This window comes from Lygodium microphyllum, chromosome 10 (genome assembly GCF_053477565.2).
Source record: "Lygodium microphyllum isolate KBCC chromosome 10, Lygodium_microphyllum_v1.1.10, whole genome shotgun sequence".
Lineage (NCBI taxonomy): Eukaryota > Viridiplantae > Streptophyta > Polypodiopsida > Schizaeales > Lygodiaceae > Lygodium > Lygodium microphyllum.
In genome coordinates, this window is record NC_141144.1 from 151,891,107 (window position 1) to 151,963,195 (window position 72,089).

The 72,089-nt window shown below is 40.3% G+C and overlaps 1 protein-coding gene across 1 annotated transcript; it reads right to left on the reverse strand.

The window, feature by feature from the left end:
* Positions 1-19,500: 19,500 nt before the first annotated feature.
* On the reverse strand, positions 19,501-32,350 carry LOC148030685 (uncharacterized). The gene is made up of 4 exons (XM_087687406.1): positions 32,030-32,350; positions 31,584-31,669; positions 24,726-24,728; positions 19,501-19,660 (listed from the first exon to the last, which is right to left on the reverse strand). The coding sequence occupies exons 1-4, from the start codon at positions 32,348-32,350 to the stop codon at positions 19,501-19,503; spliced, it is 570 nt and encodes a 189-aa protein (XP_087543532.1).
* Positions 32,351-72,089: the final 39,739 nt, after the last annotated feature.

The window sequence follows — 72,089 nt, forward strand, 5'->3', positions numbered from 1 at the left end:
TCCCACATTTTGGTTCCGTTGTCGGGACCACGGATTCAAGCCTTGAGCGCTTGTGCGCTTCAAATCGAGCATTGGAGTAGGGTTTTCCCCTGAACTGGTGCTTGAGATAGGTAGGAAGTGAGGGGGTTGAAGATGGTATTCGATCTCCTTGGCAAGTAGGTTTTTTGATTTTTTGAGATTTATGCTGTGAGATGGAGTAGTGTAGGTATTTACTTTGTGATTTGGATGCATTTAGGATAGGAAAAAACAAAGAAAAAGAAGCAAACAATAGGGTTTTCTATTGCTATATAATAGGCTAAAACAGGGAAATATGGACAGATCCTTGGAGTGCCGTTTGATTTGAGCACCATAGTGATTCTAGGCATGTCTGGCATTCCCTTGTAGGGTCTTGCACCTATTTGGAAGGCGCTGGACGATTCGGTGTAGTAGACGTCAGCCTAGAGTCATTGCGTGCAACTCGCGGGCCGTCGGCCGCGTAGTCGGACCAGCTCGTTCGAGTCCCAGAATTGGACCCGTCCCAAAATCGGACGGACCAGTCCATAATCGGACCACTCAGAATCGGACTAGTCCATAATCGGATGCTCGGATAACCGTCCGATCGGACCACTCGGACCAACCCGTCCGATTTTGGAAATCGGACCACTCGGACACTCGGGGGACTTGGACCACTCGGACCATCCTGTCCGATCCGATTCCCAGAATTGGACTAGTTTTTTGATCCGACTCCCAGAATCGGACGTGACCAAAATTGGACCACTGGGCCTATTGGACCAACCCAAAATCGGACGTCCGATTACTAGAATCAGACCGCCCTATCCGATCCGATTCCTAGAATCGGACCACTTTGAAAATTGGACCACTTTTTCGATCCGACTCCCAGAATCGGACGTGACCAAAATCGGACCACTGGGCCGATCGGACCAACCCAAAATCGGACGTCCGATTTTGATAATTGGACTCCTTAAAATCGGACATCTGAGAATCAGAAAAAAAACTGTCAAAATCGGACAGGTATCTAGAACACAAATTTTGATGCATCTAAACCCCAAAATTGACCCCAAAGGCCAGGTAGAGCTAAAGGGACATCACAGATCCATCACTGGGCTGAAACTTAGAGCAAGTAGTTCAAAATTTGGCTATAAACGGTCCTCCAAATTGCGCATGGTGTTTACTGTAACGGCCCACGGGCCGGGGGGGACTGCCCCCCTCGGGACCCCCGCAGAGAGGGCTCTGCCCCTTCCGCACCTCCCACAAGTAGGTTGGAGAGAAAATGCGCATCGTGACAGGTCCTCCAAATTAGACCCTAGTGTAGTAATGGCTCTAGATGAGCATGGATCCTCACTTGTAAAAGAGAAACCAAAAGCCCATACCCGAACAAAGAGAAACAGAGACCCTAGAACCTCAACGGGCCAATCTAGCCATCCAGGGCAAAAAGGCCACACCACAAGAACACATGTACATTGTGTTCAAACTGCGTCTAGTCGAAGCATAATGCAACATCATCAAGCTATCAATGCAAGGATGACTAGACATGATAGTCCTGATGATAGATGTACCTTGAGCAGCATTGCACAAACGACCCAAGACCTCAGTAGAGAATCCACATCTGACTGTGCAGTTAGGGACGGTCAAACTCACCGCGAAAAGAGAGCATACTATCGATGCTCTGATTGATGAAGGAGTAGATTTTAACATCTTGACCTATGAATCATGGACCCTACTAGGCCAACCAAAGCTCACACCGACTAGTGCAACTCTTAGCCCTTATGGGGGACACCCACAAGCACTCATAGGGAAGTGCAAAATCCTTGCGACAATTGAAATGGAAAGCTTGCCTATCCTATTTCATGTTCCTCCAAATAGTGCTAGCTGCGGGAAAGAAACCCTCCTAGGAAGACCCTTCAAAAGGGCGACCAAGTGTGAGGCCGACTATGTAGCACAGAGGATACACCTGACACTACCGGGTGTGAGGATAGTCACAACCTTTAGCAAGGGTGACCTCATCAAACCTCGAGGGAAAGGCAAGCAAGGTGCTAACATAACAGTCAAGCTTGCTGACAAGAGCAAGGACTTGTTGGAAGAGTTAATACAAGCACAGGTCGAACAATGAGAACCAGTGAGTGAGGCCATGCCTTAAACAAGAAGGTCAAGAGACAATGTCAAGGACGGGCTTTGGACTTACAAATATCATAGAAGACCCCAAAAGAAGCCCAAGCCTTACAGACGTAGGCATCGATGGAGGGTCAGCACAACGCCGCGATGGATATCCAAAGCATTGTTACATGCTCAAGGGTACTACGCAGGTAACCGATGGATTTGGGTACCAAAATCCCTTGCTAAACCACCTCCATCAGTTAAGGCCAGAGTGCATTAAAAGCAATGAAGCATAGGAGGAAATCTAAGAGAAACTCTAGGTCTCGAGGCAACAAACCATACATGATTGTTCGAAAGAAAGAGCCTCAGCCTAGCATGCTAAATAGACAGATGTCATATGTAGCCATTGAGCATGCACAAAAATCATTAGTGCCCAAAGAGCCTTTGATTTCCCAAGAGGAGAACAAGCATCATAGGCACAACGTTGCTCATGACAAGGCTGCTCGCTCAACAAAGCAAATGGCACGATCGTCTAATAGCCTTGAGCAAATCATTCAGCTAGTGCCACGCCCACCTATGAGTCCTAGATCTCCTATGCCCTCTTTTCCCAAACAGACACAGGAAGCACTACAGCAATTGTCAAGGGCGACTGCTCAATTCCAATCTCTATCTCCATCTAAGCTTCCAAATTTCCAAGAGGAGGGACATGATGCCATCTGTAGCTCTCGACCCAAGGATATGCCTGAGCAACCTAATGTGACTAGATCAACTCATGCTTGATCTACATAGATGATGCTCAAAGGGCAACAAAAGACATGACCACTTCCGATCGCCCCAAGGACTTGACACCACAATCCACCAAGGGTAGCCAGCCCACTAAACTCACTGCTACTACTTCCAATCAGGGATCACAACAGTCACAGCCCTTGGCCGTGACAATGCCCCTTGTAGAACGTATCCTTAGCAGTTTACCTGTGGAGGAGGTGTCGCAACCAACTTCAGTGACAACTCCAACACTTCCAAAGCGCCTAAAGCCTAGGCTAGAGGAGTTAAACAGAAGGGAAGAGCTAGACTCTCCAAAAAGGGAGGTAGTTGTATTGTCACGACCTAGCGAGGCTATTCAGCAGGCCACGGCTATGTCCTATAAGGGCACACTAGAGAAAGAGAATGCTGAGGCCCAACCAAGCACATCAACGGTTGACCGAGTCCAGGGTTCTGAGTCGTTGAGAGATGCACCTTCACTGACCAAGAAAAAGAGGAGAAAACAACGAAAACAACAACAGTTGCAAGTGGTTGTGGACCCCAAGAACATTGAGACGAAGAGCACTAGAGAGCTGATGAATAAAGCATCGAGTCCATCCACCAATGAACTCATCGATGCCTCTCCTAATAGCGGTGAAACCTAAGACACATCCGTGTGCTCTTAAAAATCAAAGCAGTTGTTGCCATCAATAGTTTCTTTCAACACTCAATCCATCGACAATAGAACTCGCATCGACCAATCAAGAGTGGATACAACATTGTCACAACAGGATGCTAAGACCACGCCGGTCACATCCGAGGAGAACCATGACACAACTACCATAAAGCCTCAGGAGAAACATGAAAACCTCGAAGGCATAAGCAATCCTGGCATTGATCAATCTTGCTCATCTAGGCCTGAGCCCCCAACTATGCTAAAGCCTAAGGAAACCCTTAGAACTTTGCATGAGATAGCAACCGAGCAAGCCCTCATAGAACATAGAGATGTCGCAGAGTGCTTGACCGAGTGGGACACTAAACTGAAACTATTTGCACGTGTCTATGTTCATGCAGACATGGGCACATTCCCTAGGGAGCAGATTGAGGAATATTTGCCTTATCCGCTATCGTGGGAAGAGCAGGAATATCTTGACGGACATTATGACAAGCTCTTACATGAACGCATGCGACTCATCTCTAATGAGGCTGACGAACTACGCTTAGCCGTGACATTTAATGAAATGCTCTGCCAGCCAAATCTCTTAGAGATAGAGCAAGTAAAGCGACAATAAGAGGGTAGAAGCCAATTTGCAAAATGTTGGTTTGAAAACTGCACTACAATGGCCGAACTTGGAGCCCAAATCATGATAGTCTCAGAGGAGCGATTGGCCAAATGGCAGTCCCAAAGAGACCTGACCTATGTGGCACCAACTTCATTTCGAGTTCTAGCTACAGTTTGAGGTATGGACCTAGCTGGAACTAGCCTAAAGAGCCCTTTGATTGATAAAGTTCTCACTGAGGAGGAGCTACATGTTTCTAGTAGATTCGGACAAGGCACCATGCTACTCAATGTTGCTAAATATTTATTATTGCTAAGTAGGCTACCACAGAAGCTAGATATGTGTGCCACATTCAAGTACAATCCTGAGTTCTACAATTGGTTTGTATCCTCACAGAGTGACATGGTTTCATGAACATGTGCATAAATAAACAATGTGTTTTGTGACTGTGTAAATAATACCAAAAGAAGCAAAGGCCAACACACCCCATGAGCAATGATGACAAGTGCAGGTGATATGCATCAAGTCAAAATTAAAGGATTCAGGTTGGCGATGTCTTGTTTAGCTGGACATTTTCATTATGGTTGAAGCATGTGACTTGCATGTACTCTCACTCCTTTCCAAGTGAATGCGGAATGACACAGGTCAATGCCTAGAGGCATTTAATATCCAAGTCACCACAAGACCACCAACCCCACAAAGAACCATTATGGAGGAAGTGACAGGAATACCAAGAAACAAAAGCCATGACAGAAACACCACTGGATGAGAACCCAAGGACACCTCTGCAAAAAGCACATATTGCAACTGAGCATGGCCAAAGCATAATCATCGATTACCTCCTCCTTCTTGGCCAAACTCTATGTTTAGGCAGGAGCCACGCTCTCAACAAGGGCAAACGTCTCTTCATCATCCATGATTCAATTCGCAAGATGCTCTGCCCTTGTCCATGCACAGCTCACTCCAAGTGCTACCTCAATTGTTCGATGTCTCATATGTGACAAAGAGGTTTGCAAAATCTCAAGTGTATATCTTCATCTCAACAACAGTTCCTCTAGCATCAAGACTGGTGACACAATCATCTCTGTAATATCCATTCTTCATAGCCTTTGGATCCCAACATTTCTCAATCCAAATGAAAGGCTAATAGCCTCAATGTATGGCATTGATTGTATTCATGTTTTTTCCAAAAAAAAAAGAGAAAGAAAGAAAGAAAGAAAGAAAAGAAAAGAAAAGAAAAGAAAAGGAAAAAAGAAAAAAGAAAAAAGAATAAAAGAAGAAAAAAAAAGCACACATGATCACAGCACCACACCTAGGGGTCCTCAATTTAGGTACCTCCAGTGACCTTGGTCGGCTAGCTCCATCCCTAATCCCCTAGCCCTTTGTACATCCCCTACAATTGTTCAGGGCACATTAAGGGCAAGACATACCTAGGGAGCTCGCCTCGCTTATGGTTAGACCTGTCACCCTGAACCACCTGCACAATTCTTTTGCACTCCATCTCAATGCCATTACAATCAACAGTGGTAAGAAAGGCATGAAAGACAATGGAAAAGTACACCATAATTTTCAAGCACTACAAGTAGCCACTAGCTACAAAAAGCTAAGACATCAAGAAGCTCAATGATGCTACATTACCTTGACAAGACCATAATGATGTCTCAAGCAATCTTCAAGTGTACTCCCCGTCTTCATCGACAAAATTTTCCATCAACTTAGCCCCTTGCTTCACTAACCCATTGCTATACAAGGAACCAGGCCGACATTAACTAAGTAATATCTAAATATGCACGAGCACTCACATAATATCTGCACCAAAGTATATACACGGTTTGGGTCCTCAAGTGCAGGACAATACTCCAGGCTTGCTTAGAGTTCGACCTGTCTCCCAAACTAATCAAAATATGTCTTGTGCACGATAAGAAGACTAGCACTACCCCTTAGGGAGAGACCACATGAGAGGTTTTCCAATTGCAGGTATTAAAGATTTCAACAAAAGCACCGTCACCTCTACATCAACACTCAACTCTGAACTCTTGTCCTTTACTTCATCATGCAAGACCACCAGAAAATCATCACGAGCAGAATCCACCATGAGCATCCCAAGAACACCAACACCTGTGCCAGCTATGAGTGACCATTCCCAACAAAGAGTAGCCCTATCGCCACCTACAACAATCATATCACCAGCCAATTAGAACAGCAAAGTGCCACCAACGACCATCCGCACCAACATCAGAACTCCTCCAAGGCAAGCCACAATAGTCCCTTCCACCCATGTCTTCGGTGCAAGCTCCGCATGCTGCCTACGAGGGTGAGTGCCATGGGACTGGCACTCGTCTAAGAGGGGGTAATGTTAACCCCAACACGAAGAAAGCAAAAGGAAATAAAAAAGACGCAGGGCAAAGGTGGAAAAAAGGTAGTCCGACTGAAGAAAGAATAGGAGAAAATGCCAAAAGCGCAAGGGAAACCTTAAAAGTCCAAGGCAAATGCAAAAGGGGAAAGATGAATTTTAAAATAAAAAGGCGCACCCTGAAATCTTGTAAAAGAGCGCCTCTAGGCTATGGCCGGCCATGTAAAAAAGGGGAAAAGGGGATGACCGCCCAAAAGGGATTTAGGGTTTTGTATATAAAGTTGAAAAGTGAATGAGAAGCTCATTCTTGTGTGTGGCCAAAAGTAGCTCTCCTCTTCTTCTTCTTCTTCTTGTTCTTGCTTGCTTGAGCTTGTGCTTGAGAGAGGGAGTGTGAGAGTGTGAGGGAGTGAGTGTATGAGGGTGAGGGACCAAGGAGGAGAAGCTCTCCATCTTCTCCTCTCTTCTTCTCTTCTCTTCTCTTCTCTTGTCTTGCTCACGGCAATGGAGCTTGGAGCGTGGAGCTTGAGGATGGAGGTTGCTTGAAGCTTGCACTTAGATCGTGGAGCTACTGGAGTGCACGGGAGAGGAGGTAACTCGAACGGCATGGAGGTAAGCTCACTACACCCGTAGAAATGGATGGCACGTCGGCTATGTGAGAGGTAGCCATTAGTGCTCGGCTTGGAACGCTTGAAACAATAAGTAGTCCGTGGGTCTTGGCAGTTGAGCGAAAGCTCCTACATTCCGGCATCCTTAAACATAGCACTCTTTCCTTGAACTAACCTTTTGAAGTCATGGAGGCATTGTGTATGTGTCACCAAAACTATGGGAGTAAATGTTATGTCATTCAAACTACGGGAGTGAATGCGATGTTGTACTAATGGAGGGACCATGAAGTTGTGGTAGAGGTGGTGCTTTGCCATGTGTTGCTTGATTTCTATTTTTTGCTTAGAATGCTTACTCGAAAATAGGGATTCCTCCTTGTATCAAACACTCTTCAACTTGAAATTGTTTGTTTCTAATAGTTTATCACGTGTTACCAATGCCCCATAACCTATATAAAGTGTTTCTACAATGGACATTGTAAGCCTTGACCTACGTTGTAGTTTTTGAATAACTTGTGCAAAATTATAGAAAAAGAAAAAGAGCATATGCTGCATTTGTGGGTTAAAAAGAGAGCTTGAAATAGTTTCATATTGAGAAATAGAGAAGATTGAGCCCTTATGGATGCTCCTCAAGAAATTTTTGACATCTTCGCATGTGTTGAATCTCATCCAAAATAGAGATCGTCAAGATTGTTGTTGCTAGTGTTGGTTGGAGACTCCCTCCCACTTTGATACCAATTGTTATTTTAAGGAGAATGGAGATTGCACACACACACACACACACACACACACACACACACACACACACACACACACACACACACACACACACACACACACACACACACATAGATTCTATGTTTGTGGTGCCTTCAATAGCTCTCTTGTAAATAGCACCTTATTGTCTTATTACTCCAAGAATAAAGAAATGAGGATGCACATATATAGTTAGTGTTAGTAATAAAATGGATGGCTCCTCACTTTGGCCTTAATCCTAACAACATACTCAACTTTAGTGGTAGATAATGCCACATATTTCTACCAACTAAATGTTGAGATGGCAAGCTCAACACGTGCAGACGTTGATGATGGACCGCCTGGCTAGATGAGTCCGCACGTCTACACTTATCACGTTGGTGGTCATTATGATACCCACATGGCCACTGACTTATCACTTATTATATTTAGTTTGTTACACCTACCTACAGCTTGCAAAGATATAATGCCAATTGATTAGTGTAGTCAGTTATGCATTGTTTGACTTAGAAGACCACTTTCCTTTATGTTGTATCTTTTCTGTACTTTGTGTACATTGTATAGTGTGTGGAAGAAGAAGAAGAAAAACCAACAAGAAAACGTTTTGGCCTCCATCTCTCTTCTTGTGTTCTTGAGTGAGCTTCCTCTTGTGTATACAGTGTGTGTTTGGTGCAGCAGCTCAAGTACATCCCCCCATCATGTGATTCTTGACATGGTATCAGAGCCACACCATTGAGAGAGGTTGATTTTGAAGGCTGAAGTGAAGGAGAAGAAGCAAGGTTCGAGCAAGCAAGCAATGGGTAAGAAGCTCTCCCATTCTTTCACTCTCTCTCTTGGATAGTGCCTGTGGAGTCATCGGAAGTAGGGTCGAGAAAAAATCTCAGATTGCTGCGAGATTTGGTTTCAGGCCTTGCTTTAGAGCCGCAAGGTTGCGGACAACAGTTTCAGGGTACACTGTGATTTCAGTTGTATTGATCAAAAGTGGGTACACACATTACAGATTGCGAATCTGTAATTTTTGAGGTGTTTGCAGGAAGCAAACATAAGGTTTATTAGCAAACAGGTTGCAGATTATATGTACTATTGAGTAATCAGTGAAAAAGGTTGCTTGGAGTATTGGTGTGTACGTGTTGTGAAAGATTGCAGAAGACTAGCTTGCTGTGTTGTATCCTTGTTTGTGATAATAGCAGAGAACAGTGGAAATCCCATTATTGAGAAGCTTGACAAGAACAACTACCCTTCATGGAACTTCCGTATGACGAACTTCCTCATTGGAAAGGGCCTTTATAAGTTTGTCTCAAGTGAAGAAAAGGAGCCCGAGCTGGGTATCCCTCCGATTGCAAAAGAGTTAAAAGCATGGAAAGAGTGGAATGTGAAAGAAAAAAAGGTGATGTACTGGCTATCTGCAGTCATTGATAATACTCTGCTGGGACATATCAGGAATGCAGAAACTTCACATGTAGCTTAGTGTAACGTGCACGCTCCTCAAATCACGGATCACGCCTTAGTAGTCCATCGAGAGATATATCTAGAAGATGCCGCCCGGCACTCCCAAGGAATGACACAGGGTTTGCCAACTAGGGTCTCTCGAGTCTGCCCCACAACAGAACTTATCCGGCCGTTCCCACTAGGATCGACCTGAAGTCTGGGTTCCTTGGGAGTGCTGGGCGGCATATTCTAGATATATCTCTTGATGGACTGCTAAGGCGTGACCCGTGATTTGAGGAGTAGATACGTTACACTTGGACAATTTTTGAGAGCATGTTTTCAGTAAATACAAATGCACGAAAGATTCAACTCAAGCAAGAGTTGAATGCCTTGAAGAAAGGGAAAATGTATGTTAATGAGTATGTGTTGAAGGTGAGGAGCATTGCAGATGCTTTAGCAGCAATTGATGCAATGCTGGATGATGATGATTTGGTTTCATCCACTCTGAGTGGCCTTGACAATGAGAAGGAATGGAAATCATTTGTTACTTGAGTATATGTACGGAAGCCAGTTCCAGATTTTGATGAGCTGATCTCTCTCAGGATTACTAAAGAGATCAATATGCAGGGTGATTTGTCTGAAAGAAGTGGTGAATAGGTCCAAGCATTTTACTCAAGTTCAGGAAGGAGACGTGATAGATCCTCTTTGAGAGGCCATGGTATGGGATGTGCTAGCAATAACCAGCAAAATAGGTTCAATCAACAGTTTGGTGAAATGCAAGTTTCTAGAGGCAGAGGAAACTTTAGAGGCAGGGGGAGCTCTAGGGGAAGAGGTGGATGGCAGAACAGAGGCTCTGTAAATTCTGCTATTGTTTGCCATTATTGTGGCAAAACATGACATATTGCAGCCAATTGTTATGCAAAGAAGGATGATATTCACAGTGGTAAATTGCAGCAAGGAAACTATGCATTGTCTTTACGACAGAATGAAGACAGAAATGAGCGTCTGTTTGTTATGCAGCATATGATGAATGTAGTTACAGGAAAGAGGACACATGATGATGTATGGTATGTCGATTCAGGTGCATCTAATCATATGACCAACCATGTTGAATGGTTTGGAGAGATGCAGGACTTACAAAACCCAGGTTATGTGCAGACGGGTGATGATTCATGCCACCCAATTTCACACATTGGAAAGGTTCCCTTGTCCTTGTATGATGGCCAGACAAAGAGTATGACAGATGTATTACACGTGCCATCAATTACAAAGAATCTAGTGCCTATTGGCCAAATGGTAGAGCAGGGGTTGCAGGTCCGATTCAATGCAAAAGGTTGTTTTGTAGAAGACTTTAATGATAAGTGCAGGTTGGTCACAAAAGGAAGTAGAGTTCACCTTAGATGCTAGAATTCATGCAATGGATGCTGCTATGTATGCTAAAGGAAAAGGAGTAGTTGCAAATATTGAAATATGGCATAAACATATTGGACATGCAAATGTGCAAAGGCTGAAATTAATGTAGTCCAGACGATTGGTTACAGGGTTGCCTTCTTTTAGAGTTGCAGAATTGCATAAAGTCTGTGAAGCATGCTAGTTTGGTAAGTAGGCAAGACAACCATTCTTGCATGACAGAGAAGTGAGTAGAAAAATACTTGATGTAGTGCATATAGATGTTTGGGGAGACTACACAGAATATATCTCTTGGTGGCAGCAAATACATTGTCACATTTATTGATGACTATTCAAGGAAGTTATGGGTATACTTCACGAAGGAAAAGAGTGATGTGTTTGAGCACTTCAAATCTTTTAAGGCAACTGTTGAAACAAAAACATGCTTAAAAGTGAAGTGCTTGAGATCAGATGGAGGGGGAGAGTACCTCTCTAATGAGTTTACTGGCTTCTTGAGGACTCATGGAATAAAGGAAAAATTTACTTGCAGGTATACCCCACAGCAAAATGGTGTTGCAGAAAGAAAAAACAGGCATATTGTAGAAGTTGCACGGGCATTAATGGGTGAAAAGAATATGCCCAAACATTTTTGGTCTGAGACTGTCCATACTACTATCTACATTATGAACATAACTCCCATAGCTGTAGTTCATGGGATGAATCCTGAAGAATACTTTACTGGCAAGAAGCCCGATGTATCGCACTTGAAGGTATTTGGCTGTGTTGCATACATTCATGTGCCAGATGAGCTACGAAAGAAGCTTGATCCAAAGGTAGAAAAATGTGTTTTTATTGGATATTCTTTAGAGCAGAAAGGGTATTGCTGTTATAACCCACAGGTGAGTTCAGAGTGAGAAGGGATGTTATCTTTGATAAGATGGGAAGTTGGTATACACCTGTTAGTGATGTTTTGGATGATGATAATAATCAGGACAGCTATGTGTAGAAAGATAAACAAGAATCACAGAGTCTTAGTGGACTAGAAACATCATCTGGTACTACATCTACAGTGAACCCTTGGTTTGGGAGACTAAGGAGTAGCCCCACATCTTCATATGGATCTATAGTGTTGCAGGGAAGGACAAAGGAAAGAAGAAAGTGCTGGATGGTAATGATGCATCTACCAGTCATTTGGGATTTCATGGAGATTCTAGTGGTTTGGAGACTTTGGATGATAAGCTTGGCATTCCTTCAGTCAGGACACCAAGTGTACAGAGAGCTCATAGTAATGTAAAGGATCCATTGAGTGATCAGGTGGTACGCAGATCTAGCAGGGTCAGATACCATGTTAAAAGATTGGTTTTGAAGGTTATGCAGCTCACCATTATGCTTATATAGTGAAACTAGTTGAGGATGTTGAGCCCATTTGTTTTGAGGATGCTATTGGTCATGCTCATTGGGATGCAACAATGTATGAGGAGATGGCTGCATTAGAAGCCAATAAGACTTGGGATTTGGTATCCTTACTTAAGGGTAAGAAAGCTATTGGCTGTAAGTGGGTCTACATAGTCAAGCATAATGTAGATGGTTCAATTAGCAGGTATAAAGCTAGATTGGTTGCAAAAGGCTATGCTCAAACATATGGCGTAGATTATGAAGAGACATTCAGTCCAGTTGCTAGGATGGCAACTGTTAGATGTGTGATTGCCTTGGCAGTAGTGAAAGGTTGGAGTTTGCAGCAGATGGATGTTAAGAATGCCTTCTTGCATGGTGAATTACAAGAAGAAGTGTATATGGAGCAGCCAACAGGTTATGAGGATTTAGAGCATCCTATATATGTGTGCAGGTTAAAGAAGGTGCTCTATGGGCTGAAGCAAGTACCTAGAGCATGGTCTGACAAGATTGGAGAGTATCTTGTCAATATTGGATTTTGTATTTTTGATGCTGATCACTCACTTTATGTGAGAAAGGGAGATGAAGGTTTGGTCATCGTAGTCATCTATGTGGATGACTTGATTATTACAGGTGACAGTGACAATGGGTAAGAAGATCATGTTGTCACAATGTAATGTGATTGATTTTTTCCATCTGTATGTCCAAGTCATTTAGTAATTTCAAGAGGCAAACTACTTCACATACAGCTAGTGCTACATCTCTATATTGTGTTTATGCTAGAGAGAGGAATTATAAGCTACTTTTTGCTACTCCAATTGATCATGCTACTTCCAAGTCTGAAAGTATATCCACTTTTCGACTATCTATCATATGAAAAATCAGCCCCAATTTGCATCGGTAGATCTTGTCAACTCAAGAGGTTTTCCAAGCTCATAAAACAGCCCATGCTCAGATGTACTCTTTACATAGTGCATAATCCTCTTAACTACATCCAAATGAGATTTGTGTGGCTTCTGCATTAACTGACTAATCAGCCTCACTAAGTAACCAAGGTCAGCATGATGCATAATGGTAAGATAGATAAGGATGCTTACCATCTACTTGTACATAGTAACATTCTCTATCCCACTACTAACATCAACTCCAAGCTTTACATTTTGGTCTAATGGGATTTCCATGGGCTTATAGTCTAGCATTCCATATTTGAGTAACATATCTTGTGCATACTACTTCTATAGTAGCCAAATCCCTTAAGGTGTAGTCACTACCTCAATACCAAGATAGTACTTCAGCTCTCCCAAATCTTTCACTTTGAATTCAACATGTAATATAGATTTAATTTTATTAATACTAGAATCATCATCTCTTATGGTAATTAAGTCATCAACATAAATGACTACCAAGAGATAACCTATATCTATATTCTGTGAACAAACTATGATGTAAATCCCCCATATGAAATCCAAGTTCCTAGAGATAAGAGATAATCCTAGCATTCCATGCTCTTGGTTCCTACTTCAAACCATAAAGTGATTTTTTAAGCCTGCATACATGATTAGGATAATCTAGATGTACATAACCCTCTAGTTGCTCCATGTATATTTCATCAACCAAATCTCCATTCAAGGATGCACTTTTAACATCTATTTGTCAAAGCTTCCATGCTTTAGATGCGACCAAAGTGATGATAGTTCTCACAATTTCCAATTTAACAACCGAGCTTAAAGTCTCCTCATAATCAACTTTTATTACTACATATAACCTTTGGCAACTAGCCTTGCTTTAAATCTCTCCAAAGACCCATATGCTTTGCATTTCACCTTGTAAACCCATTTGCAACCAATGGATGTTGTACCTTTAGTAATGTGACCAAATCCCAAGTATCATTTTCAACCAATGCAACATACTCTTCATCCATAGCTAAGCACCAATTTTCATCAACAACTACTTCACTAAATTTTGTAGGCTCTTTAAAGCCCATTACTATTATCATATAAGCAAAGTGTCCAACTAAATATCCACTATAAGTCAGCCTATCAACATGCTTTCTAACTCTCTCTAATCTTCTAAAAAACTAAGGTGCACTATGAGACTCCCTCTCATGAGGTAGTACATACCTATTTTTCCTAACTCTAGGTGTAGTCTCACTGATGGTATACCAAGTTCAATGTCTAAGATGTCACTCCCAGGTGATTCATAGCCAAAATTAAGTGGTCTAGTTACATCTTTAAACATTTTTTATTTTCCTTTATCTAATCTCCCCCTCACTAATATATCCTTGTCAATGGATATAGAACCATGACTGTGTAAGTGGCCTAATAATAGAGGACGTGTCTCTTGTAGGCCCATTGATGATGGTACAATCCTTAGGACCAATTTCAACATGAGTATCATCTATTAGTCCATTAGAAATAACCACATTCTAACTATCATACAAGAAGCCAACCCATCAAGTACAACATCTCAGCTAAACAATGTCTCATGCAAGGAAGGATTATAGCATTGTTATGCCTTTCTATCCTATGCATAGCCAACAAAGACAAACTTGACTACCTTTGGATCTAGTTTCTTCCTTTTCTCATGATTGAGCACATGTATATAGGTAGTACATTCAAAGACTTTTAAATGGTTGATATCATGTTTGTGCCCATATAATTTCTCATAAGGTGTAATTTCATGAATACCAACTGCTGTAGAAGACCTATTCAAGACATACATTACAATCACAATTGCTTCAATCCAATAATAGTTTCACAAATTCTTCTCATTCAACATATCTATTGCAGCTTCCATAAGCACTCTATTTTTACTCTTTGCTACACCATTTTGTTGCAGTGTATAACTGCATGTAAACTAACTTTTGATTCCATGCTTAGCCAAATACTTATCAAGTTCATGAGAGACATATTCACCTACTCCATCTGATTTGAAGTAAGAGATATAAGATCTAAAGTCTTGTTCAGTATGAGTTTTGAAATCCTTAAAGACATCTATCACTTTATCCTTGTGCTTCAAAATATATAGCCAAAATATAGCTGCATTCGTTAGAGAAAAGATGCATACCTACTATAATCATCAATGAAAGAGATATAACACCTTGCACCATTGAATGATGCATTATGTGTTGGTTCTAAAACATCTGAGTGCACTAACTGCAATGGTCTAGTGATGTTCTTGACATGTCTAACAAATGGAAACCTTGCTTGCTTTTCAAATTGGCAAGCCAAACATATGTGTCTTAAATCCATATACTTGAATCTCGAAAGACCAAGTACAATCTTTTTCTATTGCATGGTTTTCATCCGTTATATGTTAACATGCCCAATGCACTTATACCAAATTTCAACATCTCTGATTGCTCCACTATTATGAGCAAACATGGCTACCTTTAGTTTAGGAATAGTGGCATCTAGAGTAAATATTCTACCATTCCCTTTACCCTTTGCATATTAGACATCTTACAAAAATAGATGCCACTTGGAATATTAGACATCCGAATCAAGGGATTTCAATCTTACAAAAATAGATGAGTCAAAAGATTTATACTCTTTAACCAAACCATTCAAGGTAATTGCAATCGTATCATCATTCTCAATTGTTGAGCCAATGAAAGCAAGTTGATCAGCAATGATTTTAATTTGAATGGTATAAGTCTATATGTTTTTGCCATTTGTAGCAATGTTATTAAACTACTACTTAAGTTGAATTTTTCTTGCATGTGTTACATTCCCATAATTTTTCATAAGAATTTCCCATGTATTCTTTAGAGAATACTGGCATCACAGTGATCTACATGGCCATAGCATTCGTTATGCATAATGAGAAGAATCAATGTGGGACTTTACTTCCTCTTTCCATCCATTGTTTATGAGCTCTCTATTGCTCAACAATAGGATTGCTATTGAACAATTTTGGTTCAACTTCATCTCTTGTACATGAGTGCCAAACAATAACCTCTTGCATTCTAAACCTCCACAAGGAAAATTTTTAATTGTTCGATTTCTCCCCCACCATCAGAGTAATATTGTCAATACCTATTACGTTTGCCATGATGTTGTAGTCAACTATTCATATTAGTAAAGGGGCTATCCACTTAAGTAATAGCAATGCCTTCAACAGTTTGCAAAAGAGCTATCACAGTTTGCTAACTACAACTTGTAAATATTTCACAAGCAAGATTTCAACAAGCATCAATTGCCCAAGATATGTAGAAGCAAGTAAGTTGGCTATACCTCATTTTCAGCTCACTGTAAACATGCATTCACTTGTTCAAAAAGACATATCCAAAGGTCTTTCAAATATTTTTAAATAGATTTTTCTCCCATACAAACTCTTCAATGATTCAAGTACTTTTGCAACTCACAACAGTCGATATACATCACTTGAAGTATCTAAAATGTAGTCAAGTACATTTCCAGCTCATAACAGTCTTGACATACATCAATACATCACTTGAAGTATCTAAAATGCAATCAAGTACTCCTCAACTACTATAGGCATAAATCTTTCCAACCAAAATATGTTTAGCCCTCGAATAACCAGTAGTAAAAACTATGTAGTAATTGAAGTATTTCAGCTCCATAACCTCACAAGATATCTCACAATCTTTTCCTTATCATCTGGGGATTAAGACATATCCATACGGGCATTAATGGTAGTATAGATCTCATACAAACAAGGATGATAGTCTTTTCATAGTTAGTAACCAACATAAGCCTACTATAACTAGCAATAAAATTCCTCTAAACTAAGCAAGCAATGCTCAAGACATCCCATAGGACATCCCCAAATGTCCAAGCATCATTTGATCATGAGTAGATATCAATATGAGCTCCAATGAACTTCCTGTAATGAGATATATGTTGTCTCTATATATGACCTATCCTAGTTTGACAATCAATGGAGAAGGTAAATCCAATGGCCAATGCCAAGAAGGAAGATAAGCAATGCCAAGAGGTCCAAAAGATACTTCACTGTGACCAATGCTTGCAAAATGATGCCAAGAGTACCAGTAACAATGCCAATGAATTGTCTAGATTAGCCTAAGAGACCAGTGCAATGTGCATGTTTGCTGTAGGGAATGCTGGTAATCCTCGTGAGCTATATGAGCTCATTGATGCACTCCAAGGTTCTCTAACACTTGAAACAAGCACAAACAAGTCTAAAGGAGGCTAGGACTAAATGCTTACCTCAAGAAGGAAGAATCATGGCTATCAACGTCTTCAGGTCTTTTTTCTACAAGGTTAAGGTCAAGCTCCACAACTCCTTCTTTCCGCTTGATACCATGTTTAAAGAGAGGGAGAGAGATAGACATAGTATCGAGCCATCAAGAATAGAGGGCAGTGCACCCTCATTCTTTCATTATTTCATTGATGCAATAGAATGCTCTTAGTCATACACTCCAATGAATAAAGTTATGTCACTAACTGACCACACATGCTAACTACAATTGAGTCACACAAACAATTGGGAATAAATACATTTAGATTAAAAAATGTAAACTTGTGATTGCCCAAACTATTAACTTAGCAGAGGAAGTAGAAGGTGACAAGGAGCAAGTGTTCTTGAAGGCTAATCATATAGTTGTTCCCATCTTTGAGATTGATGTGGAAGGTATAATTCAAGGATACCACATTTGATCACATTAGGAAAAACACATTGATAGGAGTCCAAAATTCACAAATTCAAATTTGGGAAATAGAAATTTAAAGTGCAAAATTCTACTCAATAGCAAAAGAACTCAGAATTGTAAGTCCTTGGTAAAGATCTCAAGCATGTAGGAAATTAGGACATGTAAGAAAAGATAGAGCACTTAGGAATTTAGGAAAGCAGGATGGTAACAAAGGATCACCGAGACAATGAGAGACATATTGTAGGAGGTTAAACTAAGTAGAGATATGAACAAACTATGATGCATTCAAAATTCTTAGATGAATTTTGTATTTTTGGAAGAGTAGAGGATTATTTAAGACATTTAAGGTTGTGTTTTGAGAGATGTAGGAAGTTTGCTATATCTCTGAATCCTTTCAAGATAGAATTTGCTGCCAAAAGAGGAGTTTGATTGGGATACATCTTGTTTAAAGAAGCAATGTCAATAGATCAAAGAAAAAGTTCAACAATTCAAAAAGTTAAAGTACCAAGGAATGTGCATGAGATGATGCAGTTTGTGGGACAAATTATGGAATATATATGAGGTACTTATCTCATATTTATACACCTCTAATAGCTTGAACAAAGAAGGGGTTACATTTTTCATGGATGGATGATCTGACCAAAGCTTTTAAACTGGATTTCTGTTGACCCACAGGGAAAGGTGACTACATTAGCTCCCAATCTGACTTAAACTTTAGCAATTTGAACTAGGTTCTTCTTCACAACATTTGGTAGGACCCTTCCATCTCATCCATCTTCCAAACCATAAATCTCACTTTAAATATGATACTTGCTACCTTGATTTCTTTATTATTTAGGATTCCCACCAATGGCTATAGTCTCCTTTGAGCTACCATTTTTGCCTAAAAAGGAGCTGGTGACAACTCGATTATCAAGTTAGCCAAGTATAACTTTCTTGGGAGGATATTGACTCCTGATCCCCCGTCCACAATAACATCATTTAAAACTTCCCCCCCATACTCAACTTGTATATGTTGATGTAAAGAATGGGATTAGAGGGTCTTACACGGGGTTAACATGGGGTTAGCACATGCGAATACCCAGTTACAATGATGGGGTATTTAAGGTGTACAAGGACCTGATTAGGGCACCATTTGATAAATACAAATGTGTCTCCTCACCTTCACCTTCAGCTCCCATGGATTCTTCTCTCTCTCTCTCTCTCCCCTCTTTCTCTCTCTTTTCCTGTCTTTCTCTCTCTTCTACTAGTCTTTCTCTCTCCTCTACTCTCTTCTTCTCTCTCTTCTGCAGTCTTCTTCCTTCTCTCTCTCTCTTTTAGGTCCCCTTCATCATAGTTGGTATTCGAGCTTAGTTCTTGATCCTTCCTTTCTCTCTCCTTTCCCTCAAATCTAGTCATTTTCCAACAATAAACCCTACTTTTCAAGTACACAGGCAGAGATGGCAGCTTTCTTGGAAGACACACAAGAGCTATGTTAGGAGGATTGGCCAAATCTGGAGGAAAGGAGACAAAAATGGCAGCTCGTTTTCAACTTTGAGACCGGTAGGGTGATGAAGAAGAATGTTGTGAAGTGGACCTGTAGGGAGATGAGCTTTCATCTGATTGTATATTAACTTTAGATGCCGTATGCATAGAACTTCCTCCAGAGTCATGAACAAAACTACTATGTATGGGTCCTGCCTCATTACCGTCGGTACAAAGCCCTTGTACATTCCCATGGGATCCTCTGCCTTCATTGTTTTGATGGCACAATCCAATGCACAAGAGTATGTACAGATCTGGCCAGGCTCCATTTTCATCTGACGATAGAAAGGATTTGATGATTTCAACCTACACTATAATCCCTTTCAGATACTCTTTTTTGTTTAGAAACTCATTGTGGTCATGTAGTAGAATAGGTGTATTAGGCATGGGAGAGAACCCGAAACATGGAATGCCTTTCTCCCTCACAAAGGGGCTATCAGTGGTAGCATAAAAAATCTTGGGCTCCCTCAGTTTGTTGGAAGAGAGAGGGAGAGAGACAATGTAATGGAGCAGCAACCTAACCTTCAGGTTGTTCATCATATTCAATTATTTCATAGACTATTAACTTAACATAAGTGTATACAATAGTACTAAGGTCCGTAGGACCATTCACATTGGGTCTAAGACCACCGACTTATTTAATGTCCCACACTTGCTGATATAGCTGGACACAGCTAATGTCGGTCATACATACTGATAGGAGAGTAATGGGAGGTTGATATTTTAACACTCCCCCTCAAGCTCAATGTTGAGATATCGAGCTCCACTCGTGATACGCCAGGGTGACCGTTGTGTATTTATGTCACCGACTTGCCAGTTGTAGACGCGGTTGGTACACCGCCCATGAATAATAGCTACATGATAGCTATCCTTATCTACTCTAGTTCGTGGCTCAGTTAGTATGCCACCTTAGTTAGTTGAGTTTGGTTTGAGACCCATATATAGGGCTCTTCTATTTCTTTGTAAGTGAGTTCTTTTGGCTTACACAACTAAGAAGAGGAAAACTGTTTTCAACCTCCACCCTTGTGTGTATTCCCCCATTGTGCAAGCAAGAAAGCTACAAGTGAGACTCCTTCCTTCTCTCCCACAATCTTGACATGGTATCAGAGCCTTGTTCGTGGTAAGGAGCTCAAGAAAGCAAGCCAAGCTCGCGGTGTTCTGGTAAGAGGAGCAGTGTTGCTTTCATTTTCTGTTTTGGGAGCAGATCTCTGCAGGTAGCACAGCCGGAAAGTGCAGGAGTGCATTGTCTCAGGTTGAGACGCCCTTCGCGGTGAAGCAAGAGGGCAGTATATGCTGCGGGAAAGGGCTTTAGCCATAGGCGACCTTGTTTTTTTTATTTGAGGCCATTTCGGGGCCTGTTTTGGATGCGGAAGTTTTCTGCATGCACTCAGGAAAAGGCCCAGTTTTATGCTGTGCAGCCACTGTTCTACAGGTTGGTGAAAAGTTACTGTAGAAATTGCATCGTATGCTTGTGCACAGAGACATTGGGAGTTACAGAATCATCCCTGTTGCCTGTTGATGCAAAATCGTCACTAGGAAGTGACTGTGTGGTCAAATACCACTTTTGCCAATTTTGCAGATTTTCCCTTGTGAGGGTGAAGCTGTGTTTTTTTTAGTGACATAATTTTTTGCAGTGTTCTGTAATGGCATCTGATTCTCTTTCACAGATTGTCACTCAAAAGCTTGACAAGAACAACTTCCAAGCATGGAAGTTTAGAATGACGAATTTCCTTATGGGAAAAGGATATTGGGAATTTGTTGCAGGAAATGAAGAAGAACCAGTTCTTCCTGATGTTTCCAATCAACAGCAAATGCAGGCATTCAAAGCATGGCATGAGAGAGCCAGGAAAGTTATGTACTGGCTGTCTATCAGTATTTCAGACTCTATGATTGTGCATATTCAGGATGCAAGTACGCCAAAGGAGGCATGGGATACTTTGTCAAAAATGTATAGCACAAATACGCAAGCCAGGAAAATGCAGCTCAAGCAAGAGTTGCATAATGTGCAAAGAGAAAGTATGAGCATCAATGACTACCACATGAAGGTGAAGAAGATTGTAGATGCACTTGCTTCCATTGGGTCGCCAGTGGAAGATGATGATTTAGTTTCTGTGACCTTGAATGGTCTAGGAAAGGATTATGCACAGTTTCGGACATCCATTTCAGTTCGTGAAAGATTTCCTGACTTTGAGGAGTTGATTGCTCTTCTAATTTCTGAGGAGCAGAGAAATGGTGGTGCATCTTCTTCAGGAGGAACTTCAAAAGAAGCTGTCTTCTACTCAAATGCTGGAAGAGGTAGAGGCAGAGGTAGAGGAGGCCGATTTGGAGGCCGTGGTAGAAATCAGAATATGCAGCAAATTCAAGAAAACCAGTCCTATGGAGGAGGACGTGGTAACTCTAGAGGCAGGGGGAGCCAAAGAGGTCGTGGTGGATGGCAAAGAGGCCAAAATACAAACAGTAATGTTGAATGCTACTACTATGGTAAAATGGGTCATATGGCTAAAGACTGCTATAAAAAGCAGAATGACATCATGAATGGAAAACTGCAACAAGGGAATTATACATCTTCTAGTAGACAGGGTGATGACAGAAATGAGCATTTGTTTATGGTGCAGCACATGAATAATTCTATGACAAGTGCAGAAGAAAGCAATGATGTATGGTATGTTGACTCAGGTGCATCAAACCACATGACAGGTCATGCAGAATGGATGGAGGATGCAAGGAAAATGGAAAAACCAGGATTTGTGGAGACTGGTGATGATACTACACATTCTATTGTGCAGATTGGAAAAATTCCTTTGTCTATGCAGGATGGGAAAAAGAAATACATGTCCGATGTATTTCATGTCCCGAATATCACCAAGAATCTGGTTTCTATTGGTCAAATGGTTGAGCAGGGCTTGCAGGTCAGATTTAATCCTCATGGATGCTTTGTTGAGGATATAAAAAATAAAGGTCGCTTGATAGCAAAAGGAAAGAAAAAGGGCAGAATGTTTACGTTGGATGCAGACATGCCTAAATTGAGTGCAGCAATGTTTGCACATGGGACCGGTGTAGTTGCAGATATTGATATCTGGCATAAACGCATTGGTCATGTTAATGTACATCGACTTAAATCAATGCAGGCCCAAAATATTGTTGCAGGTTTGCCTAAATTCAAGGTTGCAGAAATGCATAAGGTATGTGAAGCCTGTCAGTTTGGAAAACAGGCAAGGAAACCATTTCCTAGACATTTTCAAGAGAGTGAGAAGCCATTGGAATTAATCCACTCTGATGTGTGGACTACTAAAGCTGCATCTCTTGGAGGCTGTCATTATTTTGTCACTTTTATTAATGACTATAGCAGAAAAGTTTGGGTGTATTTTATGAAAAAGAAAAGTGAAGTTTTTGGGCATTTCAAAACCCTTAAAGCTATGGTTGAAAAAGAAACAGGCCTGCAAATAAAATGCCTAAGGTTAGATGGAGGGGGAGAGTACCTCTCAAATGAGTTTGCAAAGTTCTTGCAGGAGCATGGCATAAAGCAACAATATTCATGCAGTCATACCCCTCAACAAAATGGAATTGCAGAAAGGAAAAACAGGCATATTGGAGAGGTATCTCGTGCCATGCTCAATGAAAAAGACTTGCCATATTTTTATTGGGCTGAAGCAGTTGCTACAGCAGTCTATATAATGAACAGGACTCCCACTGCAGCAATACATGGAATGACTCCAGAGGAGAGGTATACTGGTAGGAAACCAGATATTTCTCATTTGAAAATTTTTGGTTGCATTGCCTATGTACATGTGCTAGATGAGTTGAGATCCAAGTTGGATCCAAAAGCTGAGAAGTGCATCTTTATTGGTTACTTTCTGCAGCAAAAAGGGTATAGATGCTATAACCCTTCTACTTGTAAGTTTACAGTGAGCAGAGATGTTGTTTTTGATGAGATGAGTAGCTGGTATAAACCAGTAAATGTGATTGATGATGTAGATGCACAAAATGGTAATACTGCACAGAATTCACAGCAGTAGTCACAAAATATTAGTGGAACTGGAGCGTCCTCTAGCAGTGGTTCACATTCTTCGCCATGGACATGCAGATTGAGATCAGGAGATTCTTCTCAAAGCAATGCAAATAGTGGTATGCAGGTATCACAAAAAGGAAAAGAGAAGGTTGATCAGCCCATGTTTGATGTGAATGCAGGTCACTCTTATGTGGATGGTGAATCCAGTGGCTCAGAATAGAGCATTGATGATGAGTTGGGTATTTCTTCTATTGTTACACCTAGAGTAAGGAAGACCAGGGATGTTTTGAGAGCACCTGGGAGTGAACCTACTTTGCGCAGGTCTACGAGAGCTAGGTATCCTGTGGATAGGTTGAAATATGATGGATTTACAGCCATTCACTATGCATATATGGTTAAAGTGATACAGGAACCAGAACCCACTTCTTTTGAGGAAGCCATGGGAAAAGAAAAATGGGAGAAAGCCATGGATGAAGAAATGGATGCCTTGGAAACAAATGCTACATGGGAATTGGTACCTTTGCCTAAAGGTAAAAATGCAATTGGCTGTGAGTGGGTTTATAAGGTGAAGCACAATGCAGATGGTTCTGTGAACAGATACAAGGCAAGATTAGTAGTCAAGGGGTATGCACAAACATATGGCATTGACTATGAAGAAACATTCAGTCCAGTTGCAAGGATGGCAACTGTAAGAGCAGTCATTGCTAGGGCTGCATCAAAGGGATGGTCTTTACATCAGATGGATGTAAAGAATGCCTTCTTGCATGGTGATTTCAAGAAGAGGTCTATATGGAGCAGCCACCAGGTTATGTGCATGCTGTTCATCCTGAGTTTGTTTGCAGGTTGAAGAAAGCCTTGTATGGCTTGAAGCAAGCACCTAGAGCATGGTTTGACAAGATAGGACAGTATCTTGTCACTATTGGCTTTCAGATTTCCAAGGCAGATTTCTCACTTTATGTGAGAAAAACAGAGAAAGGTATTATGCTACTTGTCATTTATGTTGATGATTTGATTATGACAGGTGACAGTGATGAAGATATCCTTCATGTGAAAATGCTATTGAAGAAGAAGTTTGAGATGAAGGATTTGGGAGAGCTGCGTTATTTCTTGGGCATTGAGGTGATTAGATCACCAAGTGGGATACAGCTCTTGCAGAGGCAATATGGATTGGACATGCTGTCCAAATATGGGATGACAGGCTGTAAGCCTATTTCAGTTCCTTTGGAGCAGAATGTGAAGCTGAGCGCAGATGCAGGTGAGATTCTGGAAGACCCTACTATATACAGACGCATAGTAGGAAGCTTGATTTATATGACTATTACCAGGCCAGATTTGAGCTATGCTGTTGGATTGGTAAGTCAGTTTATGCAGGCTCCAAGGAAACCACATTTGGATGCGGCTAGACGCATACTCAGGTATATGAAGTCCACATTGCAGTATGGACTATTTTATGAGACTGGGGTTCAGATACAGTTGCATGGATACACTGATGCTGATTGGGCTGGTAGTATTTCTGATAGACGATCTACCAGTGGATATGTGTTCTCTTTTGGGAGTGCTGCAGTCACTTGGAGCAGCAAGAAACAGCCTACCGTTGCCTTGTCGAGCACAGAGGCTGAGTACAGGGGTGTAGCAATGGCTGCATGTGAGGTAGCTTGGTTGCATAAGCTACTTTATGATATGCATCAGCCTACAGATGGGCCAGTTGTCATTTATTGTGACAACATGAGTAGTATACACTTGGCAAATAACCCAGTCTATCATGCTAGAACAAAGCACATTGAGGTGCATTATCACTATGTGCGAGAGAGGGTTTTACTAGGTCTTATTGATCTAGTTTATGTCAGCACAGAGGATCAGGTAGTTGACATATTCACGAAGGCATTGGGCGCAGAGAAGCTGCGCAAGTTCAGAGACCTGCTTGGTGTGCAGGAATTGGGATTGAGCTCGAGGGGGAGTGTTGAGATATCGAGCTCCACTTGTGATACGCCAGGGTGACCGTTGTGTATTTATGTCACCGACTTGTCAGTTGCAGACGTGGTTGGTACACTGCCCATGAATAATAGCTACATGATAGCTATCCTTATCTACTCTAGTTTGTGGCTCAGTTAGTATGCCACCTTAGTTAGTTGAGTTTGGTTTGAGACCCATATATAGGGTTCTTCTATTTCTTTGTAAGTGAGTTCTTTTGGCTTACACAACTAAGAAGAGGAAAACTGTTTTCAGCCTCCACCCGTGTGTGTATTCCCCCATTGCGCAAGCAAGAAAGCTACAAGTGAGACTCCTTCCTTCTCTCCCATAATCTTGACACTCAAATCATCTGATGAACTCCAAGTAGCTGTCTGAAACTACTAAACTTATCTTTACCCAAAGACTTGGTAAAGATATCTGCAACCTGTTCATCAGTCTTCACATGCATAAGATCTATCTCCCTGCAAGAACCATCTCTCTGATAAAATGGTAGTGTACCTCTATGTGTTTTGTCCTGGCATGGTATACTGGATTCGTTGCCAGGAGTACACTACTGAGATTGTCACATAATAAGGTCATTGGAGCATCCACCTGAATATCCAAATCAGCCATAAGCTTGAGCAGCCATGAAATCTCACATGCTGCCAATGCAGCACCTCTGTACTCTGCCTCAGTGCTAGACAATGCAACCGTTGGTTGCTTCTTGCTGCTCCAGTTGATCATGCCACTTCCAAGGCCAAAAGCATAACCACTCGTAGATCTGCGATCATATGAGCATCCTGCCCAATCTGCATCTGTGTATCCAACTAGTTTCAAGGGCTTATCTCTCATATAGAACAGCCCATAATCTACAGTGGACTTAACATATCTCATAATCTGCCTAACAGAATCCAAATGTGGCTTCCTGGACTTCTGCATAAATTGACTTATGAGCCCAACTGCATAACTCAAATCCGGCATAGTGATGGTCAAGTAGATCAGACTTCCAACCATCTGCCTGTACATAGTCACATCCTGAATTTCAGCTCTAGTGCTAACGTCCAGCTTGACATTCTGATCAAGGGGTGTATCCAATGGTTTGCATTCAGCCATGCCATACTTCTTTAGCATTTCCATGGCATAGTGTTTATGCATCAGCCATAAACCATTTTCAGCCTTGATTTCCTCAATACCCAAAAAGTATTTCAATTCACCTAGATCTTTCATGTCAAATTCAAATTTAAGCATCTTCATTACATGTTGTATGCCCAAGTCATCATCACTAGTGATTATCAAATCATCAACATATATGACCAGTACTACCGGTCTTCTTTGTAAATAGGCTGTGATCAGCCCTACCAACAGTAAAACCCAACCTCTGCAAGTAGTTATTGATCCTAGCATGCCAAGCTCTCGGAGCCTGCTTTAGCCCATATAGTGCCTTTTTTAGCTTGCATACATAATGCTGAAAATCAGGGTGAACATACCCTTATGGCTGAACCATATAGACATTCTCTGCCAAGTCACCATTAAGAAATGCATTCTTAACGTCCATTTGCTGTAATTTCCATCCTCTAGCATCAGCCAAAGCAATCACAGTGCGTATGGTTGCCATTTTGGCAACAGGGCTGAATGTTTCCTCATAATCAAGTCCATACTGTTGGGCATACCCCTTAGCAACCAGCCTGGCTTTGTACCTTTCCACACTGCCATCTGACTTGCATTTGATTTTGTAGACCCATTTGTAGCCAATGATCTTTTTTCCTTTAGGCAGTGGCACAAGATCCCATGTCTTATTTTTAGCCAAGGCATTTATTTCTTCATCCATAGCTACACAACACCAGTTCTCATTTTCCACTGCTTTAGCATATGTACCTGGTTCTTTGATCTCCATCACTTTTGTCATGTAAGCATAATGCTTTGCAGTGTAGCCACTATATGTCAACCTATCAACAGGGTATCTAACCCTCTGTGAGCATCTAAGATGTGGTGCACTGCTCGATTTCCCTCTCTCATGAGGCGGAATGTACCTGCTCTGCCTTACACCAGGCGTATAGACAATTGGAATACCAAGTTCACTATCTAAAGTGTCAGTAGACTCATATCCAGAAGTCATCCTACCACGTGTCATCATCCTAGATACATCCTCAGTAACTTTCTCTTTTTCTTTGTCCGCGACATCATATCTCCCCCTCACTGACATACTGGTGTCAGTGGACGGTGAGCTCCTCAATCTCCCTGTCCATGGAGATACTACTTGACTACTAGGTCCTGTCATAGCAGTGCTCTACTGCATATCAACTGTAGATACATGAGTGGAAGGCATATCTGATGGCATTATTGCCGGTGATACATACCAAGAACCCATCTCATAAAAAATAACATCCCTGCTCACGAAGGTCTCCTTGGTAGAGGGATCATAGCATTTGTATGCCTTCTTCTCTTGTGAGTATCCAATGAAGACACACTTATGCGCTTTTGGATCCAGCTTCTTCCTTTTTTCATCTGGAATATGCACATAAGCAAGACAGCCAAAGACTTTCATGTGACTTACATCCGGCTTATAGCCATACAGCCTCTCAAACGGTGTCATCTCATGAATACCTGCAGTGGGAGTCCGATTTAAGATATACATGGCTGTCATAACAGCCTTAGCCCAATAATAGAGTGGCATCTTCTTCTCATTCATCATGGCATGAGCATCTTCCATCAAGACCCTGTTCTTCCTTTCAGCTACCCCATTTTGCTGAGGGGTGTAGCTACAGGTAAGCTGCCTACATATGCCATTTTCAGCCGAAAAGTTGTCAAACTTATTTGACACATACTCCCCACCACTATCTGACCTCAAGCAAGAGATATAACAGTCAAATTCCTTTTCAACCTGCTTTTTAAACTGCTGAAAAATAGTAAACACCTCAACCTTTGTCTTCAGAATGTAAACCCAAGTATAGCGACTGTAATCATCAATGAATGTAACATAATACTTCGAGCCTCCCATGGATGCATTATGGGCTGGCCCCCAAACATCAGAGTGCACTAACTGCAACGGACGTGTACTCTGCCTTACATGCCTGACAAATGGCAACCTTGACTGCTTACCAAACTGGCAAGCATCACATACATGACCAATATCTGAATATTGGAACTTGGGTAAACCTGTAACAAGCTATTTTTTCTGTATAATTTGCAGCCTTTGCAAATTTACATGACCCACTCTCTTGTGCCAAATTTCCAAGTCTCTGATAGTGCCAGAACCATCATGGGCAAACATGACTGAATTCAGCTCTGGCAAGGTATCATCAAGAGTAAACATTCTGCCATTCCTGTGACCACGAGCTATTAACTTGCATCCATTACCAAACTCTTCAATAAAGCAACCATGCTTGTTAAATCTAACCTGCAAGTTCTGCTCCGCGCAACAGACAATAGGTTCTTCGTAATCGAAGGAACATGCAATACATCATGCAAATTTTTCTTTTTGCCATCATGAACCACAAGAGGCACTTTGCCTTTATGCTCAATGCTATGCTGCGTGTCATCACCTGTACAGGCATAGACATTTTTTTCAGCCACCATATCAGTGAACCAATCACCATGAGGAGTCATATGGTTCGATGCCCCTGAAACAATATACCAAACTGCACCATCAGTGGATTTTTCAGCAACTCTGTCTTTTACATACTGTATGGCAAACAATCTATCTCCTGAAGTATCATCTGCCTGACTAGATGTAGCAAAATGCCCATGTTGTTTGCCTTTCTGATTGCCCTGCTTCTTCCAGTAGTCCTTGGCAATATGCCCATACTTTCCGCAGTAATGATAATCCTTATCCTTGTTCGGATTGTCATATGGATGTTGCTATTGCCAGGAGCCTCTACCTCTAGGGCTAGATCTCCCCCTGCCTCTAAAGTTTCCACCACCTCTTGCATTCGATATCTGCTGATTGTTATTGCCATAGGATGCATTTTGCTGGCCTCCTCTGCCAAATCCATAGCCTCTACCACGGTTTCCACGGCCATGTTGATTGGAATAGAAAACTGCATCCTTGTTTTTAGAACTGCTAGATCTTGCAGCCAAACCAAGCTTAACCTCTTCATGGATAAGCAATGCAACCAGCTCATTGAAATCAGGCATTTCAGCCTGCACAGACACAGAAGTGTCAAAAGACTTATACTCAGGCCCCAAGCTGTTCAAGGTCACAGCAACCATGTATTCATCTTCAACCTGTGAACCAACAGATGCCAACTGATCCGCAATGGTCTTAACCTCCGTGACATAATCCTATATAGATCTGCTCTTCCTCTCCATGTTGTTGAACTTCTGCTTCAATTGTATCTTCCTGGCACTTGTGGTTGTGCCATAATACTTGACCAAAATGTCCCATGCATCCTTAGGAGAGCTGCAGCTCATTATCTACATTACCATGGCATCTGAGATACATAAAGAGAGCCAGTGCAAGACTCTACGAGCTCTTTCTATCCAAGCTCGATGTAATCGTCTCTGATCAGCCGTAGGTCAATCTGGGAGCTCAGGTTCAGCTTCTGCTCCAGTCATCAACTCCTAATAGCCTTTCCCTATTAAGAAGTTCTCCATGCGGAACTTCCATATGGCATAATTGTTACTATCAAGCTTTCCCTATTAAGAAGTTCTCCATGCGGAACTTCCATATGGCATAATTGTTACTATCAAGCTTTTCCCCCACTATCTGGGTTATGTTGTCAGTCCTTTCTGCATTTGCCATGTTGTACTAGACACTATTTAGTCACTACCTGACTTCCTGCAAGCCAACAAGTCACTCTGACCAACCTCAGTCCTTGACTGTTTATGACAGTTTTCTGCAACTATTCTCTGCAAAAAATAGGGTATTTCAGCCCTTTACAACCTCAAAAACATCCACAAACATGTGGTATAACCCGTAGGTACATCAGTCAGTACATAGACTTTGCAGGTATTGTAACTCTATGTCATGCAAGCTTATTGTAGTAAAGAGAATACGCAGTCTAAAACCTATAATTTTTCAGTCCAACAGTGAATTTACTGTCAAAAACCACTTTAAAACATGTCATACATGCTCCAAACTTTCCCAGACATTTGCTAGTATATGTAGGCAACTAGACATAGTCATACGGGCACAAAACAGTGCATATCCAACAAGTACAAGTGACATAAATCTGCTCACAGATTGTATACAGCCAATAAACTGTCAAACCAAGATGTATTTCAGCCCAAGAAATCCTCAAGCCACTTCATACATATGCCACTGTGTGTAGGGATCAATACATAACCATACGGGCATTCGCAGACTCTCTGTCTTCAAGAAGTAATGTCGAAAAGTACATGGACTGTTTATGACCAGCCAATACACTGTCAAAACATTTGTTCTCTCATTCAGATTTCAGTTTTTAAGAGCCTTCAATGCTCATCTCAATGCTCATAGCATTCAACAATCATATCCCGCACCATACAACTCCCTGTAGGTAACAAAAGGCATGTATTTCTTCAAGTCAATGAGTGTATGATGATGACAGTTTTATGACAGTTTTCAGCCTGTCATAAAATTTCAGATCTGAATATTTTATCAGTAAAATGCAATCCAAATGTATCAAACTCAGTACATATGCTTCCTGAATGAACCCTCACTTCAGTAGAGCTCAAAATGCTCATCAAATGGCTTCAATGCTTCAAAGAGTGATCAGTGTATGCTGCCCTGTTTCAGTTTACAGCAACCTATCTTCAATTTCAGATCTGTACTTCAGTGTTCCAGCTCATTTATCAACTCCAGACCAAGCATTAACATGTCAGATCATTAATATGTCTTCCCAAGCAAGCATACAAGCTCTGGATCACTCAAGTAGTGATTTATGTCTTCAGTAGAGCAGCAAGACAGCCTTCATTTACAGTAGGCGCAAACACGCCATCAGCATGATAGTTTACAGCAGCAGGTCATCTCCTTCTACATGCTCAACCAAGTCTCCTGAAGGCTCTAATCAAGCCTCAAGCACTGCCATGAACCATAGAACCGAAAATGGCAAAATGCATACCTTCACAGATACAATGACAGCCTGCACAATGACAGCCTGCTTCTCTTCAACCACTGCCCTGAGTCTTCAAGCTGTAGGTCTTTCTCACAGCTTCATGCCTTCAAGAGCCCATCCATGATGGCTCTGATACCATGTTGGAAGAGAGAGGGAGAGAGACAATGTAATGGAGCAGCAACCTGACCTTCAGGTTGTTCATCATATTCCATTATTTCATAGACTATTAACTTAACATAAGTGTATACAATAGTACTAAGGTCCGTAGGACCATTCACACTGGGTCTAAGACCACCGACTTATTTAATGTCCCACACTTGCTAATATAGCTAGAAACAGCTAATGTCGGTCATACATAGTGATAGGAAAGTAATGGGAGCTTGATATTCTGACACAATTCACCTCCAGCCCTCAGGACAGCCTCTTTCAATAGGTGCCACCATGGATTTGACTCATTTGGAGTAGTGATGAGAGGGATACCCTGATTGGATAGTAACGACTTCTTCTGAGTGAATATGTAAGACAAGTTCCTTGAGGCAGGTGCCCATTTTTTATGCTAGCTACTGGACATTCTAAAAAATGTATACTTTGTTGTTGATATTTTTGTACACCATGAGGATTTTGGAAGAAAACACTACACTCAAGGGTTAACTCGTCTCCTAAATGTCTCAACTACTTTCATGCCATGGGTTAGGCTAATGCACTTTTTGCACCATTATTGAGCACTAGCATGGCATCATGCCCACTGCAACTATATGCAGTAAACCTTTGACGCACATGCACTAGAGAGAGTACCTTTCATTATGCCCACATAATTCCTTGTATGCATAAGAGATGCTACTTCAGATGGTTTCATGTTCATGACAAATCCAGTGGGAGAAGGTGTGCCAACCTTCAGGTACATAGGATTGATGGATGTAACCTCTCCTTCTGCAACATGGCCAGCCTTTACAAGGTCAAACTGTGCCTGCCTGAAGCGGGTGATGGATTCAAAACTCTTCATTAGGTTTTCAAGGGCACTATTATCATAGAGCTTGGATCCATGACCTGGAGCTCCAGTTGCTTTGATGACGAACCACCAGGGCATTCGCTCACCATTGAAGACATGGTAATGCAATCTAGGTGATGTTAAGCCTTCATCAAGCATGACATCAACATTCATATCAACGAAGAATGATGACTGAACGAAGATACCCACGCCAGCTTTGCCAAGACGTTGTAATCTTCTGGGATGTTGAGGAGGGATCTAAGGGCAGATTCAGCATTCTAAATCACAGGCATGACAATCACAACAACGTCCTTTCCATAAGCAAATCCATTCTTAATATGAGTAAGAAGCTACTCATCAGTTGGGAGTCTGAGGTCATCCTTGGTTCCAACATTGTCCATAAGAAGGCTCACAAATTCATCCTCAGAGATGTCAATAAGCTAATAATCAACTCGAGTCACTTCAGGGACATCACAGTTGTGAGAGAAAGGCACAATATCTTCCAACTTCCTCCTCGTGAAAATGTGTGTTACTACTGTAATACACAAAAGGGGAATTGACAAATGAGTCAACGACCTTCATTCTTGGAAAAGGAGATAATGTGCTATATAACCATTCTTGAAGAGCTCTTGCTGCAAATGAGCAATCTGGTACCACGGGCTGCAAAAAGAAGGGCAACCACAAATTTCTTGGAGAGGGCAGCCATTAACTCTTCCCCAGGCTTGAATAAGGTATGTCAATCAGTTCTTGGTCTCTCTTTTACATCCAATTGTTGAGCTCAGCCACTTGATGAGAGAGATGTAAGAATTGCATGCCTTCTTGAAGCTTGAGAGTGCCAATTGAATTCCCATCCCCATTCCACACTCTTGAAATGCATGCATGGTTGAATGCTCTTTAAATTTCTTTCCCCATTGATCAAGCTTTTACTCTAATCCTTAACCGTACTCTTGTCTTGATTCTTAACCGATAAGAAAGAAATTTGTAAGAAGGGTAAGTCATGCAATCAGTGAGTCATTGATTGCAGAGGTAACCCCTCCCCATATCCCATTTCCTTATTGGTCATGCATCTCATGAAAAGCCCAACTTTTCAATTGAAATTGCATAGCATGCTGATTTCTTGAATTAAAAATCCCTGCCATGTATACATAGACTAGGTGAGTCAGGAGCAAAAGAGGGATTCTTGAAGCCCCCTCCCGATTAAGACCCTGAAGGGGTGCACAACCCGGCCTGGGGGGAACTTTGCCCACCTCCCGGTGATCCGAAGCCCAAAATTTCTTGCAAGTGCAAGTACATTTGAATGAATAGCCCGAGATGGATCATTTACATTCCACAACCTTGTAGTGTATTGGTAATGAGATGTATCACTTGGGAATGTATGGTGGATGTATGCAGTGATGGGTAGGGTATGCAGTCAAGAAATGGTCTTAGCAAGAGAACTATTGATGCCAATGATGTATGGCTCTATGTGGCATTGAGAACCACCATTTAGGCCTAGGATGTCTTGGAATAAGCACCTCAGCATTGGGATAATGTATGCTCATTGAAGAAGTTCTTGTAGGGTGTTGCAGACAACCAGTCCCACACAGTCAGCCTGCAAAAGTCAATTACAACAAAGCCTTCTTGTGTGACTGAGTGCAGACCCCATAGCTCGATTCAAAAAGGGCATCTTTCCCTTCGATCTGAGCCAAAAATATCCCCATTCTGCCCTACGATTTGGGAGATACACCCAATTTTGTGCTCAGAGGTACTGTGGGACAGCAGCAGTCCTACACAGTCAGCCCATAAAAGTCAATTACAGCAAAGCCCTGATCATTTACTGTCAAAGATATTTTTACATAGCATCATAGAGGAGATCGAGATCTTTAATTTTAATAAAAAATTTTGGCAATTGGAGCTTCCTAGCTCAAGATATTGCCATTTTTGTAATAGGGGGTCTAGTGGAATGCACTTAGGCAGTCCTACACAGTCAGCCCACAAAAGTCAATTACAAAAAAGCCCTAATCATTTACTATCAAACACATCCTTGTAGAGGGGATCGAGAGCTTTAATTTGAATAATAAATTTCAGCGATCGAAGCTTCCTAGCTCAAGATATTGCCATTTTTGTAACAGGGGGTCTAGTGGACTGCACTTAGGATTGCAGGCCACAAGGGAAAAGCAAAGGCCCAAGAGGACTTCCAGCGTGAAATAAGGGATTCATGTGCCTCAATGAATGATCTTAGCTCAGCTCAAGAGGATTGTGAAGACATGTTTGAAGATGGTGCCCCCGAGATAGACTGCTTGGCTATGCTTAATCATACTCTATGCCAACATGAGACCCGTTATGCCGACCAGCATCGAGACTTGGAACAATGCCATAGGGAGATGGAAACCTGCCAAGATCAGCGTCATAGCGAGATGATGGATAAGATGGAATTGCTCGTAGAGTGCATGGGCACCCTCATCTCCACCCTCTCACCCCCCTTGGCTCAGCCCAAGGAGCATGGTCCTCCCCATGAGACCAACCGCCCTCCCCCCTTGGAGAGACGGGACGTGGCCAGCAAGGTTTTGGTAGCACCCATGGTTTTCTCCATAGCACTTATGAGTTGAGCAAGCCCTCTATGCAACATGATAAGCCCATCCTCACCTCACCTGTGACGAACCCTTCCAGCCCATCCTTGGGACAACAGCTCCCCCATAGTGGAAGCTATATGGAAGGGAAAAATGCAAATTTTGAGCAACATAGTATGGATGGTGCACATGACCAGCATGCACATGGTAGTTTTGGGAACCAAGGCCCCAATGTTCAGTTTTTTCCACCAGCACTACTACAACTAGGGCTAGTTCATTTAGTTGTTATTGTGATGTATTTGTTCTTGTATCATTCCAACTTCCTACTATTGTCATTCCTCTCTTTGCTCTATACTATATCCATAATTCACAACTTGATCCTATGTAATGCCCTTGAGTCCCAAACTGATGAGATGGTCCTCCTTATGTATCCTACTATTCCAATGTTCTATTCTAAGGTTATTGAGGGGAAAACTTCATTGGTCCCCAAACCTTACCTTATTGCCTAGCATTAGGAATTACGTGATTTACTTGTATGGGCTCCCTTGGCTTTGGTCTTCGATACATCATAGGTGTTGGTTGACTAGTTATATTTGTTGTAGTCACATGCGGGGTCACACTCAGTGGTCGTGTGTACATATGTTGTGGTACTTTTGTATTACTCTTTTATCATGTCGTAGACTTAGTTCTTTTGTGTGAAGAAGAAAAAAATTTCAGCCTTGTCTCTCTCAATGTTCTCAAGTCTCCATTGCTCTTATGTGTGCATTATTCGATGCTTCACCTCTCTCCCCTCTTGTCTGTTTTCATGGTATTAAGGCCATCCCATGGCTATGCAAAGCTCAATTGAAGGCTGAGGTGAAGGCATTGGAGCAAGGAAGCAAGCAAGAAATGGGTAAGAAGCTCTTTCACCTTGCTCGATTTGGCTTAGGTTATAGTTGCAAGAGGCTCGTAAGGGTGGCAGAGCTGCAGTCTCTGATTGCAATGAAACTAGGTGATCTAGAAGAATAATATATATACTAAAAATCAACCCTTTAGGGATTTTCCATTGTGATTTTTGGCATCCAAGGTCATTTTGTCAACCTCCATTTTGGACCTGCAAGTGGTCCTAACATCAAATTTTGGGTATACTATAGTGTTAGCTATATCCACCATTTACACATGCATACGTTATAGATTTTGAATCTCCAAGATTTTAGGTATTTGCTAGGTCATAGACACAAAAGAAATTTTGATGTAGATTGCGGATTGTAGTTATTGTTGTGTAGTTAGTGAAAAGGCCTACATGTTCAGTTGTGGTGCACTTGGTATCAGCTTACTTACAGATTATAGGTTTTTGAGCAAGGTTTTCTATTTTGTTAAAATGTTTGATAACTTCAACTAAATTGTTAGTGAGAAGCTTTACAAGAATGATTATCCTACGTGAAAGTTCAGGATGTCAAATTTCTTGAAGGAAAAATATGTCTGGAATTACATTGAAGGAGACATGGCAGTAGCACTTGAAGTTCCTGCGCAAAATGCTATTGCAGAATAATTAAAGGCTAAGAAAAATTGGGAGCAAACACATAATAAAGTCTTGTGTTGGGTGGTTGTCTATTAATGTCATAGATAGCATGATGGGCTATTTATATAAATTTAAAACCCTCGTTATTGCATGGAAGAATTTGGCAAGGTTGTTTAAGTAAATTTTCTTCAGACTTGATGGTACAAAGAAATTGTCAGCATTTTGATTCCGTACCATTTGTGTTGCATGCAAATCTTAAAGTATGGTGGGTTGAGGCCTACAAGTGTGGTGTGCCTCCTCCAATAGAGTCGAAGGAGTCCTCTTAGTAGTCAGCTAAAATTCATATCCATACACATCACCATCCCGTCTCCCCATGGGAATCCTTGGACTTAGTTGAACATGGGAATCTCAATTCTATTTCATAGGGGAAGCATGGACAAGTCACGCCTAACAAGAATCTAATGCCCACCTAAGAAAGACCACGTTGTAATCAATCAATGGCAAAAGTGAGGTAAATACCGCACTTGGTTGTTCAAAGAGAGTGAGAGACAAGGGAGAGTGTAACTCGATCCCCCTACCCATAAGGTAAAATCTTAGCTCCGGCCCCCTAAAGCAGTGTTAAACCTAGTAACTAATCTTACCGATATTGGGAGGGTCACAATTTAATTAGCTCTATCTAGTGCCGAAAAGTTACCTAACATATCGGGTCCATCCAACCATAGGTGTCCAATCATCAAGATTGAAGCCTCCCACTTTCCTTGATGGGGTTTGCTTAGTTTTCTACTTAGCAAAGCATACTACCACACAATTTGGACATATAAAATCAGCTTCCTTTTATTACTCCATTAGACTCGGTTCGTTAAACTCAATCTTTAGCACATAACAAACAATTCAAAAATCAAATATTTTATTTCATAATAACATCAAGAATCATCACTCCGTAGAGTGGTACAAAATTGTCTTTTCACAGAAAGACATTGTCTAGTGCCTAGGATAGGACCTTCCAATCCCTTGGGATTGGGCTGTATGTGATCACACTCCATCCACGGTCAATAGGGAATTTACTAGCTCAGAGCCCCTCTAAGATTCCTTGAGCCTCCAAAGCCGTCCTACATAAAAGGGGCACTTATCACTTGGCCCTTTGCCCTCTTAGGTGATCGAGTGATCAAAAAGCAAAAACACCTATCTCCCTTGGGAGCATAGGACCCATCACACGCAGATGAATTATTCCACACTCCGTAGAGTGTTAAGGAGCATTAGATTGGAGACTCCAATGTCCCGAACCACCATAATCCTCAACTTGTCCGTCTATGCAAGCACAGAATCATAAGAACCATAATTTCTCATTCACAAATCCAAAAGCAGGTATAACCATAAGACATTTTAACATAATTGTCAATGCAATGCATGGAATCTATCCCCTGCATCAATTACTGTGTTCCTTCCTAAAAAGCATTCCACACTCTGTAGAGTGTTAAGGAGCATTCGGTTGGGGACCCCAATGTCCCAAACCACCATAATCCTCAACTTGTGCATATGTGCAAGCACGAAATCATAAGAACCATAATTCATCATTCACAAATTCAAAAGGAGTCATAACCATAAGACATTTTAACACAGTTGTCAATGCGATGCATGGAATCGATCCCCTCCATCAATTTTCATGTTTCTTCCTAAAAAGCAATTGATATTAGTAACATGTTTTTGTAAATTTAAGTATGTTTTAACTGATTGTAATCTATATAATAGACTAGCTTATCCCTCATTAGAAAATTGTAAAATTAATAGCTTAAAAATTAATCCTTCTTTTATGTACTTAACCTGATTATCTCCATTTGACCATCCATCATGATTACAGTTTATGGCCGCATCCTCGATTTGTTGTGGGATGGCTGGTTCTTCGGTTTGAATGGGTTCAAGATTAACCACCGCTTATGCTTCAATACTGTGTTGAGTTCCCTCAACAGGCGACCACTTCTTTGTGTTTGGGAGCTCTCTAAGAATGACCTTGCTTAGCATCTCAACGTCTCTTGGGAGCCATGGAAGAAGATAATGGATTCGAGCAGCACTCCCGCGTAGGTGTGGAGAGAGAGAGAGAGAGAGAGAGAGAGAGAGAGAGAGAGAGAGAGAGAGAGAGAGAGAGAGAGAGAGAGAGAGAGAGAGAGAGAGAGAGAGAGAGAGAGAGAGAGAGAGAGAGAGAGAGAGAGAGAGAGAGAGGTTGCAATAGAGCTTTGTAGCCTCAACCAATAGAGACTTTTGCACAGGTTGCTATTGTGTTTGTGTGTGGTCCTGACGTGACACTCTACCCCTATCTATATAGTAACCGGGGGGGATAAAAAGAGGACATTTGCTTTTAGTATTTTTTGACGATGTCATCGATGACATCAAGGAGGGGCTCCATTTTCATAGCACAAGGATACCAATTTAACGAATATATGGGTGAGCACCACACGTCTCATTGGCGGGTGGCATCACTCCAAGGGGCATAGACCTTGGCATCTTGGCCTTGGCATACTTGGCAATGGTCTACAAAGGCTTTGTTGGTGCTGTTGGTTACGTGTGAGAAGATTGCACTAGCTTGTAGGAAAATCTTCCTGGCGGGAGGTCACCCATCCTAGCAGTGTTGTCACCCAAGTGCACTGAGCTGCCAAGTGACCATCCACTAGGCTAGTTCTTTTTGTTGCTCTATACTAAAAACATAGTCTTAATAAGGTAGGCTTGGGAGGGTCTCCCAAGTCTTTCTTCCATGAGCTCGCATATAGTATCTTATTAATAATAACAGTTATCTTTATAATGAGAGCCATTTTCATAATTAGAATTACTTTTTAAAAATAAGCAACATAAATTAATTTTCTTTGGAATGTATACACACATTAAAATATACTAAGTAATGGGGACATTACATTCTTCCCTCCTTAGAGAAATTGAGATTTCTTCATCTCGAGAGTAACTGGGGGTATTCTTTTATAAGGATTACCTCATTGACCCAAGTGGCATCCTCTTCAGGATAATCCTTCCATTGTACTAGGTGTTCTCTTAGGATTCAGCTTCTTAGAGGTTTCTCCCTTGTATCTAGAATCTTCTCGGGTTGCATTTTCAGAATTCCTTGGGCAGGCATAACTATTTGTTCATCATTAAGCACATGTCGGGGTTTGGTACATAAGGTTTCAGTAGACTTACATGAAATACATTGTGAATCTTGAGATGGGGTGGCAATTTAAGCTTGTAGGCTTGCCTTCCCATTACTTTGATTACTTCATATAGTCCACAATACCTTGGACTAAGCTTTTTGTATTTCCCCAAGGATAATGAGATGGCCTTACCCTTAGAAACACCATGTTACCTTCCTTGAATGTTCTTATGGATCTTTCAAGATCTACATAGGACTTTTACTGATCTTGAGTAACTTGGATGTCATGTTGGATCAATTGGATTTGTTGGTCCATCACGAAATGTTGGGGTCTCCAACCCAATGCTCCTTAACACTTTGGGGAGTGTGGAATAACTCACCTACAGGTGGGGGTCCTATGCTCCTGAGGGAGATAGGTGTTTTTGCTTTTTGATCACTCAAGCATTTAAGAGGGCAAAGGGTCGAGTGGTAAGTGCCCCTATTATGTAGGACAACTCTGAAGGCTTAGAGGGGCTTTGAGCGAGTAAATTCCCTATTGACTGTGGATGGAGTGCGATCACATATAGCCTAATCTTGAGGGATTGGAAGGTCCTATCCTAGGTTGGACAGTGTCTTTCTGTGAAAAGACGGTTTTGTACCACTCTGCGGAGTGATGATTCTGGATGTTATTATAAAATAAAGTATCTAATTTTTTGAATTGTTTGTTATGAGCTAAAGATTGAGTTTAATGAATCTAGTTTAATGGAGTAATAAAAGGAAGCTAATTTTATATGTCCAAACAGTGTGCTAATATGTTTTGCTAAGTAGAAACCTAAGAAAACCCCATTGAGGAAAGTGGGAGGCTTCGATCCTCACAATTGGATGCCTATGGGTGGGTGGACCCGATACGTCGGGTAACTTTTCGATAGTAGATAGAACTGATTAAATCGTGACCCTCCCAATATCGATAGGATTAGTTACCAGGTTTAATATCATTTTAGGGAGGCAGAGCTGAGATTTTACCTTATGGGTAGGGGGATTGAGTTACACTCTCCCCTGTCTCTCACTCTCTTTGAACCAAGTGCGGTGTTAACCTCACTCTTGCCTTTGATTTATTATAAAGTGGTCTTTCTTAGATGGGCATTAGATTGTTTTTGGGGGTGACTTGTCCATGCTTCCCCTATGAAGTAGAATTGAGATTCCCATGTTCAACTAAGTCCAAGGATTCCCATGGAGAGGCAAGATGGTGATGCGCATGGATATGAATTTCAGCCGACTACTAGGACTCCTCCGAGTTTGTTGGAGGAGGCACATCACACCTGGTATCAAAGCCTAGGTTTCAAAATAGCCTAGGTTTCAAATGAGCTTTTAGTGTAAGGTTAAGTAGTCAATGTATAAAAGGAATTAATAAAATAATTACACTTGTTTGAAGAAATCTGTTGTTAACTATCTTGCACTAACACTAGCATATACATTGTGCCCATAGGAACTTAGCAGTGAGGAAGCTACATGTTTGTGGGATATTTTTCCCATCATGTATCAAGTAGCCTTAGGGTTGAATAATTTCTCATACCACGAGGCTATATTTGAGATAATGGAGATGATCATTATTCCTCCAATTATATTGCAACCTCATCCTAACTCATGGTACATGAGAGATTTTTGCCCAATGAATAGGTCACATATAGGGATATATTGTGGGTGTAACATCCTTCTTCATTATGAACTATGGAGGGTTTGATGGGCTGAACGATTAAGGATAGTTAAGATATATCTTTTGTTCAGTGCCTTTGCTGAATGGTTACTGGACATTGGGGATGAGCCTATACTTGAAACCTTGTGGGTATATCGGAAAGTGCTACAAATAGTACCACACGAGAAAGTTGTTGTATAAGTATTAATGAGCTATTTAACATTTTTGTGTAATTCTATGTAGTTTGTTCAAAATCTACAAAACATGTCAAGACTGTAGTATTTATTATAGAGATATTATATATAGGTTACTAGGCATTAGTAATTTGACTATTATAAGCATTTTCATGTTACAAGTTATTTGATATAGATTGCATATTACAAATTTTACAGTTTTGGAGTTTTGATATCAATTGTTAGTGTATGCAACAAGTGTTATTATATCGGGACCTACAACAGACCCCGACACTAGCTATAGGATCTAGATGGGCCTCTTGTGCTCATCAAACCACCCTCATGGCCTCGTGGCCAAGAGCATTTGGAGGCTATACATTACTTTAAATAAATCACTCATTTATATCAATTTGTAGTCCAATATTTTTGCCCATTCCAACGCTAACAGAGGGAGTATCCAAACATACAGATGATCAACACCTCGATTCACATACACAAAGATCTCCCCCCAATAGAGTGATGAGGCTCCTACAGCTTTCCTACACCCTCGGGATTGGCCCCAAAAGAGAATGCGCTATCTCTAACATAAAACACAAGCGTAATAGAGTCCTCTTATAATGTAAACATAATGATCCAAGAGACTCTATATATTCCTCAATTAATGTGTTTCCCAAGATATTGTATTACCCTATAGTAAAACAAGAGGCGACAACTGCTCAAACCTCCCCAGACGCACTTAACCTAACCCTAGGACTTCATGCCTTGAATGTCAGTTCCCAACAAAAGAAAAATACCCCACATACATATACATATATAACATAAAGGGGAAGACCTCATAAAGGAAAGATATCACTTGGACTTGGCCACAAGAAGCTTCTATGCAGCAAGAGGCTCTCTCCTAGTGCTCCATCAAATCCATTTATTGTAGCACTAAAACAAAACCCATTAACTACATCAACACCAAATAACCAAATGGCCCTCTTGGTCTAATAGAATAAACCATTTCACTATAAAATAAACGGCCTTCTTGGCCTAATGGAATATAACCATATTGCACACCACTCACCAACCTACTATTAAAAACAAACCCTTGGTCTCCACATAAATCATACTAAAGCATACAACTAGACCAAGGGGATGGCCATTCAAGCCCTACACTAAATGCATCAAATTATTAGCTAACCCCCTCCATAAATGGCAAGGGGTGTCCGATCAATATCTATTGAATATTCTGATGCATCCATGATAGAATAGGAAGATGGTCATGACAACACATAGAAACAATGCCTAACACTGCAAAAAGCTTTAGCAAAATTGTACACAATTGGCACATTGTTACCAACTTTTCACATCAATTTAATGCAGATGTTGTCAAGATTCCTTCTTTGGAGGACATGTTTCTACAATCCGGCAAGTGGAAAATCCTAGTTCAAAGGAGTTTTGTGCTAGAGGGTGCACTTAGGAAAATACCAGGTAGAGTTCGATAGTTTTATCTAATCAAAAGGGATTAAAATTTTGGCTTGGATGATCAGTTGACCGCGTTCTTCCCATAAAGAATATATTGACAAATCCAAATGAGTTGTTTTTGAAAGGTTAGAGATGGTTGAGTGTATAGTTGAGTGTATGACTTGGAAAAAGCAAAAGACATAAATTCGATAGCATAGATTGGACAAGTGGTCTTGGTCGTTGATGATGATCATAGATAGGAGTAGTAGAACTAGCAAAATTTTCACTGCATCATACATAGGATAGACATTGGGATATGGTAGGGAGAGAGTTGTATTTCTAGGATGATCACATTAAAGATTAAAGGAGGGGAGGGACAAGTCAAGTCCACTACTGAAGATGTTTACCAGCTAGCTCTAAATGAGACGATAGAAGCACAATACAAAATCAGAGATGCGGATGTGATTGAGCTAGATCTCGGTACATTATATGAGTCATGACTAATTAAATTAGAATATATGTTTAGCTCATAAGAGAGGAAGGACTATGTGTCCTTGATCCAAGAATTTCATGATATTTTTTCTTGGAGATTTCATGATATTTTTACTTGGAGTTATGATGTGAGCTGAGGGGGATTCCTCCTAGTCTGGCAGTGCATACTATTTCTCTAAAGAAAGGTAGCCATCCTATTTGACAAAAAATAAGGTGTATACCTTTTGAGGTAATTGCCAAATTGTTTGAGGAGCTATAAAAATTGTATAAGACTACTTGATATTTCTTGTACAACACATGGAGTGTTGTTCATCGGTAGTTATCAGGAAAAAAAAATCAAATCAGCTTTGCATAGATTTTAGAGATCTTAATAAATAGATGATCAAAGATTACTATCCCCTGCCATTTATTGATTAAATTCTAGATCAGTTTACGGGTAGAGATATCTATTGATTTATGGTCTGCTTGTTGGTTATAACCAAATAGTTATCACAGAGGAAGATAAGTTGAAAATGATATTTATCACTATATTTGGCACCTTTGCATATCATGTTATGGCTTTTGGATTATGTAATGCATGAGGATGAAGATTTTTTTGCAGGTTCCAGGTTATATTTTTCCAGAGGAGCTGAAAGTATTTATTATTGATGACTTGGGGGCAACCACCACAAGGGAGAGATAGCTGATCATTTTAAGAAAATGTTTTGAGTGGTGCAGGTAGTTTTGCATTACTCTCAATCCAAGGAAATGCATCTTTGGAGTGCCCTTGGGCCATGTAGTTAGCTTGGCGACTAGTATTGTTAGCAATTTTAAAAAGATAAAGGTAATCATTACTATGAGTCCACCACGTACTCCTAAAGAAGTGCATAGCTTTTTGTCATCACTTGGATATTATCAATGATTTATTAATGCATTGTCTGAGAGGACATTTCCATTGGACGAATCTATTGTTGTTTAACTACCTTTTTGTTTGCAGTGATCCATGTGTCAAGTATCCTTCGAGGATGTAAATTAGGAATTGGAAAAAGTGTTGATCCCAAAAGCACCTAAAAGGGGTGAACATCATATTAGAGAATTTGGAAAACTTTGAAGTCCTAATTTCAAATAACTGATAAATATTTGACCACGTGGCTAAATCTTGATCCATATTTAAAAGTGGGATTTGAAAATGTAGCTTATATAGCATTCATGATAGACTCCACCTTTAAGTAAGACAACAAGATTTGACCATGTGGTCAAATAATAAAGATATTGGGGGCTTTCAAAGTGCATGGAAATTTCCAAATTTCCTAATATAGTGTTGGTGAGATATTATATATATATTTAGTAGCTATGATGTATAGTATCAGCCTTGTTGTTTAGCCTAGATTTGGGGGGACAAGTGGTATCATCTCGTTACATTTTTCAATCGCAAATTGGGGGTGTCCAAAATTAATTATATCTACATGGAGAAACTATGCCTTGGGATGGTCTTTGCAATGAATAAATTCAGGCACTACATTGGGTATGGAAATGTAGTATTTTATACAAAGGCAGAGGGGTTGAGGCTATTGTTGAATACTTTGTAGCCGCCTAACCACCCATCTTCCTCACCCAAAGAATGATTGATTGTGAATCTTATGGTCGGCAACTCAATTTCCAAGGGCAAGACACACTCCTCCCCATAAACTAATTTGAACGGGGTATGTCCAATGGCTCGTTTATACATTGTGTTGTATGCCTAGACTGCCACATACAATTTTTATCCCATACCCGTTTATTTTCTGAGACTATCTTGAATAGGATACCCACAAGCTGCTTAGTTGGAATAGTAATAGCCTATGAGGGGGGATTGCAAAATACTTCCTATATCCAAATGTAGTATTCCCAATAGAGTTGTTGTTAACCTTTAGAGGTAGTGAATACACTAAAGGATGCAAAGTGAAAGTGCTCGATTTTTTTCTGGAAGGTGAGCATTTTTTTCATTATTTATGATATTAATTCAGGCACGACTTGTTTATAAGGTGTAGTTGTAATTTAATCTATCTATTATTAGGTAAGAAAAGGTCATGATATTTTTGAAGATAAGTGAGAGTTGGGCCCTCTCTTGTGAAAGAAATAATAACTCCTCAAATTGAGTTAGAAAACTTGCAATGGATGTGAGGGTTGTAGGAAACCACTATTCTGTTTTACTTAGACTAGGTCCAATTAAGCTAAGTGATATGTATAACTTGCGAGAAGGACCAATGAAGGGCCACAAAAGGGGTGGGTTGCCCAAATTTAAGTCACAAACCCTAACTGTAATCCCAATATATAAAAGGTGACCATGGAGCTCATTTTGTATATACATGTATATTCGATCTTTCTTCTCTTCATTCTTGCTTCCACCATAGCTTGAGAGAGAGAGAGAGAGAGAGAGAGAGAGAGAGAGAGAGAGAGAGAGAGAGAGAGAGAGAGAGAGAGAGTGTGTGTGTGTGTGTGTGTGTGTGTGTGTGAGTGAGTGAGTGAGTGAGTGAGTGAGTGAGTGAGTGAGTGAGTGAGTGAGTGAGTGAGTGAGTGAGTGTGTGTGTATGTGTGTGTGTGTGTGTGTGTGTGAGGATGAGGGACTTGGAGAGTGAAGCTCTCTCTTGCATTTGATTCATCTCCTTCTCTTCTTCTTCCCCTCTTCTACAACATTTGGGTATTTCATGGAATCCATATCCATTTGAGGGCTTGCAAGAGAGTGAGAGAGTGAGGGACTATGAAGAATAATTTTCTTCTCCTCCCTTTATTTTCTAGGTCCTATTGGTAGTGTGGAGTGGAGTTGACAGATTGAGAGCTTGGTGCACATGGGAAGCATGAGTCGAATCATGAGGCCATCTACCACTCCTTATGTTAGCAGATTACAATGAGACGATGAGTAATAGATGAGCCTACCGTTTGAGCTTTTAGTCCTTATTTCTTTGCTTCATGGGATTGAGGGAGAAAGAGAGAGGCTTGGTGGCTCAAAGTTAGAGTACAAGCCAACTAAGTGAGAGGTAGTGCCCCACGATATAGTTGAGCTCTTAAATCAATAAGAGTATTTGTCCAAATGTCCCTCCATTGAGCTCTTGTTGAGGTAAAAATTTTGGTTTCATTGCTTAAACATATGATAGAATCAACTCATCTAAGATGCTCATATTCTCATTGTGTTGTGGAATAGGAAGTGGTAAAGGAATAGCGAATGGAGAGTACTCAAACTAGCATGCATATAGTCAACAAACTAGTCTGCCTACTCTTTGATTAGTTTGTGCCTACAGTCCTACTACATTGCGTAATGATCAAATTATCCACATATATAGTAATGATCACAATTCTTGCATCACTCTCACATGCATAGAGTGAGTGATCAACCTATTCTTTGTAGAATCCAATTTTGATAAGGTATTATGCAATCCTCTCATGCCATGCCCTCAATACTTGCTTTAGCCCATACAAGACATTATGAAGCATGCATACATAATCTAGAAGACTCTACATAACCAGGTAGCTCCTCCAAATAAACTTCCTCTTTGCAACTCTCCTTGTAAGAAGGGATTCTTTACATCCATTTGATGCATAATCCAACCTTTTGATATAGCCACTACTATGATAGCCCTTATAGTGGCTATTTAGCCACTAGAGCAAAGTTCTCCTCATAATCAATACCATGAGTTTGTGCATATGCTTTGGCAAATAATCATGCCTTATAACTCTTAATAGATCTATCTAACTTATACTTGACCTTGCAAACCCATTTGCAACCAATAGCTTTCTTGGATTTAGCTAAACGTACAAACTCCAAGGTCTATAAATAGAACCATGACTAAGAGACTCTTGTGGTCCACTCAATGTCTATGATTGTTGATCTGTTTTCTACACAACCACACTCTCATGCTCATCAATTCCAATTGCATTGTACACATTAACATATACTAACTACTCATTTCATAAAAAACAACATCCTTGCTAACTCTGAGCTCATGTATAACATGATTATAATATCCATATCCCTTCTACGCAAGAGAATATCCAAGAAATACACATGTTTTTGGCTTTAGGATCCAATTTACTGTGCAACTCATCATGAATATCCACATAAGAAATACATCCAAATACTTTCAGATGGGATAGATTTGGCTTTCTATATGTAAACATCTCTTTGGGTGTTATACCATGTACAACAATAGTGGTTCTCATGTTCATAATGTATACAACAGTAGCAACTACTCAAGCCAATACTAATGAGGTAAGTTTCTTTTTGACATCAATGCATGAGGCACCTTTGCAAAATGCCTATTTTTTCTTTCAGCAAATTGATTTTTTTGTGGAGTACATCTACATGTATATTGCATCTATAAATCCATTTTTGCAAAAAAATAGAAAAGTCTTTGGCGCAAGATATTCTCCCCCTCCATTTGAACTTAGGTGTTTAATATGCAATCTTGTCTCCTTCTCAGCGAAAGCCTTAAAGCTTTTAAAGTGAGTGAATACCTCACTTTTCTAATGTATAAAGTAAACCCATACTTCACAAGTATGATCATTATGAAGGAAACATAATACTTACAATGAATCAAAGTTGCAATCTTTGTAGGACCCCACACATCAAAATATATGAATTGAAGTGGCTTCTTGCATGCACATTTTTTATTTGATAATACATCCCTTGCTTGGTTTCCAAATTGACATGCTTCACATACTTTATGCATCCCATCAACCCTAAACTTGGGCAAGCCATCCACAAATTTGTTTTGACTACATGTTTTCACCTATTGCACATTCACATGACCAATTCTCTTATGCCAAATTTCAATATCATCCACAATACCTAAACCTTGTACAAACATGGCAACATCCATTTTAGGTAGACTTATATCAAGAGTAAAAAATCTGCAAGCATGTTTCTCTTTTCCAATGAATCTGCAATCATTTTTGAGATCTTTTACATAACAACCATTAGATGTGAACCAAACCTTCAATCTCTATTCTACTGTATAAAGAATAGAAACGAAGATTTTTTTACTGTTTGGTACATGTTGAGAAATATGCAATCACATCCATATGTACCTCTTTGTATGGAATAGCTAGGCAAGGAACATGTAGCATAATCTAGGAAGAGTTGTCTTTATACCATAGGCACAGTGAGGAAAGTCGTACCATCCTACAACTATAAAAGAGTGTACTTGACAATCATTTTAATGAGAATGTTATTGTACTTTGTACTTTTAGTCTTGTCTCTCTCTACTCAAGATTGTGTTTATGCATCCATGCTAATCTATCTTGGAACCTAATTCACTTGAGTAATAGTCAATGTGTCTAGTCTCAACCATCATGCTTCTTGTCATTGACTTCCGTCCTCCATAGCTAAACCTTGCTCAAGGATTCATATTTTTCAATAGTATATGCAACACATCAGTCAAGTACTTAGTTTCTAAATCTTGCATACACTTCTATCCTTCTTCATAGCTAAACCTTGCTCAAGGATTCATGTTTCGCAATAGTGTATGCAACACATTAGTCAAGTACATCTTGCATACTCAAAGGAACATTTTTAACATGAGTAATGGGATAAGTTTTATTTCCAGTATCTTGGCTAAGTAGAAATTTTGCAGAAGCAGAACTAGATAACATTATAGGAAGGCTTTGGAAATCTAGAGAGGTTGACCATAAGGCCGACACCATGAGGTGTATTGTATGCCCCCAATCCTTGTCTCTGTGCTATAATATAGCACGATAAACCCTTGCTTTGGGCTTTGATTATAGGATATACAAACTTAAACTAGGAATCTGGATTCCCTTGGATTTTGAAATAGATTCCATGCCCTTCAAACTTAAGGTGCAGGTTATAGAAAAGGAGGTAAATATCACTTCCACTTGGAATATTAAAGATGTCAGGGATACCTTGGAGATGCTAGACTGTAAATTCCAAGAATATAAGTTCAAAATAAATGGTAAAATAGTTGGGAAAAGAGCTGAACACTCTTTCTCTTGTATGAGTTGCTTACCTCCTAGAATTGTAAGCTTTGAGCCATAAATATGAAAACATTGATGACATTTACATTTGACAAAAATCTTTTCATTAAATCAGTAGTTACAAAATTGAAGTGTAAATATACAAGGATCTTGCTTCATTTACATCTATTTGTTTTCTTTTAGCTTTGTAACTTCTTCATCGCTTTTTGAAAAGAGATCTAATCTCCTTACATTGGCTTTTTTCTTTGGTTGCTTGAAGAATTTGACTTGGACAGGGGGCCTCTTCTCTTCAGGGGGCTAATGAGGAGATGGATGAGAAAGTGTTGGCATTTCTATCTTTTTGGAGTTTACCTTGTCTTTCCAAATGACTTGCCTTTCGCCTTACTCTTACCCTTAGTTAAGGATTTTAGTGAGAGTCGGGGCCGATTGGCGTGATTGCCCTGTCCAAAATCAACTCAATACATCTCTCTCTTATTCACTATGTGTATGAATCGGCTTGGCACTACGAGGAAAATTGTAATAAGTTGGAAACTATACCCAACATGTATCTTAAAAAGTTGGAAGTTGTTAGGGTAGTGATAGTTTGTACTTGTAGGGAGTTAAAACGAAGAAATGGAATGATTATAAAATTTGATGATAATGCAGCAGTTGTTGTGAAAACTCAAAGACATATTGTTCAAAAAACGATGTGAAAGATACTTACATTAACCCCATCTATCTTGAGAATATTTGAATCTATTGTCCTACAACATTTGAAATCACTCTCCATCCACAAGAATGCACATCATTTTGCAAGGGCACTTCTTGTAAGAGAAAGATATATGATTTTTTATGATCAACAATATCCTCATATGTGGTGTTCAAAAAGGTAACCACCAACTTGCCCAATATTGTAAATAGAAACATGTTACTAAAAATATATAATAAAATAAAATAAAAAATAAACCAAAAAGTGAGGATTATTGTATTCAATGCACATTTTGACTTGATTGCGGATACCACTGAGAGAGTTCATAATCATAATTTCTCTAGTGAGAATATCAAGCTCCAATGTCCTCTACAAAGTGAAATGTTAGTAAGAAATGCATACTATAAAGAAGTATACATTAAGCCCTTTGCAAAATTGCATACCTTTCGATGTAAGGAAAAAAAAATGGTAGTTTGTGATTGGATCGAATGTTTTGAAAATATTTCTATGTTTGAAGGAGATTTTGAAAACAATTCCATTGATAACAGTGGATCAACGATAAATATAGTTTTAGAGATTTCTTGGTTGAAAGAAGCAATCAACGCCCTAAAACCAATAGCAAAAACAAAGGAATGTCAATTGCAATGAACAACACTATCATTCCATAAAGTAAAAATATTGATTCAAAATGCCTTAGCTTATGCAACAAAAGACTATAGAATCTGTCAATTGAATATCTTTCTTAACAAGCATGGATTTGTCCTTAGGGAAAATACTTAGATATTTCTCTTCTGAAGAAGTGCAAGAGACATTCACAACCATTTTCCCGTATACGTCCCCCATTCTCTTCAGATTGACAGGACCAAGGACAATGATTTTTCTCTTGCAAACTTCATCCTTTGACTCTATAACCTCTTGTGGTCGTTCTTGTTGAGCAGACACTTTTTGGGAGGCGGTCTTTGTTGGGTATAAATGTGTCACCTCCTCGATCACTGGCTGTTTTGCTCTCCTAGACAATTTTGGAGGAACATTAAGGATCTCAAATACTTTTTAGTAGTAGTGGGAAAGGGCCTCAATACCTTATTGAACCTGTACTTGATTTTGGTGACCATACTAAAGTCTTTGTTCATCAAAGTCACTCTATGAGCATGGGCAGCAGCAATGTAAGTGTCATTCATAAAGTCAATAACAAAGTCTTTAGCAGCCTCCTAAAGGCAAAGTGTGGCTGCAAGTTACCATTTTTTTTGCATGCCAACTTCACTAGACACCCTTGATAATCTATAAGAAATATCTTTGACAACTTTGATAAATGTTGTCTTTGGAATCACATGATGTGTAGCTCTTTGTGCATTTCTAATCTCACTAAAACATTTCTAAACATAATAAAATCTAGACTTTCTCTTTCTCTTGAACTTGGAAGGGTCTTCTTCTCCATGGGCATAAGAGGATCTGGGTTGCTTTGTTTGTTGAATAGGGGCTCTAAGGCAGGTTGAAAACTTGGTAGTTGTAGGGGAGGACTATACATGATGAAGCTTACTATGGGTAGGAGAAGACACTGTCTCTGCACTAGATTGCTTAGATTGCATGGTAGGAAACTGAGGGCAACCGGGGGTAGGAGGGATCTCAGGAGGGAAAGATTGAGGAACCACTGATGGCCTTGTCTCTTCCTCATTATCTTTACTGTCTATATACACCTTCCTTGCAGTCTGCTTTGTCCTAGCCATGACTTACTCGAAAATGAGACAAGTTAGAATATTTAAAAAACCTAAACACAAATAAAAGACTTAAAACATTAATAATGAATATTAAATACATAAAAAATCTTAAACCCCAATCATAAACTTTAAATACGGTGGGAAAGGAGGAAAGCCCAAGATGGAAGATGATTCATTCGCGCTATATCTGGGAGACAAAGATTGGAATAGTAAATACGATGCAAACACACTCGAGCGTTAGATTGTAGGTGATACATTCGCACCGTATTTGCAAATGACAGATATGGCATAGACGCACTCGATTGGCATGAACAACGTTTCGACTTTTCGCGCCATATGTAGTTGCATAGCCAATGACGGATACGGCACGAAATCAGCACTCGCATGGTCGATGACCGATACAGCGCAAATGATCTCAACCCTTAGATTATAGAGAATACATTCATGCCATATTTGTAGATGATTGATACGGCACAAATAACACCATATTGGAGAATATGGGAATTTTCCATAAGTTTGGGACACGTGGTCAAATCTTTGAATTTGTCATAACTTGAACACTATAACTCCAAATCAAGCGCTTTATAGCTCAATAGATTCCATTTTTCAAGCGCTTTCCAATGATAGGTCACATCATATGGTTTTGAGTAACTTATGGGCATGTTATCCGGGTGCCACCTTTTTAGTATTCAAAAAATGGGAATTGGGAGATTCCCAAACTCACTAATATTGTGTTAAATGCAATAAAGTGCAAGATCAAAATTAATCTACTTGCATCGTATCTGTTGCCCACTTGAGGCCGCCTTGGATTCTTTCCCAACTCTCACAGAGAATATAAATAGCCTTTTGAGAGCTGATTTTTGAGCCTGAGAAGTGCTTAAAATTTGCCAAAAAATCACATTTAAAGGGAGGGAAAAATAAACTCTATCGAAGGTGGCATAGGCAATCTAGTTGATTTTAAGCGGCAAGCAGCTGCCGGGTTCTCAAAGTGCTTTAAAGATACACCAATTGATAGTTACAGATTTTTCATGATTTTTTCGATTGCTAGGTTGGATTCGGAGAAGTGCTAGGTAGTATGGACCTCAACACGGTTGAGAAAAAATTTACAAATCTAAATTAAACGCTGAGACGTGAGAATGAGAGTGCTCGAGGCCAAGACCAAAAGGGAGCCAAGTCTAAAAAGACTTAAGGAGGTGTAAAAGGGTGTGACCCTTGGGGGTCTTCCCTTGGGCCCCCCCAAAAATTGACGATTTGGGGGGGGGGGGGGGGGGGGGGGGGGCGGGGTCCACTTATTTCGCGTGGAGGAAAATGGCGACGTCTTCTGCACTGCGCCAATTTTTTGATGGAGAAGGGGCTATGGGGTGGCTGAGAGTAACCCCCTAAATCGATTACATCCATCACTCTCCATCGCCAACTTCAGATTGTCCAATGGCTTTCTGGATGGGAAGATCAGAAATCAATATTTCTCTCTCCTCCCTCTCTCTCCTCTCTATGGGCTGTTCATGCGCACTACTTTGAAGAAGGAATCATGAAGGAGATTGAAGAAAACGATGATGGAGATCAATGGAGATGCTAAAGATTGATATGTAGCATGAAATTGAGAGAGATGGAGGCTTCATCCACTGGTAACGCAATCATTCAATGTGTCTCGGGTTTTGTAAAAACATGGTATGACTATTTTTAATGAAGGAAATGAAGATTTTTCGACATTTTATGATGGAAATGATATTCTTATATGATGAAAATTTTATTTGAGTGCTGGTTGCATCATGTTTAATTGCTATTTATTAGAAAATTTTGATTTTTTAATTATTTGATTATTGATAAATAAATGCTAAAAAATAAGAAAAATAAGAGAAAAAATAGAAATACGCTTCATAAAAATAAGAAAAAATATAATGAGTGTGAATGTATGGTAGTGGTGGAGCATGAGGTTTAGCCTCAATTTTTCCTATCTCTTTGTCAAAGTTTATAATTTATCACTTTTCATACATCAAAACATGACAAAATGAACCCCTACACCTATGCAATGGAAGCAATTGGTACACAGATCGGATGTTGTATGCTCGTGTAGTGAGCGCCGGAAGGTCCCCAAGAACAAAAGAACTCTACTTTTTGCATAAAACTCAAGGTAGAAAGCATGCACGACATGAACAAGAGACCAATTGGGTGCAATCTCCCCCCATGCCTTGCGTGAGCGCTCCACAAAGCATGTATTTTATGTATTAATCATCTTTAAGCTCAAATAATAGCCCAAATTACAAAATAGCACGCTTTTGGCTTTTGAGTTTGCTTTAGCACAAAATAGAAATAAAGCTAATGGGCGGGCGCCCAAAGAGTCAGGCATACCCAATATAATGTCCAAATACAAATATCATAATCATGCGCCCATGCGCATACAAAATAATAAATAAATATCCAATGCCTTAATAAATAGGCGCGACAAAATATAGGCGCCATGCCTAAGGTATGCGCCCATCAAAATATAAGTGATAACTCGAATACACGATATCCTCTAATGCTTTCCTCTGCCACTGCTGCTATCTCTACCCATCAACTGATGCATTCACATCGTTAGTAAAATAATACAATTAAATTGAAAAAAGTGAATACCTAGCAGTCTTCAGCTACATAAATAAATCAATTGGTTACAAATCAATTCTAACCTTAATTTATCACGAGTATGCACTCTAAACTCATAAACGTTTATTAATTTAATATGTATTTTGCGGAATCACCCATGTACACACTAAATTAATGAAACGCCCAAAAAGGATAGGCATCCCCATCAACTTCTCGCACAAAGAATCCACTTTGTATATGAGCCCCGGTCAACAAAGTTTATGAAATCCACCGTAAAACCTCACGGAATCCACCGTGGCACGGAATCCACCGTGAAATATGCCTCCTGGCATCAGCAATACCTAAAAGTAGCGGGTGGGGTGTTTTGAATGATGTGATTGGGGTGTTGTCTATTGTTGATTTTGTTAATGTATATCATGATATAGGATTCATTGTATTTTAATTAAGAGAATAGTAGCATGAGTGTTGTCTCGATGCTATCCCTATATCACCATAACGAGTTAGTCAATGAGCATTGGAAAGTCTGATTGAGCACGATATGTTTCTGATTGAAAGTATTGTTTGTGCACTAGGATCATATTCACTTTTGCATCTTGCATGCCACATGGTATAACCTCCTAGATGCATAGCACCTGCTTTTCGTTATGATGACCTACATTTGAGAGTGTGAGATGACCTAAGCTATAGGCTAGTCTATCATTTTCTTGGGGAATTGTTTGGTAAGGACACACGGTATCTCCTAGAATACGTTCAAAATGAAAGAGTGGAGCTTGCATCATGTGTACTTTATGTTGGAGCGATGCATCTTGGGGTCAATCCCCGAGATGTAGGAGAGTCGCAGTGGAGCCACGGCTGTCAGCCGAGAGGTGCTTCCCTATGTTTGTGCTACGAGGTATTATGGCTATATGTTATGCGATCTCCCTCGGAGGAGAAGGGATGGTAAACGTTGGACTATGAGCTAATACAAATGTAGAATCGACATTATTATTTAGTTTAGAGTGAGTCTTAATGCTCTTAGTCGTGAGGCCATGTGGTGGGGTTGTCTGTTGTGTGCATGAGGTCCTGCTAGTGCCATAGCTAGTGCTGGCCCATTTTAGGTCCCATCAGGGGGTGCCTTTTCCAAGAGCCACCAATAAGTGGTGGTTCCGAATCTAGGGTTTCTAGGGACCAAATAGTTGATTTATGTCCTCTAACAAGAACCATCAAGCCGAAATACAAAAAGAGGAACATGATGAGAGGGCTAGATGGTGGGTGGAGATTCTAAGGCGGTATTGTCCTCAAAGGAGCAGCTCGTTATGTATAAGTTGTAGTGGTTCTAATAACCTAAGTGTTACAAGAAGCCCTTTGAGTGCAAGAGGAAGTCTTAATACTTTCTCTCTTCCAATCAATTAATCCACTTCAAGTGGGGGTGTAGTTTTACCTACACAAACTCCTGTTGTCAATCCGGTTGTAGCCATGGCACAACCCATCGCAATCCCAGCACGGACACTGGATTTACCGGCATTAGGAGCACTTTTGCCCATCTTCCATGGGTTAGCATAAGAAGATGGAGAACTCCATATTAATGAGTTTCAAACACTCATGTTCAACTATCAAATCCAAGACAAAGGATACTTAATGATGTTCTTTAATGTGACATTAAAAGGAAGGGTAGGAGTATGGTATCATGGTCTAGAGAGGCTAGAACCATAACTAGCATTGACCAATTCTTCACAGTCTTCCGTAGAGATTTTGCCCCTGAGAGGGGTGGACAGTATTGGTTTCGTGCCTTGAATGTAACACCCCTAGAGCCAAATGAGAATGTCCAGGCCTATGCCAAGAAACTAAAGCAAGTTCTTTGCAAACTTAATACTTATATCCCCATTCCACCGGCTGCATAGTTGCAATATTTCCTACATGGATTAGATTTTAACATCTAGGTGTAGCTGAGTAGTGTCGCTTTGGCCAACATTGACACTGCTATTATCCAAGCAGACGGAGTAGAGTCGCACTTGCAAGTGGCTTATGCATTAAGGATAAATTGGAATGGTAATAAAAGTATAGACAAATAGTTGTGGATGTCAATTTCCTTAAGAAGTAGCAGAATTTGATAGGGAGTTGATGCCCTAAAGAGGGTGCCCCTCAAGATTCAACTGTAAGTGGTGTGGTGGCCAACATTTCCCTAGGAATTGTCAGAATAACACAATATTAGTGAGTTTGGAAATCTCCCAATTCCCAGTTTTTAAATACTAAAAAGGTGGCACCTGGATAACATACCGATAAGTTTCTCAAAACCATATGATGTGACCTAGCATTGGAAAGCACTTGAAAAATGAAATCTATTGAGCTATAGAGCGCTCGATTTGGAGTTATAGTGTTCAAGTTATGACAAATGTAAAGATTTGACCACATGTCCCAAACTTATGGGAAATTCCCATATTCCCCAATATGGTATGGAATGTCAAATGCGATATTTGCAGAAAGTCTGGCCACTTAGTTGCTACCTGGTGGAGTAAGATTCATTCTCTCCAACAAGGGAGTAAAGTGCCAGGTCCAGTTAACCATCGCGCACAAGGGAATAATCTCCAGCAAGATGATGGACCAAGACAAATACTGCAAAGAGGAAAGCCTAATGTAGAGGAGTTGCCTCATGATAGTGGAGTCAGTCTTATTGAGGCTGCATGTGTCAATGATACTGAAACTTCTAATCTACGAGCCATAATAAGAGGTCAAAAGACTAGAGAGAATGACAAAGGAACTGTAAAACCTGTCGAGCAAAACCCTAAGTAAGATGCTAGGGGATGAATCCTGATATGGAAGGTGGACCTCTAAGGCTTGTTGATAGTAAAGTTGATCCCAAGAAGGATAAAGGATTGCCAAGAAAGAAGGCAAAAGTTAAAAAAGAGGCACCAAAGCCATTCCAAAGACCAAAGGAGAGAATGGTTTGGTGAGAGAAGAGAACTTTGGCTAACTACCATGACTTTGATTTAGCAAGTTCTCTTTGCGAAGTTAAACTATACATGAATCTCCAACAATTGATTAAACTGTCTCCAAGAGTACTCAAGGAATTCAAGAAAATCCTCCATATTGGGTATACTGTAGAACCTTTGGACATAGCATGAGTGGGAGAAGATTAGATTGATCATGCTGAAAAGCATTGTCCCAGGGTTCCAACATACGTGGATGGAATATTAGTGGAACATGCTATCGTGGACATTAGATCCTCTATCAATATCATGAGTTTAGACTTGATGGAGAGGCTAGGTCTAGAAATCCAAAAAGACGGCTCCACACTTCTTAAGATGGCTGATGATAGTCTAAGGCAACTAGAAGTTTGCATCACTAAAGTCCACGTTACCATTGCAAGCGTGGAATGCTATTTGGAATTTAGGATGATAAGGTTTGCAGGACATCCTAGCTATCGAGTTTTGCTAAGGCAGGCCATGAATTTTACGAATAGATTGTCAAGTTGATATATCCACTGGTCAAGTGATTCTAGGTAGAGGTGCCAATCGTGTAATAGTGGATGCTTACCTTGAGTCTTCTTAGAGTGAGAGAGCTCCTTTATCCTCTACTGAACTAGAAACAGTAGATGATCCATCTAGTAGTGAGACGTCATCAAGCGATGGATCTAAAGAAGGGTTCACTACAGAAGAAATCTATCAGATAACATTGAATGAGCCAATAGAGCCTCAAGATCGAATAAGAGACACGGAGGTTATTAAGCTGGACCTTGGTACGCCGAATGATTCATGGCCAATCAAATTAAGTTCCATGCTTAGTTCGGAAGAAAGAAAGGACTATGTGTCCTTAATTTGAGAGTTCTGGGACATCTTTGCTTGGGGCTATGATGAACTTAGGGGCATTCCCCCTAGTCTAGCTATGCATACCATTCCTTTAAAGGAAGGAAGTCGGCTCGTACATCAGAAAGTAAGGCACATGCATTTTGAACTAAGGAATGGGTTGTTTGAGAAGCTACAAAAGTTGCAAAAAGCGGGTTTGATTTTCCCTATTCAGCATATTGAATGGTGTTCACCAGTTGTGATCAGAAAGAAGAAGAATAATCAAATTTGGCTTTGTGTATACTTTAGAGAGCTGAATAAGTAGACTATTAAAGACTACTACCCGTTTCCATTTATTGATCAAATTTTGGATCAATTAGTGGGTAGGGAAATATATTCATTCATGGATTGCTTTGCAGGGTATAACCAAATGGCAATTGCTAATCAATACAAGCTGAAAATAACATTTATTACTGTCTTCGGTACCTTTGTGTACCATGTATGGAATTTGGCTTATGTAATGCACCTGGTTTGTGGCAAAGAACAGCCGATAAGACCTTTGGTGACATCTCCCCAGAGGAGTTGAAAGTATTCATTGATGACCTGGGGACAGCCACCATATGAGAAAGGCAATTGATTATTTTGTGGAAGTGTTTTGAGCGTTGTAGACAATTTTGCATAGCTCTTAATCCACGGAAGTGCATCTTTGGGGTACCTTATGGGCTATTGTTAGGTCATGTGGTTAGCTCAGTAGGGATCCCGACTGACCCTAAAAAGATCAAGGTCATAGTCACCATGAGTCTGCCACGTACTCCAAAGGAAGTGGATATCTTTTTGTCATCGTAGGGTATTATCAAAGGTTTGTCAATGCCCTGGCAGAAAGAACGTTTCCACTAACGAGCCTATTGTTCTTCAACTATCAGTTTGCATGGAGTGATGCTTGTAAAGTATTGTTTGACGATGTGAAGTAGGAGCTTGCCAAAGAAGCTATTTTAAAAGCACCTAAAAGGGGCAAAATGTTCTATATATTTTCAATAGCCACCATGTATAGTATCATTGCTGCTTATCCCAAATTTGGGAGGAAAAATGGTACTATCCGATAGCTTTTGCTAGTCGGAAGTTGGGCATATCAGAAATTAACTATGCCTATATGGAGAAGTTATGCCTTGCGATGGTATTTGCGACCAAAAAATTCAGGCACTACATTCTCTATGAGAAGGTGGTTTTTTTATACGAAGCCAGAAGGGCTTTGATTGTAGCTGAACAAGTTACAACTACCTGATTGTTTAGCAAAGTGGTTAATCACTTTGCAGGAGTTTGATTATGAGATTAAGAGCAAGCCTTTGAAGCTACAAGGCATTGTAGAATGCCTTGTGGATTTTGGAGAGCCAAAAGAGGCCTTGGCTAAAGGAAGTGACATGGAAACATTGTTTAAGATTGATATGGCATCTATTCCCTCATGGTATGTTGCTATAAGGCACTATCTATCTACAAGAGAGACTGGAGCTACTCTATCAAAATCCGAGAAGAGGAAAATTAAAAAACAGGCTTTAAAATTTCCATTGATCGTAGGAACAGTATAAAATTAAGCATAACAAGATGACCCCCTATAATCTGCATAACAAGATGACCCCCTATAATCTGCAAGCAAATGGACAAGTTGAAAGCACCAAAGCAGCTTATGGGTATCCTATGAAAGATAGTCTCTGAAAAGAAACGGGACTAAGATACGAAATTATATGTAGCAATATGGGCATACAATACAACGTTTAAACGAGCCACTGACCACACCCCATTTAAATTAGTTTATGGGAAGGAGTGTGTTTTGCCCTTAGAAATTGAGTTGCCGACCATAAGATTCGCAATCAATCATTCTTTGGGTGATGAAGATGCCCAATTCGAGTGTTTTACGACTATAGTCCACCTGGATGAGCTTAAATTGCAGAGTCTGTTACACCAGGAGGTAGCTAAATGTCGGATGAAGTGGCTCCATGATCTAAAAGCAAAAGAAATATACATTTTAAAAAGGACAGTTAGTCCTATATTACGATGCACGTAGGGAGCTATTTCCCCGGAAGCTAGAACCTAGATGGGATGGCTCTTACAAGGTAGTTAGGATAGGTAAAAATAAGTCCACAGCTTTACTAGCTGATCTACAGGGAGTGGAATTTAAAAATAAGGTTAATCTTAATAAGATTAAACCTTATTACTTTTTAGTATACTAGCGCGCTAAATGCATTGCAGGTCCATGCTGGGGTTGATCTGAGACCTATCGGAGAGCTTAAACTGGTTGATGGGACGATTAATCCCTTATTTGGAGCACCCATATCTAGAGCAAAGATATCATCAAGGAAAGCTTATCTAGTGGAGCAAAGGATATAAAGTGATTGAGCAAGAAGACGGTACCTTTGTGTGGGAAATCAAAGTTTTTTGCCATCAGTGTTTACAAATTCTGACAAGCATCCCTGTTGAGATTAATGAAGAAGGTGGGATGGAGCCATCAGTTCATCCTCTAAGTATGTTGAATTTTGACTATCATAATTATAAATAGGGGAGTTCTTGATGGTTGGCTGTGTAAACCCATGTGGACATACACATTATACTTTGATGGAACGTCCAGGGGCCCTCATAAAAAAGGGAGCATTGAAGTAGTTTTCTGAGATCCATGTAGACAATGAAATTAGTTGTTTATCTCGAGGTAGAATTCACTAACAACATGACGGAGTATAAAGCATTGATTATAGGAATGAATATTGCCAAGAAAGGTGGTATTTGATGGTAGTTAGTAAAAGGGGATTCCGAGCTAATCTTAAATAAACTAAATGAGACATACACAATCCACCAGAATTCTATCCTTCACATGTATCATCGAACTGCTATGACCCTACTTGATGAATTTGAGAGCATCTCTCTTCAGCTGATCCCACGTTCTTGGAATCGGTTTATCGATTCATTAGCCAATTTTGATTATGAAGAGGACCTCTTCTTCAACTGTGGTCCTAGTTCGGATGTTGCTATTGATAATGAGATAGGACTTGGTTGCTTGTGGGGAATTTTATCAGACCATGCATTATATGGCAGCGATGGTTGATATGGGTAATGTGAAGAGTGGCTGAAACCCATCTACCACTATTATCTTGGACCCATAGGTTGATCAGACGACATGTTACGCGTACACCTCTTGCTATATATGTAGGAGGGATGGGTCACAACTTGATGCATTTATTTTAGGGCTAAGAGCCCTATTTTTTCCCTTGGAATGAAGCGTATTTTTGTATATCCACCTTATTCCAAGGAGGGATGCGTAGGTGCTGTTCTATTTGATCTCATTAGCCCAAGAGGGCTAGTTGATTTAAGGTTTTAATGTTTGATTTTATTAGGCCAAGAGAGCCAGTCAAATTTTCAGTAAAATGTGCTATTTCTTTAAGCTAAGAGGGCCCTATGTTTGTTTGGTGTATGTACGTTTAATGGTTTTTTGTTTTAGCGATTGCATCATACATGTTGACAAAGTCACTGGAGGAAGCCTTTGCTATGGAGGCACTTCTTGTGGCCATTCCAGGTGGTTTCGTCCCCCTTTTTGTGTCTTTTCCCTTTTCCCTTAAGCAATTAATGATACATGTGTATGTAAGGGTACTTTCTTTTTATTTGTTGGGGATCGGCAATCAAGGCATGACGTTCGAGGTTTAGGTTCTATATGTCTAGGTGAGATCTACGTAGTCATTGCCTTCTACAAAGGCATTGTTAGGCACTGAAAGACCTATTAATTGAAGGTTGCAAAATTGGACAAAAAAGGACAAGAGGAAAGGGGATGGGCAGTAGCCCCTAAGCCTGGAAAAAGATGTATGTGGTGTGACAGTTTGCAGCACGAGAGAAAGGATTGTGCTGCCTATTAGGAGGCCTTGGCATGACAGCTTATCTTTTGGAAAGATGGCAAGATCCGTGCATAAGAAATAGGATTGCCTCTTGCTTTGAATTTTGGAAAGGGACGTATGCAGAAGTTGTTGGAAGACTTGGCTGTCTGAAATGCTTATGCCACGGTACATGCTTCTACTTTTGGTCTACAGTTGGATAGAATGCATGGCTAAGTGATGGTTGGTCCAAAGGCTGAATTATGGACACATGCTTTACATGCAGCTAAAAATAGAAAGCTCACTGATAGTGAAATGTCTCATGTAGGGCAAGACATTCGTGGCATAACTGGTTGGAAATCATCGGTAGATGCATATTCAGTGTATGAATATCTAGCAAAGGTACAAAATATCGATGTACTTGTGGAAGAAAAATGAAAAAGAGATGAAGATATTGCAAGGACATCTAAAAGAATGATAAGAAGAAGTATGGATCAGCCTAAAGCTGCAAATCAACCACCTCCTGAGCATGTTACGGAAGAGGTGTGTCAGGAGAAAAAACAGGATAACAAACAAGAGGGAAAAAGAAGGGCAAGCAGCCAGGATATAAGTTGCAATCTGACATTGAGACAAGCACAGATCTTAAGAAGGTTCTTGAAGAACGGATCTTAAATAGTCAGGTGGAATTTACCTTGCAGGAGGTGCTTGGCATTGCCAAGCGAGAATTTCATGATGAGATCATTGACATAATTAAAAGGAAGCGTTAGTTTCTTGGTGATACTAGTAGTGCATTGCTGCAATTTGAAGAGGAAACTGGTTTATTGGGTATTTGGGCTGAATATGAGCATGAAATAAGTACGGATTGTCTATGCAGGATACTACTAATCAATGGACAGCATGTGGAAAAGAGAAGAAAGTGGTTGAAAATGCATTGTCTTGTAGCAATATGCATGGTGGAGTAAGGCAAATGCAACAACATGGAGAAGAGACTCTAGGATTTATTCCTCGCAGTCACTACATAGGAAATCATTGGGCTAGAGCTACCACTAAAACGGTAGTGAAAATAGGGGAACGTGAAACTCCTTGTGTTGCTTTACTTGACCATGGGTCTGAGATAAATATCATTGAGTGGGGATTGTATGAAAATGGTGCATGGCCTGTAGACATTGATCATGGTCGGCATATGAGGGCTGCAAATAATTCTTCAAGGGAGCTCTATGTTGCATGTCCTAATGTAAAAGTGACGATTGGTGATGTACAGGAAGAGCAACACTTCTTTGTGCAAGATAATTCCTCATATGCAGTGATTTTGGAACAACCCTATATTACAGGTGTGCATATGGAAACAAAGGTGCTTGATGATGGTTCTGCTAATGCAAGAGTCAGAAGCAAGGATGGGAGAAAAGCAATCCGATTTCTTACTGTTTGTGTTAATCATCGTAGAAATCGGGATACGCTTCGTCGAGAGTCTCCTTTGGTTCCAAATGCAAGGGAATTCAAAGACCTGGATTTTCATTAAGCACTGCTATAATGCGGGGCTACAGTAGTGATGTTCAGTGGGTATACTCGCCTCTTGATGAAATGAAGCATGTATTTACTATTGGTAATTCTCAGTTTACAGCAAACAGCTCATGTTGGTTTAATCCTATGGAAGCTATGTGTAGGGCTGAATGCATATCTATGAAAAATGAGAGAATTGGGGTTGTTAACTGAAAATGATGGCATTTCAGGCATCTTTTATGGGCTGAATATTACTGATACTATGGATGAAATTTCAGCAACTATACATGTAGAAAATGAGGCTGAAAACAGAGTGTTGTCAGTATCTTCTTTGGATATGTATGATGTTATAGCATTGTTTGCTCAGCGGGAAGGATTACAATGGGCTGAAGCACTTGTGGAGACAAAGTATAAGACAGTTGACAAAAAGGTGAAATCAATTGCTTTGCCACTTCCACCAGAGAGTGAGGGTATGTATGAAAAAGTTTCAAGGCAGCCAAGCTTACGGGATCCTAAAGATATAGGTCATCAGTTTACATTTGAAACATTACAGGAATTGAAAGTTGGTGCAAAAGGGTTTCTTTTGCCTGTTGAGAGAGACTATTTTATGCGGATGTAGGCTAGACATGGGAAGGCATTTGCATTTTAGCCAAGTGAAATAGGTTGTGTGGATCCAAATGTTGTTTCCTATGGTCATATTTACTGTGCCACATGTACCATGGAACTTGAGGCCTATTCCAGTGCCTAAAGCTTTCTTGCCAAAGCTGATGAATTTGCTAAATGAAAATATTCGCATGAAGATCGTAGAGCCTTCTTTAGCCTCATACTCAAATCGTTGGTTTACTGTGCCCAAAAAGAATGGGGATTTGAGATTTATTCAAGATATGCAACCGGTCAATAAAGTGACCATAAGAAATGTGGGTGCAGGTCCTGTGGTTGATGAATTTGCAGAGGATTTTGCGGGCAAAGCGATCTATTCTTTGGGTGATCTTTACTCGATTTATGATCATTTTCAGCCTTGCAATTGAAAGCAAGGATATCACAACCATGAAGACTCCTTTGGGGTTAGTACGGATGTGTACTCTCCCATAGGGTGCAACAAACTTAGTGGCACACATGACAAATGCTATGAATAGGGTACTCAGGGATTTTATACCACAATTGACTATACCCTTCTTGGATGATGTTCCAATCAAAGGGCGTGCAGTGGATGAAAAGAATGAAGAGATGGATGCTCATGGATGCAAACAATTTGTTCCAGACCATATTGTGGATTGTGAGAGGATTTTGACACGTCTAGAAGAGGTGCATTTAACTCTTTCTAGACAAAATTCTATCTTTGGAGTTGAAGAGGTTTTGATTGTTGGGCATATGTGTGGGTCTTATGGGCGAAGGCCATCACCAGCAAAAATAGATAGGATTGATAGAATGCAAGATGTATGCACGAATGTATCAGAGGTGCGTAGATTCTTGGGTGCATGTGTGTTCTATTCGATATGGATTTCTCACTTTGCACATGTAGCCGATGCTCTTTATCAGCTTCAAAGGAAAGGCCAGAAATTTCATTGGGAAAGGAAGCATCAGAAAGCAATGAAGAAATTGAAGCAACTCTTAAAAATTTCTCCTACATTGAGAAAGACTGACTATTCACATGGAAAGCCTATCATTATTACTGTTGATACAAGCCCAATTGGGATTGGATGGGCAATTGGGCAAGATGATAAGGGAAAAGTTATGCAATACACTTTGGTGCAAAAGTATTGACTGAACGACAAAGAAGATATCCACAGGTAAAAAGAGAATTATGGGGAATTGTGACAACCCTTAAATGTGATAAGGAGTATTTTATGGGTGCTCATGTAGTCATTGAGACTGATTGTTTGCCGGTATTGGGTATGATTACTACTTGTTCTACCCCGGACATTGCTATGCTATACATCAAATCTTTGAACCCTGAATTTCAGCATATTGCTAGAAGAGATAACCCAGTGGTGGTAGACATGTTATCTCGAGCACATTATGAGAATGAAGATGGGATGATGGATGAGGAGGAAGAAGATGACTTTCTTATGGCTGAAAATGACGTTGCAAGAGTGAATTTAGCAATGCAAGGTGTTACTACAGCATTAACAGAAGCTTGGACAACAAAGAGAAGACACTTTAGATGTTTTGTATCTTGTGGACAAGTGTTTCTGGAAGACAAATATACAGGAGAGTGGCTGAGAATTGGTCAATACCTCAATACATTGACAAAGAGAGATGAATGGTCAGATGAGGAGTTTAAGAAAATCAAGAGGAAAGCATATGGGTTTTTAAAAAAAGATTTATGGAAACATACTAAAAAGAAACAGGGTATGCCATTGCGAGTTTTGGGTGATAGAGCTTCACAAGTAAAAGTAATGCAAGAATTTCATGAAAGCTTGTGGGCTGGTCATAGAGGTGTTTGGGATACTTTTACAAAGATCAAAGAAAGATATTGGTGGCAGGGTATGTATAAGGATGTTGCTCACTTTGTGGAAACATGTATGACATGTCAAATGTATTCATCTGTGAGATATCGGGATGGATTGTAACCCACATATCCATTGTCTCTTCATTTTAAGTGGGTGATGGATTTGGTCACAATGCCTATAGGTCTTTGGAAAATGAGGTATCTTATGCTTTCCCGTGAAAACTTGACTGATCAAGTGGAAGGGAGAGCTCTACGTACTAAGATGACAAATGTCGTATGTACTTTTCTCTTAGAAGAGATCTTTTGTCGGTATGGCTATGTGGGAAAAATTACAGCAGATAGGGGTGAGTTGGATGCAAATGAAGCTCATGATTTCTTTGCACAGTTGGGGATAAAGCTTGCTTTAACTTCAGCCTATAACCCTGAAGGGAATGGAAAAAGTGAAAGAGGTCACCCACCTATTGTGAAGGCATTGGCAAAGGCATGTGGAGAGAAGGTAAAAGAGTGGCCACGATTGCTCCCTTATGCTTTGTGGGCCGATAGAACAACTCATAGTGCTGTTACATGATATATGCCTATAGGATTGATGTATGGTCAAAAACCTATTATGCCGATAGAAGAGATGACAGTCACATGGAGTGTGTTACCTTGGGAGGAGGAGTTGAATCGAGAGGAGTTGTTGGCTTTACGCATTAGATAGTTGGAAAGAAAGTCAGAAGACATAGAGGCAGCAACTGCAAAGTTAAGGGTAGCAAGGATACAGAACAAGAAACGGTTTGACAAAAGACATAGACTGAGACTAAGAACCATACAAGATGGGGATTGGGTATCGGTTTATGATAGCAGTTTAGACAACCAGCATAGTGCCATGCGTAAAGTTTCCAAAAGATGGTTTGGACTCTATGTGGTAAGACAAGTGTGTGATAATGCTACTTATGCATTAAATGAGCTGGATGGGACAGCCATCAAACTTCCGGTAGCAGGGAAAAGAATCAAATTATTCAAAAGGCGGGAATCTACTACCTATAAGTTGCCAGAATTGGAAGAAAATAGTGGTCCTGATACAGGAGCTAGCCAGGAAGATATGGAAGATGAAGAAGTAAAGGATATGGTTGCAAAGGATGAGGAGGACTCAGAATCTGGTGACAACTAGGGTTTTGGCACACACCAAAGGATGTGCAGGTTCAGAGAGGGTGGATGTCGTGATGTTATAAGATTTTAGTGTGAAAAAGTATGGAATGCATCATCATCCGACTTCTTTATTGATCTAGAGAGTCAATGTGATCTGAGCCATTAGTACTAGTGTGAGTTGCATGGATTATCCAAAAATACTAGATTTTTGGATAATTTTAGTCTATTTTTGATATTATTTATTGTAAAAATCCGAAAAAGTTAGAAAAAAGCTTCTAGATTAGGATGGCATGCAAAAAGCTAGTTGCTTTTTTAACCAATTAGGGGATTTTCACAAGAGGGACAGATTGACGAAATCGTGCGCGTCGCGATCGCTATGAATAGGTTGAAAATTGCAAATTGAACTGAAAGAAGAAGAAGAGTGATCTGGGAGATCCGTGACCAAGTGTCCTAGGGTTTTACCCCCCTTTCGGAGCCAACGGAGCCATCAGATTTGGGTTTCGAGTAGCAGAGAAGGAGCTGTAATTTTTATGCACGTTTTTTTACAAAGAAGCTCCAAGAGATCTAATGCCTGGAGATTGCTTCTGAGTAGTGCGAAGATTCTAGGTTCTTTCAATACATATTGATTCAATTCATTGTGATTTGTCTTTGTAGTGTTTACCACTTGGGTATTCTTTATCTTCTCTTCCATCTCCTATCTCTGCTTCCTTCTACTTCTGATCCCCGGTGGATTCGATCTTTCGACAAAAACCCCTCCGACAACGTTCCATTGCGAGGCGGACTCGAGAAACCCTAGGCGACAAACCCCAAAACATTCCATGGGAGTGCTGGGTAGCGAGGCTTAGATTCGTTTCTTGATGGACCGCTAACACATGTTGGGATAGTTGGGCACGTTACAGTTGGTATCAGAGCGAAACTTTGTAATGATGTGTGATTGATTAATGTATGGTTCGTAGGCATATCCTAAACAAAATAACCTAAGTGGTATGGCTTGATTTTCAAGCACCTTTTGCACCTATAAATGCTGACGTGCAAGAGAAGTAATTCCTTCTCAAGCAAATTAAGGCACCCGAGTTTGAGGGAGAAGGAATAGATGTCACAGCAGAGGCAGAGATATGGATTGAGTTGATGGATAACTATTTCTCTATGCTTCGGGGAACTATCTCTACCAATCAAGCAATGATAGGCAAACTTAAGTTAGTTGGCCATGCTCGGATATTGTGGAAGAAATGGTGTAAAGATCAAGGTATTTTTGAAGCCACTGTCACTTGGGCTTGACTGAAAGATGATGTACATGGACGATACCTTCCGCCAACCTACCAGACTTTGAAGATGAATGAATTCTTTAAGCTCAAGCAGCTGGAATTAAACTTGGAAGCCTACTACTCAAAGTTTGTAACCCTACTAAAATATGCACCGCCTATGGATATTGCACAGCAAGTATCCAAGTTTTTCCATGGCTTGAATACTCCTCTGAACCACCATCTTGAAGTAATGCATTCAACATACTTGCAAGATGCATTACTTTGAGCAAAGCCAATCATCCAAGAACTTAATTTGGGCAATGGTGACAAAGAGGATTCCCAAGATCAGGGCAAGAGATGCCACACGTGCGGAGAGATAGGGCACATCCATAGGAGATGTCCCTATCGTCAATGCTTCCATTGCAATGAGCTAGGACACGTCCAAGCAGACTGCCCTGACTTAAGTCCAGAAGATATTGAGCCTCCAAGGAAACGAAGCTACACAGGTGCAGTATTTGGATATATAGAGGGATCTGATGATGAAGATGAATACCTAGAACCAACTACACCTCTTCAGGAGGATTAGACATCCTAGAAGTTTTATCGATATGAAATACAACTTGTATGGGAATAAACGTTACTCTTGTAACTACAGTTAACAAAAGTAATATGAGTTGCATCAATTTTGAGCCTAGAACTTGCAAATGATTAGAGATACTCTAGCAAGGAATTGCAATTATAACTTGCAATGAATTTTCCTTAAGTGTTCTTCTCAACTAATATAGATTGGGTCTTGCCAGAATGTTGAAGTTTGGGAGTATTCTTTAATATTACAAGCAAAGCCGATTGACCATGGACCTCAGTCCAGATCTAAAGAGAGGACAATTCGGAAACAAAGTTTCCACAATAAAGGACCGCTTCAGTCTGCTAAAAGGATCATAGGACAATTTGGTCTAAAGAAGAAAATCCTGCCAAGGACAACTAGGATTTTGTGACCACAAGTGATAAAGCTCCATGTTGTTTTTATTGCAGGGAGTTAGGTCATTTCAAAAGGGAATGTCCAAACCACCATAAACACCGATGCTCGGAGTGCCACAAGATTGGACATAACTACGTCAATTATCCCAACAAGACTCAAGGAGAACCTGAACTTACAAGGAATGAAATTGTAGAAGCTTGAGTGATCTAGAATATACTAAATACTTAGGAAAACCTCTCAAGATATCCATGAGATGTAACTACAATAAACTCTTCTCTTGTAATCTAGACTTGGATAGATCTAATACAATAAGTTGTTTTTTCAAAAACACTTCATGCTTATGAGTAGTACAGCGGGAACGCATGGTGGGTTCTACCCTACATGTTCCTAAACGAAATCCCCAATTCTTTCAGATGGGGACATCTCGAGTTCTCTAACAAGGAGAGGATGTAATGTCCCTGCCCCGTGTAGGAACCACCACCTACGTTAATTAAAGAAATCATTTTTTTTTCACACTGCATAGGAGACGACGATGGGAGGGAGGCAGAGGCAGATGATGTGGAAGGAGGAGTCATTGATGTGGAGGAGGAAGACGATGTGTTGACGACAGTGGGAGACGAAGCCAACCAGGATGCTGAAAAAGTGAAAGTGGGAGAGGAAGATGATGATGACGTTTTCGGAGCGTTTGCGGTCGAAAGTCTACTGTCGGGGTAAGAGACAGCAGGGTGAAGGGAGATTCAAGGAGTGGAGTAGACGGAAGAGAAGGGGTTGAAAGAAAGAGAAGGTATGAAAGAATACTCGCAGAAAGAAATAGAAGACGTAGAATAATACTCACATAATTGAAGCCTGTTAGTCTATTTCTCCATTATGAGAAGACAAATCTCTTGTACACAAAGACGTACACAAAATAATACCTTCCTCTATGCTTCTCAGACCGCCAATCTGATGCTTTCATTGGCTCCGAAAGGGAGGTAAAATACTAACACACCTGGCTAGAATTCTGCCAGATCACTCCTTCTTCATCTCCCACTTTGGAGTGCTATTCACTGCCTGAAAACAATGATCGCGACGTGCGCAATTTCGTCCATCTCTCTTTTTACATAAAATCCTCACAGATGGCTGAAAGCTACATACTTTGTTTTGCATGTCATCCTAATCTAGAAGTTGTCTACATTTTTTGAATTTTTTACAAGAGATAATATCTAAAATTTCATAAATTGGCTACACTTGTCCAAAAACTAATATGTTTGAACCATGGACACTAACACTAATGTCTAAAATAGCATTGGCTCTCTAGATCAATAAGAAAGTGGCACTTTAGAGTTTTTCACATGGTGTGCGTGATCAATAAGAAAGCCGCACTTTAGAGTTTTTCTCATGGTGTGCGCGTAGTGGCATGACATCCACCCCCTCCTAACTTGCACATCCTCTGGCATGTGCCAAAGTCTTATGGATCCAGTGTTAGAAGAAGTATCCTCTACCACGTCAATGTCTTCATCTTCCACCTCTTCTTCTTCCATATTCTCATGTTCATACTGAGTATCCAGCTCCTTCAACTCATATGACAAAGACTCCCTACGTTTAAAGAGTTTGATATGTTTTCCAGCCACTGGAATCCTTAGACTTGTCCCATCCATCTCATTTAATGCATAGGTAGCATTGTCAAAAACAAACCTTACCACATGTGGACCAAACCACCACTTTGTCATCTTCCGACTAGCACTATGCTGATTTTCTAAGCTACTGTCATAAACTAGCACCCAGTCTCCTTCTTGTATAGCTCGTGGTCGAAGTTTGTGTTGCTTGTCAAACCTCTTCTCATTATTGATCCTTGCAATCTTTAGCTTTTTCATGGCTGTCTCAATGTCTTTAGGCCTTCTTTCTAATTGTCCAATGCATAGGGCTAGCAACTCTTCTCTATTCAAACCCTCTTCCCATGGTAGAACACTCCAAGCAGCAATAGTCTCCTCAATAGCCATGATTGGCTATTGTCCATACATTAATTCAGTAGGCATATACCCTGTAACCGCACTATGAGTGGTCCTATCAGCCCACAAAGCAAAAGGTAACATTCTTGGCCATTCTTTCATCCTGCCCTTGCATGACTTTGCTAATGCCTTAATGATAGGTTGATGACCTCTTTCGCTTTTGCAATTTGCTTCAGGATTATAGGTTGAAGTTAAAGCCAGCTTGATACCCAATCGTGAAAAGAATTCACGAGCCTCATTCACATCCAATTCTCCTATATCAGCAACCACTTTACCAACACAACCATACCTGCAAAAGACTTCTTCCAATAAGAACCTGTAAACTGCTTGAGTAGTCTTTGTACTAAGAGCTCGACCTTCCACTTAATTTGTCAAGTCTTCTCATGCAAGCACAAGATATCTCATATTCCATAAACTTGTAGGCATGGTAACCAAATCAACTACCCATTTGTAATGCATAGACAATGGATAGGTCAGTTGCAACCCATCTCTATGCTTTACCATGGAATACATCTAATAAACATTGCGTGATTTCACATAATGTTCCACATCTTTATATATGTTTTGCCACAAATACTTCTCTTTGATCTTGGCAAATGTGCCCCAAACTCCTCTATGTCCAGCCCATAAGCTTTCATGAAACTCCCGCATCACCTGTTGTTGAGAAGCACTATCTCCCAAACCACGTACTGGAGCTCCTCTCTTTTTCTTTGTATGCTTCCATAAACATCCATCTTTTAAGAAAAACCCATAAGCTTTTCTTTTAATCCTTTTGAATTCAGCTTCAGACCATTCAACCTTCTTTGTCATGAGGCTGAGATATTGACCTATTTTCAGCCAATCATCCTCATACAACTCTTCCAAAAATTGTGTTCTCATTGAAGCATAACACTAATGATACTTTCTCTCTACTGCCCATTTCTTCTCCATGGCTGTAAGCTCTTTTCTTACTGCTGAAATCCCTATTACAACAGTTGTACCTACAGTAACAATAGTTGCATACTCATTCCCTATTGTCATAAAGTCATTTTCAGCACCTATCACATCATCCTCTTCATCTTCCATCAACTCCTCTTCATCTTCAAACCTCGCTCATGAAAGCATGTCAGCCA

Excerpts from the sequence above, each read along its gene's own strand:
- LOC148030685 (XM_087687406.1), bottom strand. The coding sequence starts at position 32,350 with ATGAATGTTGATGTCATGCTTGATGAAGGCTTAACATCACCTAGATTG. Across the intron at positions 31,670-32,029 it reads TGAACATGAAACCATCTGAA|GGTATCCCTCTCATCACTAC; the intron begins GTAGCATCTCTT and ends CTATCCAATCAG.